We start from the raw sequence: 59,699 nt of genomic DNA, 5'->3' as shown, positions 1-59,699 counted from the left end.
ATTCTCTTTGTAGCATCTACTCTCCTACATAATATATACAAGGAAACAATTAGTATGCTTTTCGCCTTTTCCAGATACCTCACAGAAATCATAGTAATGACATCAGATAGTTGGCAGTACTTGTAACTTGTTACAACCGTAACTGCTACAACAATAAGTTATAAGTTTTTTGTCAGCCGTAACTGCTATATCATCACCTTAAGTAGATTTACATTTCTCCGGCCCCATCCGTTGCTACATTGGTGTAGCAGCTATAATGTTGTAGCTGCTACAACGTGGACCTAATAGCTGCTACACTTTCTGCCTTCTGGTAGCTTGTTAAGAGATGATGCGACACTCTGTCGCAGTTCCGGCCAAATAGCTGCTACACTTTGAAGTAGCCAACGCCCAACGGTCGAACACACTATTTCGTACAATTAACATCTTAGAAATATAGTTTGGAAATAAATTTTTACAAACCTTGACACCTCCAATAAATATACAGACGAACGTGGTCTGTGTTGGTTTAGTTACAGACCAGTAACTGCTACACCTTAATGTAAGTTAAAATTATTATCACCGACTTCTCCCGGAGGTGTTAATATTGGAAGGGTAATTAAGTTCCTACAATGGTGTTTCTGTCTGCCACAACGTAGCTGCTCCAGCGTGGACGTCAGTTCATGAGGTCGCGTGCTTGTTCAAGTATGCATTAGTCCACTTGAATATATCAGTTCATGTTTCTACGATACACTTACGACACAAAATGAGAATAATAAAATTAAAAAAAAATTCATGTGGTTAACAATATATTGTAGTAACTGCTACATAATGTAGTAGATACTTAGTTCTTGGATAACAATGTATAGCACCCGTACATTGAATTATTACAAAGACAAGAGCTAATAATGTTAATACATTTACATTTTCATTGCATCAGTGGTCATATATTGACCAGTGTTTAAAATCTCCAACAACACCTACTGCTCTCATACCAGCAACGTCATATTCATATAGGTCAAATATCATCCACATTCATCTCCATTCGGAAACACCCTTCATCAACCGTATAGAGTGTTGTGACCAGTAAAGTGATTGTATTATTTTCCACATGCCTCGCATCCTTTGTGACTAGCTGGGAAAACTTATTCGAGGCCATCATCCTCTCCCTAATGTACTCCAGCAGCCAAACCTCATCAACATACACGCATCAGGGCTTGACGATGGTGTTTGGAATGAGGAACTAATTTTACGAGTATGGAACCATAATCTATACCGTGGAAGGATACATTGTTGGTTAAACCTAGGAAAACATACCGGTTCCACTGTACAAAAATTTTTGTACAAGTGTCGAACCTTTCCTTAAATAACCTATTGTGTTCTTTAGAAGTTAAATAAGGAATCGCAGACGGAACTTAACATCATTGATTCCAAATTTAACTTATCTGTTCTTAATGGTTTAGATTTGAATCGCAAGCGGAACTTAACACTATTGATTCAAATCTACCTAGGTTATTAATTCCATAAATATTAATTTCCAAAATTGGCTTCCAGGACTGCATGGCGAGGCACATGGCCTTCTTGGATATGGGAGCAACCACCACCGCATAGGCAAAGTCTTTTAAGGAAAGCTAATATTTATTTCCTTAAATAACTCTAGGTTAACCAAAAGGAACAATCGAATCACAAATTTGAAAAAGAAGAAAACACAAAATCGAAAAATAAATTCGATAAACTAGATCTAATTGCCTCTTGTATTTAGAATTCATACAAAAAAAATAACTAGTATGATGCGGAAGAAAAATACTAGTTATATCTTCTCTTTGTAAGCTAATGACCTCGAGATCTTCTGCCGTATTCCTCGCCTCGCCTTGGACGTCGTGTGGGCGACGATCCTCCAAGATGAACACCACCCAAAAGCTTCCTCCTTCTTCTTCTAAAATCCGGCCACCACAACTACCAAGGAGAAGAGAGCAAAGGGAGAGGAAGAAGGGAGAGGGCCGGCCACACCAAGAGATCACCCAAGCAAAAGAATAAGAGTTGTGTCTCATGAAGCCCCCTCACCCCTTCTTTTATATTACTTGCCCAAGGCAAATAAGGAAAAACCTTTTACAAAAAATAAAATCATCCAAGAGTTTTTCATTTTCCCTTTTTATTTTTCCTTTTCTTTCCTCTTGATTGAATCAATCACCAATCAATGGTTATGATCAATCCTATTTGGTTTAGGATTGAATTTGGTTTAATCCTATTGGCCGGCCCTTGCTTGGGCACCAAGCAAGGTGACCGACCACAATTAAAAGGAAAGGAAAAATATTTTTAAAAATTTTACAAGAAGAAAACCTCTTATAAAATTTACAAGCTCTCTTTCCTAAAGTAGGAGTTAAAAAAGGAAAGTTTCTAAAAATTAAAACCATGTTTTAAATTTAAAAACTCTCTTATAAAATTTCCTTTTTTAACATGGTAATAGAAAATTTAAATTTTAAAACTTCTTTTCCCTTTTTTCTTAAACCATGAGGATGGTTAAAAAAGGAAAGTTTTAAAATCTTTTAAACTCTCTATTTAAACATGTGGCCTAATTCAAATAAGGAAAGTTTTAAAAATTAAAATCTCTCTTTTAAAACTTATAGTTTTCTACAAAGAGAAGATTTTAAAAATTCAAAACAACCCTCCCTTTTTGAATTATTATGGCCGACCCCTACAAGCTTGGTCACCAAGCTATAGGGCCGACCCCTTTCAAGAGGATGTGGCCGGCCATTGCTTGGTCACCAAGCAATGGTCCGGCCCCCTTCTTGGACACCAAGAAGAGCCTTACATTTGGATGGACTTGAGGCTATAATGAGGCTACGACAGGGACCTAGAGGAGAAATTGGTTTTGGCCTTCCGATGAGCTTGAGTATCCCGTGTTCGCCCCGAACACACAACTCAAGTTCATCGATAATAACTCATTCCACTAGAGAGTTATTACCGCACTACCGCACCAATCCCAAATTACATTATGGGCTCCTTCTTATCATGAGTGTGTTAGTCTCCCTATTATGAATGTCCACTAATTAAGTAAGTTACTGACAACTCACTTAATTAATATCTAGCTCCAAGAGTAGTACCACTCAACTTTATTGTCATGTCGGACTAGGTCCACCTGCAGGGTTTAACATGGCAATCCTTATGAGCTCCTCTTGGGGACATTCTCAACCTAGATAACTAGGACACAGATTCCTTCTATAATTAACAACACACACTATAAGTAATATCATTTCCCAACTTATCGGGCATATTGATTTATCGAGCTAAACCTCACCCTTTGATAAATCAAAGAAATAAATATTAAATATATGTGCTTGTTATTATATTAGGATTAAGAGCACACACTTCCATAATAACTAAGGTTTAGTTCTTTTACTAAGTCAGTATAAAAAGAACATACCTAAATGATCCTACTCAATACACTTAAAGTGTATTAGTGTAATTTATTAGTCAAGATAAACTAATACTTAATTACATTACGACTATACTGATAGTTTGTTCCTTTCTATCTTAGTCGCGAGCAACTGTTTATAATTTATAGAGAACCGACAACATGATCTTCTGAGTGTGACACCACACTCCATGTTGTCTACTATATAAATTAATTGAACATTTACATTTAATAAATAAATGCAGATATTGACCAATGTGATTCTTTTACTTTAACAAATAAATGTTTACAAAAACTAGGCTTTTAGTATACACTCTAACATACATGACTGCTTTGTCTTGGGCAAAATGGGAGCTTGATACACCTCACGTCACTTGGTCGAGGATGGTCCAAGTTCGAGGAGGAGAGAATCACAAAGAATGTGCTCCATGACGATTCCTCAGGGCGATGAAGAAGCACTTTGTTGCACACACATGATTTAAGACAGAAGTGAGAAATTTGCATGACCATCCGCCTATCATCCACGTATGCTGACGAGAGCTAGACAATGATGATTGTATTAAGGAAATAGGATTTAACATGTGGAACTGTACTCTAGAGTGTAGAAGTCTAGTTGACCGCTTTGCCTTTTGTGATTTGGGAGCTTCATGCACCTCCAGCTTTATATAGGAAGGCATGGATGGATTGACGGAGGTGGTGCCGATAAAATGTGGGCAACCGATGAAACTGCTACTCATTACCCTTTGCCACATTCATGAACGTTGCAACCCTCAATTATAAAGAGAAAGTAGGTGCAGGCACGAGCCCAAACAAATCTGACTGAGAAAGCTACTTAGAAGAAAACGAGGCAGGGGTCATTAATTATGCCAGCTATGTATAGTCATATGGGTGATGGGTCTCTCTCTGAGTGGTCATTCTAGGGTCGATGCATGCTCTGAGTGGTCATTCAATACACCCTCAAAGATTTATGCTACGATTACAAATTTTTAGAGCATCGCGTTAATGCTATAGATGGCAAAAAAAATAATTAAAAAATACACAATAATGCTTCACACGATAAGCTAATTAAGCAGCTAGGACCCTAACATCCTACAACGTTGAGTAGAGGTGAGTTATGCGTGGATATTTTGCTGCTACAATGTGTAGCAGCTAATTGAAAGGTATACTGGTATAATGTAGAGCATTTACTTGATAGGTCATAATGTCATATCATTTTACCTTTTGTCTCCAATCTTATGCTACCATATTCGTTGTGGGCATGAATATTAAGGGTAGTTGATTCTGTTGGCGCTATACTTTAATCCTCACAAAGGACACTTCATATAATAAGACATTTTAGACCATTCAATGAAGAAAATCCAGCTACTACATCACTGGTACTAAGCTGAAAATCCTCAGTCTTTAAATTACCTATATAAATTTATATAATCTTGGTTGTGTTAGGTTATTATATTTCTTTGGATAAACATAATCATTTAAACATAAAATTAATAAAAATGTAAATAAAATTACTAATATATATATAAATTTTGTTGAAAAAATTATATAATAAATTAAATAAAAAAATAATAAGTAAATTAAAAATCTTCAAAATTAAAAAAAAATTAAAAAAATATACATTAAATAAAATCGAACAAAAAGGAAAAATAAGGATACAACTATCATTTGATAGTGAGAGAGACGGCGGAAGAGGGGTGCGCTGTGAAAGCGGGAGGGGGCAAAATCAATCCACTTCACGCATCCAACTGGCGGTTTGAAAAAGTAAGATTCAGATTTCCTTTCACTAACCGTGGTTTATGACAGGTATTGCTTGTCACACCTCCCATAACTGACAGGTATAAGTGGTCATTTATGGATGTGACGGATGAATGGAAAGATGTCGTAGGTCACTTATACTCTATTTGATAAGTCTGCATACAAATGTATTTATTAGTTACTTCAACATTAACAATGGCTACATCTTCTTCGATCTCACAAAATAGGATTAGTTCCTACACGTTGTAGCAGCTAATTCAAATTAACTGTCACACGATGTGGCAGCCAATTCAAAGTAACTGCTACATGAGGTGACATCCAATCCGTACAAACTGCTACAAAGTGTAGGAGAGGCTTTTAATCTAGGCTTGGCCGAGTATTGCACCCCAGACGTCATGCCGGTAACAACTCATGTCCTGGCCACTAGACCGTCCTGCGGGGACAAGGAGCACCTCCTTACAAGCTGATGATATTGCAACATTGTACCGTTGAAGCTGCTACAATATGTAGCAGCTTGTGGCTAACTATAAACAAATACATAAAACGTAAAGATGGCCAAAAATAAGATCCAAAGTTAACATTTAGATTGAGGGACTACAAATATTGTTCAGCGTAGACGAGGAAGGCTTGGAGTCTATAGTTAGGTTTCATAATAACATAAAACAAACAATATCTTAACAAAGAGTTTATTTAAACATTAGTGCGTAATTCATTTCCTTTATAGCAGTAACTAATGATACATTACAAAGACATAGGTATCGTCCTCCTTGGACACATACAGTTGTACTCTTTTTCTCCCGCCGAAAGGCAGCATCCCTATGGAGATGTGAGGCAGAGCTGCACAAAGAGTGATATTTTACTCATTATTTTGAATTGCGACCTCCTCTAATGCCCCATTGACTTGGGACAGTTTACGTCGTAGCTGCACAATTTCTGTTTGGTGCTTTTTCTCTCGAAAAAGGGCAGCTTCTAACTCCTTCCTCGCCTGGTCCCGTTGTTCTGTGAGATTCTTAAGATAGCCACAAACTACATGATGTTCCATGGATAAACTGAGATACCTGTCACGAATATGTTGAAAAAATCGAGATTCAAAATAAATAAAGATATTTATAAAGAACAACACGATGAAATAATACAAACCTGGAAGCATACAGATCCAGTGATACAGATGATCTTTCTGGTGAAGAAGAGGCACAGCTTGAATCCTCTTCCAAAGGAGGGTGTTTAACCCCACCCATAGTAGGTTTCGTCTTTCTGCTAAATATAGACATGATCATGAAAGAGATGTAAATGGAGACCAAATGCAAGGCAAGTTGGATAAGTCTGTCCAGTAAATCACGTAATTATAGGAAAAAGCCCCTACCAAACCCTACCGCTTCCTATACAGAAGTCAAACGGACGTGTCTTTTCAAGTAAATGGGCCATTGAAACTCTCACTACACCCCATTACGAGCTGGAAAAAGATAGGACTATCTTACATATAGTAAATACAAGGATTAATGAACCCTCGGGTATGAATTCCTACCGTGCATGTATTGTCTAACGGCTCCTGCAACAGGTCGCATCTAAAAATATTTAAATCATACAATTAATTATACATACGTTCCGTACCCACTATCTAGCTGCGCCAACGTTTAGAATTTTATGCTATAAGGACAGATAACACAACAAAAGAATAGCAATTTAACATGTAGCAGTTAATGGCGATAAGCTGCTTGCTACACGGGGTTGCAAATTATTTGGATTAACTGCCACACCGTTTAGCATTGACTCTATTTTTATACTTTATGATCTAGCTGGTACAACATCTAGCAACTACTGCAATAACTAGGACCACAAATGTACTAGCTACGGGTGATTAAGTTTTTTTCACATTTTTTTTTTTCCATTTAACCTAGTATTAATATTTTTATCAGCTGTAGATGTGGTGCTACAAGTTGGACTAGCCAGCTTCACAAGACATTTAAAACTTAAATTGTTACACCCCATTTAATTTAATTACAATTATAGAGACACAGCGAATCAAAGACGCTGCTTTTGTGAAAGTAATAAATTTATAGAGACACACCAAATAAATAATTGTAACATACCACATCAAGGTCCATTCATCCGTCACGTCCATGGAATGACCACTCATAGATGTTTTTATGAAAGCTATGACAACTCATAACTGTCATAAATTTTGACTAATGAAGACTCGCAAAATGGGGTTTGTCAGAAACACAGCTGTGGCCGCGTCATGGCAAGGCAACTATTCCCATATCGAATAGAAAGCGACTCTGATTTTCTATATAACACCGGCAGGGAGGCTGCTTACATGACCATCTGATTCCAAGTTGAGTAGTTCAACTTGGATTTACGCCATTTTCACGACACCACCATCCTCTTTTCTTTCATTGCAACTAGGCAACATATTCAAGTGTTTCTTTCATGCAGTAACGAGGCTCCATATGATTCTTGTGACGACGAACTTCTCCCAACCTTGACCAAATAACGTGGATAAGCTATGGCGGTCTATCATCGCCCAACACTCTTTGTCTTCGCAATGAAGACCCTTAGAGTTCACTGAGGAAATCATAATGGAGTAACCCTACGAATCGTGCTTCCACGACCTTCTCCCACTTCTCCCATCAGCAAGGAATTTTAGTTTTGCGAACACCACTATCAAAGGATCACCGTTCGTTCCTGCGTTATGACCTGTAAAGGAGTGGTCTGACTTTTGTACAATCTTCCGTTTGTGCACCACAACCACTCAGTCATTTCCTCAGGAATTCTATTTGATTCACATATACATTATGGCGTCGGCGAGTTTACAGTTACTATGGAATATCTGTAGCAGCTACTAATTAATGTATTAGTCCAATTATATTTCATTGGCATGTGGGGATATGTTTAATCGGTAAAATAAAATGGATTCATTATTCTATATCATTGTTAATAACTAGGAACATGATATTGGTAAATCTGGTGCACGTCGTAGCAGCTACAATATTATAGCTGGTACACCAAAGTAGCAACAGGCGAGGTCTGTGATATGGTAATATTCACAAGGAGTTGATATTGTTCTTGTAATAAATTTAATATTGTAAATAAAGCTAATAACATAACACAAACAAGATTCTCTTGTAATTTGATGCTGCATATAGTAGCAGCTTACCGACAGTCAACTGCCACACTTTGTAGCAGCTAGTATTTGTTTACTTCTATCTGGCTTAGCATCATCCCCTTTTCCCAGGTGTAATAAATATAAGTTATAAACAATTTAAGTTGCGATATGGTGTAGCAGCTTTTGTACATTAATTGAAATTCAATACATGGTGTAGCATAGGGGTGTCAAAAATGAACCCGACTCGACGACCCAACCCGAGTCGACCCGAAAAAAATCAGGTTCGGGTTGGGCATTTTCGGGTTCGGGTCGGGTTCGGGTTGGAGGGTTGGAGAGTAAAAAATTTTCTGGTTGGGTCGGGTCGGGTTCGGGTTGACCCGGGTTGACTTAAATATAGGGTTTTGTGAGTTTTTTTGGGGTTAAATCAAATTTTATTTTAAAAATTTAGATGTTTTTATGTATATTTGTATGATAATGATGGAGTATTGAGATAAAAGTAAAGAATTATAGGGAAAATAGCCCAAAAAAATCGTTTTGAATCGGATTTTCGGGTTATATGGGTTGGGTTCGGGTTGGTCGGGTTCGGGTTTAGGTGTTTTGGGTTGAACTCGGGTTCGGGTTGGGTTAAAAAAAAAAAAAAAACTCAACCCGACCCGACCCACCTGAATTGACACCCCTAGTGTAGCAGCTTTAGTACATTAATTGCATTTACCTCCCTCCATATCCGTGGGACCGGCTCTAGGGGGGCCGCTGATGTGGCGGTTCCACATTTTTTTAGTACATTAATTGCAGGCAGGAATTCAATACATGGTGTAGCAGCTTTAGTACATTAATTGCAGGCAGGAATTCAATACATGGTGTAGCAGCTTTTGTGCAACAAGTCCTCGAAAAGAGTCGACCTTTTGACTTGTCAATAACATGCGCTGGGTTTGTCTATAATTACTCACGTAAGCTAATTTATAGGTTTAACGTAGTCACGTATCGTATTGGCGCTATATCTTGTTATCATAGTACTGAGTAGAAACAACATTATGTAGCATCTACTGCAATATGATTATAGACACCGGATAACCATAATTTTGCACTTGTAGCTGAACCTTCGTTTCCATATTACACATTAATTGCAACCGAAGGGATCGGTCATATAAAATAATACTTTTGTCAATAAACAGGTGTAAAGTGATAAAAATTTCAGTAGCTTATCAAGATTAGCTGCTACACTAAGTAGCAGTTAGTGCGGATCAGCTGCTACAACTTATAGCAATATATCTTAATTGTATCTGCTGCACTTTGTAGCAGCTACCTAGGATTATCTGCTACAACGTGTAGCAGTTATGCTAGTGTTATACTTTATGATGTATCTACTACCACGCGCGGCGACTAGTGCATTGCATGTCCAAAACGTTGTCGTAGCAACTGCTGAGTAGAAGTATTTCACATTTTTTTTCAACTTATTATACATACCAACATTGTAGCAATTTTTTCTCCTCCATTCCATAAACCGCATTAATGGCAACCTGATGGGGTGGTAAAAATTTAGTATAATTTATCACGCTACATTTGTAAAGTTATCTCCTACAAATTCCAGCAGCATCTCATTAGTAGATGCAACAATCTGTAGCAGTTATTGAGGGTAAGCATCTTCAAAAATTTTAAGCTGCTCACGATTAGCATCAACAAGTTGTAGTATCTACTTCCTATCAAAAAAATATACAATTGTCTTTTGCCACATTTAATATACATATCTTTAGCTGCTATACAATGTATTATCTTCGCAAGGCATTAACAGTAGTATTACAAATAAATTACCACCATGAAGCCTAAATTTTTTACTCTAATCAGTTTCACAATGCGTTCACAATCAGATTATCAATACCTTTACACCCCCACCTTGTCATTAATCCAGTGTTTGCTATTAAAAATTTTATGACCAACATGAAACCTAAATTCTCTCATTCCATCTTGTCCAAAATTTGTTGGCCTTCGATACATTAAACTCTCAGCGTATCGCATCACAAAAATTGCACAATCTAGCCTGCAAGATAGAGTTAATATCACACTGTCAATAGCATAATTAGTAGCAGAGGCTTGGACATGTATCAAATTTATGATTAAGCATATCTACTTACGATTTAACTTGTGTTGGCCCCGGGATCGTAGAAACCTCAAATTTTCTCGACATTAAGGAATCTAGCCCTGGATACCACATTTCGTAGTAAGGTGGGTCTATATTTTTAAAAATATTAACCTGCACGAGTTTGAAGTTTGTAACCAATGCACATATACATCCATTACAATATGATTTACTCAACATGGAAGTTACTTACAAACTTTCGAAACTTAGATGTGTATAGTTGTGAGGATCCAAGTGAGTTGTAATGCAAATATTGAGCTTCTTGGAGGTCTATGATCAGTAGGTGCCAGTGATCATCTGCATTATTTAATGGACAGAATATATACCTGAGTGGTTTGTCGGTGTCAGTGCTTGCTGCTAGGCCAAATGCCTCATATGATATCATTGCAAACAAATCCTGTGTATGCAGACAAACATTGTTGGAGGCATATATTGAAAATAAAAACTAGATAGGAGTAGCTGTTGTCATCCTTACATCAAATAGCTGTTGTCATCCTTACATCAAAACCAACAGGACAAAATATAGATGGCCAATAAGGGATGTCGGAAGTTTTGGCTTCCTCTGCAATTACTACAAAATATGCATTTATGCAATCACCATCTCTGTAGCTAGTCCAATCAAAGATACCCATGAAAGATGCCAAACCTAATGATATAGTTCCATTGGACCATATTGGTTTTGTCGTAACCCTACAAAACAAAATAAAAAAAACCTTTACATTAATTTTGTTTACGTCACCCCTCCCAATAGCTGCTACACTTAAAGCAGTTGCCTAAATTATATGTGTTATATAAACTTTAATATCAGGTGCAGTAGTAGATTTGCTTAAACACAATGAAATGCTTGATTCACTATTAATTAAGCAAAACCACTTCCAAGATAAATAACCTTGTGTTCACAATCAAATGGTATATAACTCAAGAAACTTCCAACTCACGTTAGCTGCCTCAGTTTCAACAACGACTCTGCCACAACACCATCTTTATTTTTCTTAAAATATGACTTTGATTGTTGAAACACAATATATAGGCAAGGTTTCAACGTGAGTATTCAAATGTGAATTAAGAGTAATAGAAGACACATTTAACCAACCTAACCCGTACCTTAAGTATTTTGGATTTAAGTTGGGTAAGGGTAGACAAATTTTCATTCGATGAAGATGTGGTAGCTACATCAGTAGATAACAGGAGCCTCCCCAACTGCCTCTCCTTTGCCCTTGGCCTTCTCTACCTCATGCTCATCTTCAAAAATTACTCTTTTACTCCTTTTGGCCAAGTGCAATCCCTTAATCTCTTTGCCAGTTGGGGGTTTCCTTCTCTTTGTAGCACAAGTCTTTGTCCTGGGTACTGGCCGCGTGGCAGGTAATGGGTCAATAACCTTGGCAAGCAACTGACTTTCAAGCTCTTTAATTTTCCTCTCTTGTTCTGCTATATTTTGCCCTTTTAACTTTATACTTCTGTCCTTCTCATCTATTATTTTATCCTTGGAAGATAATGATTTTTCTGCATCACTGGCAAAATTTATTTTCTCCTGATTTAGCTCACTTATTATGCGCTTCATCTAGGCAATGACCTGGTCCTTGCCCTCAACCACAGACTCCAGTCGAGATTTTTCTGCCTCCCAGGCTTGACATTTTGTACAAGCCTCTTTTTCCTCAACATATTCTACAGAAAATGGCTCTGGACCTCGATACAGCTTTTCCATACATTCTGCTGCCTGTACAGGAACTTGGTGGGGAATACCCTGAGCATCGACTGCCTCTTTATTAGATTGCTCATGAATTTGATCAGCATTGTCCTCCCAAGCTAATTGTAAAAACCCCTCTGCAATTTGTTGATCTATATGCTCTATAATATCTTCTAGGGGATCGTTTGAGAGCAAGTGTGTCTCTAGGTCCGAAGGTTGCAAATCAACAATTATTTGTGCAGGAGGTAATTCAGTGATCCTCGACTTTATTGTCTCCACGCGGGAGCCTGACCACTTCCATCTGCATATTCTTGGAAGGGCATGTTGTCTGTAAGGATCCATTATTCTGACATGTTCACACATCCAGACTTGCAATACAATAAAAACTGTCAAAATTTGATACATTCTGGTTTTATCTTATGAGACTATCATTATATTTAGAGACTTACAGCAAGGAGATGTGCAAACCCTCTGAGCATGGGAGCTTGCATTCCCGCAAGGCCCTCAGGTTTCACCCTTAGTGAAAGCATCGAACAAATGGCCCCTAGCTGCGGGCTGATATAGTCATATACAACCTTATACCAATTATACCTACCTAAATTGGCAAAATCATCTATGCAGTCTATTAGTGATTGTACTGGTAATCTAGATATGCTGCTAGTAGTAGTAAATAAAACACTAACAAAGAAATACAATATTAATAATTGACAAAACAAAGTATCGATTTCAGTAGAGGGAGGTTGGTTGCTGAGGTTTATCATCTTCTTCTCCAGCTCCTTCTGTGTACACTCCACATTATGGAAGTGTTGTAGAAATAGTGGGGTGGTAGCTGCATGCTGTTGCAAAATAACTTCAGCGCCGTGGTCTGGAAGTCCAAGTATCAAAGAGACGTCTTTCCTGGTGAAGCTAATCTCCTTGTTATGAAAGATGAAGCATCTGGCTTGCACGCCCCAATTGTCAAACATATTTTGAATAAGACTATGAATATTTGCAATTTCAGGCATGGCTAATGCCCAAGCAAATGAGCTTCCATTGATCATCTCTAGCTGCCGGTCGGTTATGTGGAGTGATGATATAAACCCCTTGAAGTGAGGGTAGTTACTTTTCCAGTGCACTTTCTTGCGATATGCACGGGAAGCTGCAGTTCTCTGGCTCGCCATTTAGTTCTGTCAAACACAAACATAAGCTCATAATGCTACTCACTTCCCTTATGTGTAATCTCTATATTACAAACCATAATATAAACCCCGATACTGTTATTAGTAAGTAGTAACCAGACCCTAATACATTACCATGTCTATAATATCTATATTATCAACCATAATATGAAACCTGAGACTGTTATAAGTAACCATAATCTAATACATTACAAGTTCTATAATCTCTCCTATATATATCAATGTGACTAGTTGTGCTTAACATGAGTACTCTACACATTGTAGTAGTTATGTCAAGTAGCTGCAACATATGTAAGAAGACAATGGAGACTGTAGTGGTTAAGCGAGTTGTTTCATTTTGTAGCAGTTCAACGACAAGAGATGCACCACGAAAGATATATATTTTTGTTTTAACCTCATTGATCCCTCAAAGTAAACCATCTTTGGTGAGCGACCTAAAAACATTAAACCCCTAGCAGCTAGGAGACGGTTCTCAACCCTAAATATTCAAAATATCCAAGTAACCAAAGCTTTGGAACATAAACCCTAACATATTACTTACAATGAAGGCGAAGCTTTGAATGACACAAAGAACGTCGCAGAGATGAGAGGTTGATTGATGAAGACTCCGTGGGCCACCGAACAACTATCGAAAAAATTCCTTCGAAATATTTGTCACACGGCGAGTTTAGGGTAAAAAACTTTGATCTATAAGGGTAAAAATGTATTTGAACATTATAAATATATATTATCACAATAATTGAAAAACTAACCGAACCAGCTCAGGCAGAGGAGATAATTTTAAAAACTTTTTTTTTTCATGTTGATAATCTGTGTACAATAAGAAAATCATGGCTACCAACAATAGGACTTACGAATTTAGCTGGCACATGTTTTGCCAGCTACATGTAGATGTAGCTGCTACAAGGTGTTGCAGTTATTAGCAGAGGTAGCTGCTACACCGCGTCGCAGCAAAGCAAATAAAATCAAAGGCGCTGAAGCATCTGAAATATTTTTAAATCAAATATTAAGCAATTTTAATTAAAGACATGACCAGTAAATATTTTTGGGGTTAATCTTATTAAAAAAATACTGCTACTAATAATGGGCCTTACCGCATTAGCTGCAACAAGTTGTGGCAGCTATATGTTGAGGTAACTGCTACAATGTGTAGTGCTTATTAGTCGAAGTAACTGCTTCAACGCGTGGCACAAAAACAAGGCAAAGCCGGTGCAACATCGCATCTTACATTTTCACATTTTTTTTTAGCAAGATGAAAACTCTGCTTCTCTGCTAGAAAATAGGCCTTCTAGAAGACCGACAAACCAACATTGTTGCTGAAAATAGAGGGTTAATGGCTAAAGTGTAGTGTTAATCTCTGCTAGAAGATAGAGGGGCTATAAATCCAAAATATCAAGGTAGTTGCTACAAGGTGTGGCAGCTTCATGCACAGTTAACTGCTACACGTTATAGCAGCTTCTTCCCCATGAAGCTGCTACACCTTGTAGTAGCAAAATGAAAGTCCACCGGAGAGCAGGCGGTTGGTGCAGCCGACCTTTCACTTTCCTGGCAGGGGCCCAAGTGGTCAGCAGGACGACCTTCGACGAAGACGAGGGAGACGGAGGGAGCGAAGGAGAGAGAATTCCAATCAATCTGTAGCAGGAAAGGCGCTGAAGTAGTGAAATTTTTGTTTAAGAATAATTTTTGAATCGGGTTAATAAAGACAATATGAAAACTATGGGTACCGAGTACGTTAATCTCTGCTAGAAAATATCAAGGTAGCTGCTACAAGGTGTGGCAGCTTCATGCACAGTTAACTGCTACACGTTGTAGCAGCTTCCTCCCCATGAAGCTGCTACACCTTGTAGCAACAAAATGAAAGTCCACCGGAGAGCAGGCGGTTGTTGGAGCCGTCGACCATCCAGGTTGTAGCATAAGTCCTTCCGACCTTCTACCACGACCAATCCAAGTCATATCCTACAAGCATGGTTTCATCAGTCGTAGTAGTTGATGCAACGGTTAGAAATGGGAGCAAAGCCGCGGTGCATCTTTATACAATTATTACAGCTATTTTTATACCGATTTCACAAGGTAATAACGGTGTGGATTAAGAAATTAAATTGGAGTGAGGTGGTAGGATCTCACAGTAGACCTGCGATTGAAGACGTCGGAGCAACTTTCCGGCCGGGAGCGCGAGGGAAGGGGGCGAGTGGCGAGCCAGACAAAAAATATTGAACTTTCCGGGGAAGCGTTAGGTCGCCCGGAGGACGGACGCCAGAGGGGACCGGGAGCGAGGGAGAGAGAGCGGCGAGGGAGAGGGGGGGAGAGAGAGAGAGCTGCGAGGGAGATTTTATTTGTTTTTTGGTAATAAGCGCCGCCGAAATTTTGAACAAAGGCAAGAAAGGGAGAAAATAACTTTTGTGGATTATTTTATTTGTAATGAAATCGAGCTGGTGGTGCCACGTCTGCGCGTCGCTCACGGTCGCGCACAAAGCGTCGCCCAACATAACATTTCTCTCTCTCTCTCTCTCTCTATATATATATATATAGTTTAGAAGATAGTTGCTAGCTTCTATAATAATAGTGAGTTTATATCATTTTAATTTTGCTTATTTGAATGATAATTTAGTTGAAATAGTATTTTAACAAACAAAATAAATGTTTAAGACTTCATGACACTTATTATATTTTAAATGAATATTATCTAATTACTGCTAAATTTTCGTTGACTGATAAAAGGGAAGTGAATTGCTTGTAATAGAAAGGTGTACCTTTCTTGATCTTCGGGCTTTAGTTAACACAAACTTATAAATTAAAATAAAATAAATGCATAAAAAAATATGAAATTACTGATTTACTTAATTCACAATCGTGGAAGTTGCTAATCTAAAGCAAAATTCTTTTTCTTTGATAAGGTCGGAGGCGAAGAAGCCTCGTATAGTGATTTACAGCTAAGAGAATACTGAAACGGACTTGAAAATAAAATACAAGTGTTATTATTTAGTTAGAGGACATCTCCTCTTTTTATAGTGCTCATGACACTTTTTATTTTTGGCTAACGTGGCACTAGAGGCGCCTTAATTGAGTACTAAATGCCTTAGCTTAGCAAAAATGATCTCATCAGTGTTGATCTGTCCAAAGGCTTTGGATGCATGGAGGCGTCTCAGTTTCATCTGAGGTGCCTCCTGTGAGTAGCAATTACTATAGTTGAGTTTTATGTGAAGGCACCTTAATTTAACCAAGACGCCTTCCCCCCTTTTCAGCTGAGGCGCTCTCTGCGATAGAGGCAATCTAAACTATCCGAGACACCTCCAGTCAACTGAAGCTTCTCGAGTCTTTAAGGCAGAATCCTTTGCTATTGCAAGTGATGCTCCTTCTCCTTGAGTGGATTTTCTTCTTAGTTTTTCGTCCCTCAGATCGCCGTGCACGTCCTTCTCGCTCCATCAGTGTACTCTTTCATAGTTTCTTATCTTTCGGATGCACCGAACTTGTCACTACAAAAAACCAGTTATTTAGGGATGAACATTTGCAACAAAATATTTTTGTCGCAAATTTACCACGAATTTAGCAACGAATGGATAAATTGTCGCTAATTAGCAACGAAAACAGCAACGAAAAAATATTATTGGGGACTTGAGAAAACATATGATTTATTCTAGCATTGTCCCCAGGATATGATTGTGAGTTTCATAGTTTCTTCGTCATTGTCCCCAGAAATATTCATGCAATTGATTTATTAATTTTTTTTTAAAACTTCAGATTTAGAGTTTATGCATTATATTTTGAATGATAACAAATAAATATTATTGGGGACTTGAGAAAACATATCATTTGACATTGGTGTCTCCCATAGAGTTTTTTAGTGACTTGTTAATTATAATTTTTTCTTAGTCCTGGTTTGGTGGGGGAATGTAGTGCATTGAATTTGATGGATTTTGGCAGCATCTATAATCTATACCATAGGTGACTATCAATTCCATTACAGGAGATGAGATTAAGAAACTTTCCATGATTAAACAATTAAATTCTGAAATTTTGGAAACTATAGGTGCTATAAATAATTATGTTTCAAGCCATTGCAATCAATTTATATACTTTCTACTTTTTGGGAATTGCAACATATGATTTTTGAAGGAACGTAGATTTATGACACCACAGATCATTCGAGTTGGTATGTGGTGGGATGCTTATCACATGAGGTCGCGAGGTCGAAATTCAGAATAGTCGGAGCGTAAATCCTCGATCTCTGTGCAACTCACCCCACCTGTCACATGCTCATTCAGGATGTTATAATTTACCTCCCTCGCCTTTACGTAGATTTATGATTCACAGGAATTACTTTCTTAAGTTTTGGAACATGGATATCAAATGAAATAACTTTCTGGAGTCTGGTGAAGGCTAGAGAAATAAGTAATACAAGTTCAAAATTTTGATATGTTAGAAACATAAAACAGAAAAATGGTTAGGTATTATGGCGGATAAGAGTTATAAGGGGAAAAAATTAGTGTAGGGGCTGATGATAAGTAGTTAGACCAACATTGTTCTTTACAATTTTTTATTGCAACAACTCAAGGGAATGGGAAAAAATGGTCCCATACATGGTGTTCCTCTTGAAATGCAGCAAGGTTGCTATCCTCTTTGAAATGTTCCTTATATACTTTTGAATACATTTATGTTATTCTGAAAACCCATATTAAGAAAAGCAAGTTCAATTTAGGATGCTATCATCACCATAATCAGGCTTGTAAATCTACTAGATCTAGTACTCAATTTAGGATGCCATCAAGGAATTAGTTAATTAATTTTTCTTTATTATAGAATCGTTAATTTTCTTAGTTTTCTTCTTTTTAAAACAAGACAATTTGTAACTTGTTAGTTGTTTAAGTTTTAGATGTCTTATTTTAATATGATATCATTGATATATTTTAGATATATATATTTTTGTTATAAATGTTAGTTATTATTCATTTGTAATTTGATGCAGGAAAAGGAGAACGAAGAATGGAAGAAGGTGCATGAAGCTCCCGAAGTATGACGATTAGTATTTTATTTTATGCTTTAGATGCTTTGATGTATCTGTTATTTGGATTATAAGTTGTTGAACCAAATTAGTTCTTGTTTTCATGTGTAAATATGATGTTTGTTGAATTGACATATTTGAATGTAAGATATGGGATGTATAGTTTTTTGGATGTGTAGTTTTATTTGTTTGGATGTATATAAATATGATGTGTGTTGAAGTTTGGTTAATATATTTTGAATTTGAATGTACTTGATATGTAAAATGGATAAAGAAAATAAAAATGCAGAGGTTTTGGTTTATAGTATTTTGGGATAAAATTTGGGCCGAATTAGGGTTCGTCCCAAATTAGGGACGAATTCGGGTTCGTCCCAAATTAGGGATGAATTCAAAATTCGTCCCAAATTTGGGACGAACTTTAGAACGAATTTGGATTCGTCCCAAACTTTGAGACCTTGATTTTCCAGAAATTAGGGACGAATTTTGGATTCGTTCCTAATTTAAGACGAACCTTGGGACGAATTTTGGTTCGTCCCAAAATCTGAGTTACCTTCATTTCCCAAAGTTCATCCTGAATTCAGGACGAATTTTGGTTTGTCCCGAATTCGGGATGAACTTGATTCGCCCCGAATTCAAGACGAATTTTGGTTCGTCCCGAATTCGAGACGAACTTAGTTCGTCCCGAATTTGGGATTAACCTTGAGAATGCGGGTAAACTCGCATTTTGGGACAAACCAAAATTCGTCCCAAATTCGGGACAAACCAGAATTTGTCCCTAATTTGGGACGAAAATCTATTTTCGTCCCAAATTTGAAGACACTATGCAGTGTATATTTGCAACAAATTTTATGACGAAAACTATAGTTCATCGCAAAATTTGGGATGAATATTTTTTTTCGTTGCAAAATTTAGCAACGACTGATTTGCGACGAATATATTTTTGTCACAAATAATTTTGTGATGAAAATATTTAGAAAATTCATCCCTAAATTTCTGTTTTTTTTATAGTATGTTGACTCACTTCCTGTGTCATCCTTCTAGTCCACTGCGTCTTCCGCTCATCTTTTTGTGTTCCTAAGCTTTTACACTCTTGGACACAAGACATAAAAAATAAACAAGATCTAATTTAACTTGGTTGATCACATTAAAATCAACCTGGGGTACTTACAATTACGACTGATCGAGCAAACAAAATGATGATGATTTCATGACATTACTTACATTTCAAATGAAAACAATCTAATCATGATAAAGTATATAAAAGTTAGCATGCAATTTCTACAATATGTAACAACTACCTACTAAATTTTATATATTATAAAAGCTAATTGATAATTGTTACACATTGTAAAAATGGTCTGTTAGCTTCTACAATAATATTGGTTCTAAGGGTATTTTTGAGATAAAATCACGAGAGAAATGCTAATTTAACTTTTTTTAAAAAAAAATAAAGGGCACTACTAGGATATTTTTGTTAATTTGGAGCGTCATTCTAATTCCCCCCCCCCAATAATTTTAACTAAATTTGTTTTAACATTCTCGAAATTATTAAATATTTATAATTAAAATAACTTTAATATTAGTAAAAAATACTTAATTATTAATTAATTTTGTCCTTTTCATTGGTATTGGATTTAATAGACTGAATTGTGTAAATATTAGATAAAAATAAACTACGTTTAAAGAATAAGAATTTTATTTTTGACTGTATAATAATTTTAAATTAAACATACGGTTCAAACAATTGAATATGGTTGGGTTGGGCCAAGCCCAAGTTATTCAAATTGGGTTTAAACGAAATTCAAGTCAAATGAAGAGGCATCATACTTCAAAAATATTTTTATTTTTCATTTTTAACCATAGTTTCAATAAAGCAATAAAAATGATTAAAAATATATAATTATGCATACTATAGTTATTTTTAAATGACTCGATCAATTAAATTAAAGACAAATAAGATTAAGAAGATCATTTTTTTTTTTTGAGGAATATCTATACAAAAGCAAAACACACAAATTATTATGGATATACTTATTCACTTTACTCAATTTTATTGTAGTGGTTGTTTATCTATTAGTTTGGTTGGTGTGAATTAATAAAATTGGTTGGTAAACAAGACACTCTTAGTAAAAATTAAGTTATTTGATTAAAAATTTTGATATATTTTTTTTTGTTTTCTCAAAATATTCCATGGTTGGTCACACATAGCAATCATTTCTAGCCCATCAAACTTAGAAACCTAATTAATTTCTATGATCTTTTGCATCCATTTTTCATCACATTTTGATTTTAAAATGGTTGTTTTTGGCGATTTCTCCCTACTTTTAAGGAGCAACCACTCACTCATTGCTTTCATTAAGAGTATTCATAATGACATTAAATATTTCTCTCAAATATTTATGATTCCCATGTTTATATCATCAATCAAATATCTCACTCTTCAAATATCCCAATCTCACAATCAAATATTCCCTCAACATATATTTATGAATTCCATATACCAAATATCTTATTCTCAAATATCTCAAATTATATAATAAAATATCTTAATAAAGTAATCATTACCTATTATGGGGCCCACTTACATGTCACCTATCATGAAATCAACGGGCATAAAGTTATGCCCGGTGATTTCTATTCACCTTTTAAAATATCTCCACAATAAGAAATATTTGAGAGAGAAAATATTTGAAGAAATATCTCCTACAAATATTTTCATGGGAGTGTCCTAAGAACTTATTCTTCTATTATAGATTGGACGGTTGAGAAATTTTGCAATACAAAAACAAAATTATTTTAACTCAAAGAATCCAAAGCATATTTTCTTTCATTGCCAATACGACAAAATTGATATGAAATTTAAAAAAAAAAATTGGATCTAAAAATTTTAAAATCAATGTATTAGTTAACGTTCATTAATTAATTGTTGTATGAAAATCTAATGCATTACACGTCATGAACTCTTATAGGCAATAAGCGATTTCTGGCAAACGAATACAAAAGAAGAATCTAATTTCTCTCCGCCGTCAATTAATTGATTCTACGTGGACGGACGAAAACACATATTAATAGCCCGAGAGCACAGCTGCACTCTACTTTCTCAATTGTTTAAATAATTCAAGATTGAGTTTCAACTTCCATAAATATTTAGACAGTTCATTAACTGATAAATTACACATTGTAAATATTTCCTGATATATATATATATGGTTAAAATTTATTTTTTTTAATCTCATTTCCTGTGACTTTACTAAAATTTATTTTTTTTTTCTCTTCTTTAATTATAAAATAATTCGCTCATGCCTAACATCTCTGTCAACTCATTTTCATATTAACATAGAAGAAATAAATTGATTACTAGTTAAATTTTGACTTATAGACCTTATGAATTATCCATCCCAAAGGAAATTTTCTCTCTTATATATATGATAATTAACACTAAGGCGAATGATACTAATTTGGTGGTGCCAACATCAATAATATCATCTTGATACTGATTTTTTACAAATAATATTAAGATGGATGATATTGATTTTTTTAAATTAGTATTAAGATGGATGGTGCTGATATCAATATCATCTTAATGATAATTTACGAAATTAAAAGTGGTAAAAGAGAATTATTATTTGCACATGACTATATATATATATATATATATATTTTACGCGCGGTGATCCTGGGTGATTTAATCATAAGCATATTGACGTGGGTGATTTAATCTAATAGTTTATTTTGAGATGGGACGGTGGGCCCGACGGTCTCAGCCAATAGGGAGTTATCAAACTATCCACGCGGACACGCGCGGTTCTTCTCGGAGACGTCTGGCGACGCGTCACTGGCGATGCATGTGACTCCGTGTGTTTTTTGTAGTAATAGTGGGAGTTTACGGTGGGAGGAGGAAGCAAGGACAGGACAACAACAGAGGACAGTGACGGAGAGGCGGTTTAGAAGAAGAAATCGCGAACAGCAAGTGTGACAGTGAATACCCCACCTTTTCTACTATAAAATGGGAACCAGAGGCGAGTCCTCCTCACCAATCCATCCCAGCTCCGTTCGCTCCGTTTCCTTGATTGCGTTGCGTTTTTTTTTTCTTTTTTCTCTTTGTTTCTTTGGTTCCTCCATTCCATTTCTGAGCTTTCGAGCTCAGCAGGAACAAGGTAAAGCTCTCACCTTGCACTTTCCAAGAACAGATCTAGCTGCAGAATTACATGCATCAGAATGGGAAAAGGGGGTTTAGGCAGGGTTTTAAGTTTTGACTTTGTTATTGTGGTCGTTCCATAAGGGAGTCAGTAATTTTTCAGATAAAAACTCTGCCTTTCTTCTCACGCTCGTTCCTCAAAACATTCCAAACATCTGGAGAATTTTTTCATCACTTCACTATTATGTTGCAGATTCACTAGCAGAATTTCTTACTTCTAGTTTGTATCTGCAATATACTTTAGATCTTACTTTGTGAATGCTTCTGGGGCTCTGTCTGTGGGAGATCTAAGATATTACCTAGCCATGCACTGTGTCAGCTCATCATCACACTTGGTACCACAGATATCTGCAATTTTTTTTTGTTTTAATTATCTTGTACCCAGCCTTTCAAATCTTTGTTCTGTGTCTGATAATAGATCTAGTTTACTAGTTTGCTAATACTTGTTATCAGAAACCAGTAAGTTGTTGACAGTAATGGATAGTAAAAATGTAATTTTTCTTGTACAATGAAAGTAAAAGTTTATAGTTGTATTTCTGTGAACTCCGTCTTGCAATTTTTCTGGAACTCAAAAGATCTCATACTTTTAGCTGATCTCCATGATATTTTTCTTAGATCTTTCCTAGATCCTCTTTGTTTAATTCAATGATCTGATAGATGCTGAATGATGTCCTTTTTCTTGTCACAGGATAGGCTCTTTGAAACTTGAAACACAGCATCCATAGCAATGCCTGAACGCAGCTTGACCCGTGCTCACAGTGTTAGGGAGCGCATTGGTGGCTCCCTTTCGTCTCATCCCAATGAACTGGTGGCTCTTTTCTCAAGGTTTATACTCGTCTAAATCCTTTCTAGTTTCTTTAAAAATATGAAGGAAATTAAAGAACTTTCTTCCTTATGGATGTGCCATACACATGCTTATTTATATCGATCAACAAGACGTAATACAGATTAAAATATCACCATAGGTACCAGCTTTGCTTTTATTGTTTCTGGAGAATACCTATAGAACTTCAGCTATCATACTTTCTCGCATCAAATGTGATTGACTATTTTTGATATCTGATTACAATTTATCTTGCCAGGTTTATTCACCAGGGTAAGGGTATGCTGCAACCTCACCAGTTGCTGGCTGAATATGAAGCTACCTTTTCTGAGGCAGATAAGGAAAAGCTGAAGGATGGAGCCTTTGAGGATGTTATCAAGGCAGCTCAGGTATAAGTCAAACATCATGTTTCTCGCCTTCAGGGTTCCTTTTTTCCATCGTCTCCTTTAATGCAGGAAGCCATTGTTATTCCTCCATGGGTTGCTTTGGCAATTCGGCCGAGGCCTGGAGTCTGGGAATATGTCCGGGTCTACATCAGCGAACTTGCGGTGGAAGAGTTGACAGTTCCCGAGTACTTGCATTTCAAGGAGGAACTTGTTGAGGGAAGGTGGGTGAATCCGAGATTAGTATCAGTATCAGCATACTTCTTTGAGAAAATGGTTTAAGTTTTTGTACCCTTTCAGCCAAAAAAACAACAACTTTGTGTTGGAGTTGGACTTTGAGCCCTTCAATGCTTCCTTTCCTCGTCCTTCACTATCAAAATCCATTGGAAATGGAGTGCAATTCCTTAACCGTCATCTCTCTTCAAAGTTGTTCCAAGACAAAGAAAGCTTGTACCCATTGCTCAATTTCCTTAGGAAGCATAACTACAAGGGCATGGTAAGTACTTGATTCTATAGACCAATAGTGGATATACTTGATTCTATAGACCAATAGTGGTATAACACTCTTTTCATTCTTGTGATGCAGTCAATGATGCTCAATGATAGGATCCAAAGCCTTAGTGCCCTTCGAGCGACATTGAGGAAGGCCGAGCAACATTTGCTGAGTATCCCATCAGACACACCATATTCAGAGTTCCACCACAGGTGAATGATAAGAGTATACTTCAGCTATTGAATTATGTATATTGTAAATACTATGCTATGATTCAAAAGTCATTAGCTCCATAACTCCATTTGATCATTTTCTTTCTTATTCGACTGGTTAGATTTCAAGAGCTCGGGTTGGAAAAGGGTTGGGGTGACACTGCTCAGCGTGTATATGAGACCATTCACCTTCTACTTGATCTTCTTGAGGCCCCTGATCCGACCACCTTGGAAACATTCCTAGGAACGATTCCTATGATGTTCAATGCCGTGATCCTTTCTCCGCATGGCTACTTTGCTCAGGCTAATGTTTTGGGTTATCCTGACACCGGTGGCCAGGTATGTAAAAGATTTAATCCTGGCTGATATACATTTGCATCAAGTTAAAAAAAAAATTTTGTCTTACAGTAGTGACTATGGCACAGGTTGTTTATATTTTGGATCAAGTTCGTGCTTTAGAAAATGAGATGCTTGTCAGAATCAAGCGTCAGGGGCTAGATATCACACCTCGAATTCTTATTGTAAGAAGTGGAATGAATTGAATGTGAAATTTCTTGTGCCATTGTACCTAAGATCATGTTGTTGGGATACTATAGGTTACCAGATTGCTCCCGGATGCAGTAGGCACCAGTTGCGGGCAGAGGCTCGAAAAGGTCCTTGGAACTGAGCATACTCATATTCTTCGAGTACCATTCAGAACCGAGCATGGAATAGTTCGCAAATGGATCTCCCGTTTCGAAGTATGGCCTTACCTAGAAACATACACTGAGGTAAACTTAGTCACACTACCTTTGTTCAAGGGACATTCTTTGTTAAAATTTTTGGAAGGTTTATGTCTTTTCTACTTCTTATAGGATGTTGCAAATGAGTTGGCTGGAGAGCTGCAAGCCACCCCCGATCTCATCATTGGAAACTACAGCGATGGAAATCTCGTGTCAACTTTGCTTGCACATAAATTGGGAGTAACCCAGGTTGGTTGCAACTTTTCTTAATCTTCGTCTGTGTAGCTTGTTGTTCATCAATAAGCTTAATGCCTTAGGAATGCTCATTTGTTTGGCACGCAGTGCACTATTGCTCATGCTTTGGAGAAGACAAAATACCCGAACTCAGACATTTATTGGAAGAAATTTGAGAATCAGTATCATTTCTCTTGCCAATTCACAGCTGATTTGATTGCTATGAATCATGCCGACTTTATCATCACTAGCACCTTCCAAGAAATCGCCGGAAGGTAATATTCAGGCTGAGCAACTCTCTGATTACACCTTCTTAGTATATAGCGAAAACTACTGATAAGATCTAAATCAAATTCTCTACTTTTTTGGATTCAGCAAGGATACTGTGGGGCAGTATGAATCTCACACTGCCTTCACTCTTCCCGGGCTCTACCGAGTTGTTCATGGAATCGATGTATTCGATCCAAAGTTCAACATTGTCTCTCCTGGTGCTGATTTGTCCATTTACTTCCCATACACTGAGAAGCACAAGAGACTCACTTCCCTCCACCCTGAAATTGAAGAGTTGCTGTTTAATCCCGAAGATAACACAGAGCACAAGTATCCATTCCTGCCTTCCTGTGTATGTTTACCTTTCATGTTTGATTGATTCAGTGACTGACTCAAGAAACTTGCAGAGGTGTGCTGAATGACACCAAGAAGCCCATTATCTTCTCCATGGCACGGTTGGATAGGGTGAAGAACTTAACAGGCCTGGTTGAATTCTATGGCCGGAATGAGCGTTTGAAGGAGCTGGCAAATCTTGTGGTGGTTTGTGGAGACCATGGAAAGGAATCAAAGGATCTTGAAGAACAAGGAGAATTCAAGAAAATGTACTCTTTCATCGAGAAGTACAATCTACAAGGGCATATCAGATGGATCTCTGCTCAAATGAATCGGGTTCGCAACGGCGAGCTCTACCGATACATTGCTGACACTGGAGGAGTCTTTGTTCAAGTACTTTTCTTCCTTTCTGAACGAATGGTCGATCCTTTAGTTATAGGAACTTCACTAACCATTTTACCTTTTTGTGTTTCACTATCGTTTAGCCTGCTTTCTATGAAGCCTTTGGACTCACTGTAGTTGAATCAATGACTTGTGGTTTGCCCACATTTGCAACTGTCCATGGAGGACCTGGAGAAATTATAGTCGACGGGGTTTCTGGCTTCCACATCGATCCTTATCAGGGTGATAAAGCTGCCGAAATCATTGTGAACTTTTTCGAGAAGTGCAAGGAAGATCCAACCTACTGGAACAAGCTCTCCATTGGAGGACTGAAGAGAATTGAAGAGAAGTAAGAAGAATCCTTTGCAATAAAGGCTTTGCAGCCATTATCTGACTTGCTGCACTCAATTGAAACAGGTATACCTGGAAGCTTTATTCCGAGAGGTTGATGACGCTCACCGGAGTGTATGGTTTCTGGAAGTACGTCTCGAACCTGGAAAGGCGCGAGACTCGCCGTTACCTGGAAATGTTCTACGCTCTCAAGTATCACCAACTGGTAAAGCCAGAGCTACATTCGACTTCATCCAGTCGATTTGCAAGTTTAACTAATGTTTGCTTTCTCAGGCCGATTCTGTTCCTCTACAAATCGAAGGAGAAGCTGCAGTTAATGGTGTCAAGTAGATGGAAGTTCAGCAGGAAGCTGTTTGGTTCTCTGAGGAAGAGGCTTTTGTTACTGTTCTTATTCCATGAGAGTTGTTCATGGAATTAAAAATTCGTGTGTTTGCTTTCTAGTGTTGTTGTGTTCGGTAATCTTTGGCTACAATAAAAATTTTGATGTCAATTTCTTGGTGTTCGCAGGACAAGAAAGATCACAGCAACCTTTTTGATTGTCCACAACAACAGCAGGAGCTTTACAATTAAATATACATCTCTAGTTCTCCTCAATAATAAACAATAATCACACAGATTCTATCTACAGTCACACTTCCACATGCAGTCAATTTAAGGAGTTGATGGAGGGGGAGGCAATCCACCTCTAGGATTAGTATTAGCTCCTGGTTCCTGATAATCCATGGTCATCTCCACCATTTCCCTTCCCTTCCACAACCCTAAGTCCTGCAACACAAACCAATACACCAGTCAATTTAACTCACAGTACTACATAAACAAGAACAGGAGAGGACTAACATCGGTTTCAGATGCAGATCTCACTCCATCAATTTTTGCTCCATCTACTTCCAACAAGCACAAACTGAATCAGTCAGCAAATATTTTACAGAAAAAAAACAAGAGGAAAAGAGAATTGCCTTGGGAGATGGAGAGGAAGAGCAGGGATGAGAAGATGAGCAGCGTGAAGAAGCTGGACTTGGACGCCATGACTGACTGAGCACCGGTTTAAGGATATATGATTCAGGGCCAGGGGGTGATATATAAGAGCCTGTGGCCATGAACCTGTGGCTGTTCTCTGTTAATGATATGGACTTAACACAGTGACCAACTGTTTCCAGAAGGCAAATGAGTTTAAACTGAGCTGGTTTCATGCTGAGTTTGACTGCCAGCATCGAGAGATGGTATCTCACTGGTTTCTGAACCTAAAAGTGGTGTCATTCTGTGGGCACTTCTGCCACAGTGGAAAGCAATAACCATTTCTCCCATCTGTTATCCTGTGGCCTCTTGAGTCTGCGACAAATCACAGTCTCACAGAATTGTCATTGTCGTCTTATTTAAGATGGATTGTGAGATGATTTCTTTTTTAGCTTTTTAACATAGCGAAATTTGCAAAAGATGTATGGTAAAAGACGTATTTATTTTCTATTTTATCTATCCTATCAATTATTAATGTACAATTTTAGGGGAAATATGTTGTTATGTTCCTCATATTTTCAAATTTTCCTATTTATATCCCTAAAACATTTTCCTTCCCATTTCTCCTTAACCATATGATGTTAGATTTCAAAAAATAATACTGATACAAGAGGTAACCAGAGGGCACTATGTGGTTAAGGAGAAATTAATAGTTCTATTGAAGTGATGGTCAAAGTCAACAAAAGGCAGCTCCCTGACTCTAGGTTGTCCCCGACTTTGGATCGTCCCTGGCTCCATGTTGTTCCCTACTCTAGTTCATCCCCAACTCCGCACTGCTCCCGACTTCATGCAATCTCTGTATTCGTACCGTTCCCGACTTTAGAGGTGAGGCGTGAAGTCGTTGCTCATGGAAAAGACAGATAACGTAGCCGTTTTCTTAGGAGAACATGGGAAAACATAACCATTTATTTCAGGAAACGTCGTTAACATAAGCGGAAATCTCAAAACATGTGGAGGACGTGAATACACAGCCAAAACTCTTCTTCTTATTCTTCTTCATTCTCTCCGGTCAAAGACTTACTTGAGAGTCAAAGTGGGTGCGCTTAGGAACCCCCAGCTGTTATTCTAACCCTTTATTTCTTATTCTTTTCAATTCAGGCTTTGGTTAACTCTCTACCAGCCCTTACTGTTTCTAGGTGATCGATGACTTAGTCAACTTCAATACCAACTCACTAGTTTGTTCGTCGACAGTCTCAGGCAAGATCAAATTGACGTCGTTTGTGGAAAAATTGAGTTAAGACCCGAACTAAGATATTGAGATGGATGATACCAAAAGACTCCACGTCATCACCATGGTAATAGATGATTTCAACAAGCTAGTGGCTGCCACGATATAGCAGGTGTTACAATGACAATCCCAACAGTCGGCACCGCTAGTATCCAACCCTCCACCATTCAAGATGTCGTCTTGATCGACTGAAGCACTACAAGCGCCTTGTCAAAAGTCGAGTTTGTTGGAGTGTATACTGAAAGCCTAAGCTTTGTAAACATTCATTATGAATAAAGAATCACATTTGGTCTAATTATCTACATTTGTTTGTAGTTGTTCATTTAATTTATATTGTAGATAACATAGTATGTGGTGTCACATACAGAAGATGATGTTATCAGTACCTTATAAATTATAAACAGTAGCTCACGACCAGAATGGAAAGGAACAAACCATTAGAAGGTCGTAGTGTAATTAGGTATTAGTTTATCTTGACTATATAATTACACTAGTACACTCAGAGTGTATTGAGTAGGACCATTTGAGGTCGTTCCTTTTATACTGACTTTATAAAGGAACAAAGACCTCAGTTATTATGGAAGTGTGTGCTCTTAATCCTAATATAATAACAAGCACATATGTTTGATATTTATTTCTTTAATTTATCAATGGGTGAGATTTAGTTCGATGAATCAATAAACCCGATAAATTGGGAAATGATATCACTCATAGTGTGTGTTGTTGATTATAGAAGGAAACTGTGTCCTAGTGATACTAGGTTGATAATGTCCTCAAGAGGAGCTCATAAAGATTGTCATGTTAAACCCTGCAAGTGGACTTAGTCCGACATGATAATAAGGTTGAGTGGTACTACTCTTGGACTTAGATATTAATTAAATGAGTTGTCAATAACTCACTTAATTAGTGGACATTCGATATCTTAAACACAGGAGACTAACACACTCATAATAAGAAGGAGCCCAAAATGTAATTTGGGATTGGTGCGGTAGTTCAATGATAGTTCTCTAGTGGAATGAATTATCATTGATAAAATTAAGTTGTGTGTTCGGGCGAACATGGGATGCTTAATTTTATCGGGAGACCAAACCAATTCCTCCTCTCGGTCCCTATCGTAGCCTCTTATTTATAGAGTACTATACCCACATATACCCACCTTCTATACCCACCTAAAGGGGCCGGCCAAGCTAGCTTAGGAACCAAGCTAGGGCCGGCCTAAGGTGGCTGGCCCTAGCTTGAACCCAAGCTAGTAGGGCCGGCCATAATTAATTAAAAAGAAAATTTAATTTTAATGTTTATTATTATGTGGAAGATTTAATTTAAAAGAGAATTAAAATTAAAATATCTCTCTTGTAAAAGATTTACAAAAGATTAAAGAAAGAGATTAGATCTCTTTCCTTATTTGTAGATTGGAGAGATGTTTTATTTTCTCTTTAAAATTATTCACATGTTAATAAAATTAAAATTATAGATATTTCCTTTTATTAACCATGAAGAGATTTTAAAGAAAAATTTTATTTTTTAAAATTTCCGGAAACAAATAAGGAAAGTTTTAATTGTTGATTGAAACTTGTCCAATTTGCTTCCTATTGATTTGGCCGGCCATCATTGTTTAATTGGGGAAATATTATTTTATTTTTCTCAATTAAATCATGTCAAGGAAATTAAGGAAAATTTATTGTAATAAAATTTCCTAATTTACCTAGGCCAAGGAATATAAAAGAAGGGGTGAGGGTGCCTTCACAAGACACAACATCTATTATTCCTCTCCCTCTTTTGTTCCTTGGTGTGGCCGGCCATCATCTCCTTCTCTTCCTCTTGTGGTGGCCGAACCTCTTCCTCTCCCTTGGAGTTCTTGTGGTGGCCGGATACTACTCGGAGAAGAAGAAGAAGAAGGAGAGAAAGCTAGCATCTCTTGGAGCTTGGTTAGTATTTTGGTTTTTCTCCTTGGTGAAGCTTTTCTTTTGTGGCCGAACCTTGCTTGGAGGAGAAGAAGGTGGTTGGTGGTTTCTCATCTTGGAAGATCGTTGCCCACACAACGTCCGAGGTTAGAAGAGGAATACGGTAGAAGATCAAGAGGTTTTTCTACAAGGTATAACTAGTAATTTCTATTTCCGCATCATGCTAGTTATTTATGGAAATAATACCAAATACAAGAGGCTTACGCTCTAGTATTTCGAATATGTTTTTCAAGTTGTGTTCTTTTGTTTCTTTCTTTTCCTTGTGATTTGATTGTTCTCTTTGGTTAACCTAAAGTTATTTTAGGAAATTAAATATTAGCTTTCTATTAAAGGTTTTGTCTAGTCGGTGGTGGTTGCTCCCATATCCAAGAAGGCCATGTGCCTCGCCACGTCAGTACTGAGAACCTTTTATGGAAATTAATATTTAATGGAATTAATAACTTAAGGAGACTTGGGTCGAACGTGTTAAGTTCCGCAGGAGATCCAAGTCAAAACCTAAAAGAACAAATAGATTAAGTTTTGGATCAAACGTGTTAAGTTCCGCAGGAGATCCAAAATTTAATTTAAAAGAACACATGGTAGCTAGGAAAAGGTTCAGATCTTTGTACAAAATTTTTGTACAGTGGAACCTATAGGCTTTCCGAGTAGCAACCAACAGAGTTGACCAACCAAAACTCCCCATGCTATGATCCCCACTCCAATCAAGACATCAACCGTGCGACATCATCCTTGGAATCCTCCGGAGAGATCCCACATCGAGGTCCTTCAAGGGGAAAGTCTCCCACCCCTAGCGGAACGAAGGTCGTCTAAGGCCCTTCATTTTCAAAGAACATCTTTCAAGATAAATTACTGCAACATTTTCAAGCGCTGCATATCGGGGAATATAATGGAACAATTGATCTCAAAGACCATATACGTAAATTTAAAAATGTCTCTTTATTGAACCAAATTATGGATGACATCAAGTGTCGAATCAACTCTCTTAGTCTCAGCATAAAGGTGGTTCAATCGTCTTCCTGCTTACTCCATTCAGACCTTCAAGAAGTTCAAGACGATATTCATGCATCACTTTGTGACTAGTCGGAGGTATCGAAAAACTCCACTCGATCTGTTCGTTCTTAAGCAGAAGGCCAAGGTACCTTTAAAGGAGTACATATTACGGTTCAATCGGGTAGCCATCATTGTTCCCTCAGTTAGCTCGGGCGTACTGATTAGTGCCTTCTCCCAAGGCTTGTTAGAGGGGGATTCCTTTAGGTCTCTAGTCAAGAATCCCCTAGTTGATTTTGATGGTTTGCAGGCTTAGACGATCAAATATATTCATGTCGAGGAAGCTCAGTCCATGAGAAGAAAAGAAGTTCCAACTTCGAGTTCCATCTCCACTCAGACAGACTGTAAAACTCCTCCTCCTCCTTTACAGAATCAGAAATTCATGAACAGGAGGGGAGAAAAGGTCATATAAATGGTGGAAATAGCCCCGACCCTGACATCTCAGTCGGGTCGAGAATCCACTACGGTAGATCGTTATTGTGCATACCATCAGTCAACAATAAGTGAGGGAATTACAGCAAGAGATTGATCAATGAAAAGCCAATCAAAGTTGACCGAGTAGAAGATATCCGGAGCCCTACCAATGCCCTCACTATCCAATTCGGCATGTCACTACTGATCGTCAGTCAGATCGGCGGGCTCACTCGCCCTCTAGGAAGTCTGATGCTCATCCTGATCTCATAGAGAGACATGTCTGTTAGTATCCTGGGTCCGTTTCGATGTGATCAAATCGAGTTAAGCTAGATTCTACGCTTTTTGATGCCTTATATCTAACTGTGCAAGGACTTAAGAATACAAGAAGTTGAATGGAAGACGCAACAAGTGAGAAGGACGATATGAGAAGCGAGTTGACGTGCTTAGTGCATCTGAGGGACAAGAAGCTATGGAAGGGTATACTAGTGAAAGAGAAGGATGAGCGCAATGCTTCCAAGGGACAAGAAGCCGGGGAGGAAGACTGCTCTAGGAGAAGGCCGGAATTGGGTTAGGAGAGCTCAACTCTAGACGGTTGGAGAATCACCCAAGGTCAACTTGGAGTTGACCTTGTCCAGGCGCCTAGAAGATAACTTCTATTGTTGGTTGCTACTCGGAATATCGTACTGTTCCCCAGTACAAAAATTTTGTACAAGTCCCGAACCTTTCCTAAACAACCTATTGTGTTCTTTAGAAATTAAATTTGGAATCGTAAACAGAACTTAACATTATTGATTCCTAATTCAACTTATCTGTTCTTAGAGATTTTGACTTGGATCGCAAATGATGCTTAACATTATTGATCCAAATCCACCCATGTTACAAAGTTGATTAAATATTCTTTTATGTAGTCAGTATAAAAAGAAACTACCTCAAATGGTCCTGCTCAATACACTCAGAGTGTACTAGTGTAATTTTATAATCAAGATAAACTAATACCAAATTACACTACGACTATTCCAATGGTTTGTTCCTATCCATCTTAGTCGTGAGCTACTATTTATAACTTATAAGGAACTGATAACATGATCTTCTGTGTGTGACACCACACATCATGTTATCTACAATATAAATTAATTGAACAACTACACTTAGCATATAAATGTAGACATTTGACCAATGTGATTTTTTATTTCAAAATAAATGTTTACAAAAGCTAGACTTTTAGTATACACTCTAACAGCTATGTCAGTGAGCTGTTGAAAAGAGGATTAGTGTTAGAGTCGACCTCAACAGACTCCAAGCGCCCGAACTAAGTCCAGGCGCCCAAACCGGGTTCAGGTGCCCGGGAAGCCGATAACCGTTGGAAAGAAGACATTCCAGAGTGGATTGAGTCGACAACATCCAAGTGCCTGGGAGCTACTGTAGGTCCTCAGTCGGCCGACAAGAGGGGGTGAATTGCTTGAAATTAAAAACAAACCCTTTCTTGATCTTTAGAATAAGTTAGGCAAACACTTGTTTATAAACTGAAAGTAAATGCATAAAATAAAGACAGAGGTAAGAAATATTTACTTTGTTTGCAATTAGAGAATTGCTAATCCAAGGCAAATGTGTCTTACTAAAATATGCTTCTTCCAAAGGCGGAGTAGTCTCTTATAACATTGAAAGCATAGAAAAGTAAAGAACAAAACTAGAAGTTGAAGCACGGAATTGGTTTACTAGTGTTGTTCCAAACTACTGAGACCAAGACTCTATTTATAGCGTGCTGGTCAAATCTGACCATTTACTGACGTGACAACTTCGGACACCTAGGTGTGAATAAAACTTTATCCACATTGTAACGACTCAGCAAAGATAAAATTTATCTAGACTGGGCTCCCAGATGCCTGCGCTCATGCAGGTTCCTACGGAGGTGCCCTGGGCAGTCCATAGTCAACATCCTGTTGACTGTATGTTTCTCCTTCGTTCCGATTCAATTCGCTTGGGTGATTTCGGTCATCTGGAATAGGGCTTACCCGAACCTATTTTTCGACCTTCTCCTCAAGCAAGCTTCCTTTTCGACTCCTCGTCCCTTGGAAATGTCGTGCGCTTCTTTCTCATCCGCCAGCATACTCTTTTGTAGCACCTCGTCCCTCAGACGCACCGAGCCCGTTGACTCTCTCTCTCGTGTCGTCTTTCTCACTAGTTGTGTCTTTTGCTCGACTTCCTATGCTCCTAAGTTCCTATACACTTAAACACAAGATATTAAACAAACATAGGACATAACTTGATTTGGTTAATCACACTAAACCACAACAGGGGACTTACAACTACCATGTTAGCCAACAACTAACTTCGACCAATGGAATATAAATAGAGTTCTGGTCCTCGAAGTTTAGAACAACACACTTGTTTTAACTTCTATAATCTTTAGTTCAATTGCTAGTGCTTTCAATGTTTGTAGGAAGCTACTCCACCTTCACCGAAAGAGTCATTTTTAGTGAGCTTACTTTTACCTTGGATTAACAACCACACAGGTTGTAACCAAGTAACACCTCACTTCCTACTTTTGTTTATGTTTTTATCTGTTTAATTAATGTGTGTTCCCTGCTAAAATTAGAAAGTAAGAGAAAGTGTTATATTTTGATTGTAGGGCTATTCACCCCCCTCTAGTCAGCCTTACACAGACCTACAATTGGTATCAGAGCAATGTACATTTTATAAGAACTAATTCTGCCAACTAAAGCAACAAGAAGATGACCGAAGCAAACAATCATCCACTGAAGTTCGAGGGGGATTTCATGTTTTGGAAATAGAAAATAGAGGTATTTTTTAAAATAGATTTTGATATCTTATTAACTATCAAATATGGTTTTGTATCACCCAGAGATCACCATAGTGATGAAAAAGTAGAACATCTTTAGAGCAAAAAGGAACAGGTCGACTTCATGGCCAACGAAAAAGTAGAGTTCCATCTGCTGAACATATTACCGCCATAAGAAGTCAACCAGATCGACACCTATGAATCTGTCAAAGAACTCTAAGAAAAGTTCTTAGAGTTACACAAAAGAACCTTGTGTTGGTGTAGTTGGCATCAATGATCAAATCTGAGTTTTGATGAATGATAAGTGAATTAAGTTAGATGTGTTTGTGATCTAACCTTGTTACCGAGTGTGTAGGGTTGACTAACTTGACGAGTCAAGAGGACATGCAGGAAGTTCAGTCAGGATGTGCGATTCCCGATTGGTGAAGTCCAGATGTGGGATTCTGGCAGGAGGTATAGATGTTCGATTCCCAATGGGTTGAAATCCAGATGTGCAATTTCAGCAAGAGGTCTGGATGTTCGATTCCCAATAAGCGAAGTCAGGATGTGCGATTCCGATAGGAAGACCTGGTGGGTCAGATTGGACATCAAGGAGGTAACTCGACACTTGGTAAGTGAAAGCAAGTTACTGGAGGAGAGTAACTCAGTGAGAACGCGTCTCCGTTGAGGGAACAATAGGTGTAAGTCCAATTTAGGTCTATTTCAGAAACCTAAATTGAGTTCTCGACTAGATCCTAGTCTCAGGGAGACATGATGTAATTACTATTTAATAATATATTTATTGTGCTAACTCTGTCTTGTAGGGTAGATATTTTTGTGTTTGACTGACACATTTTGTAAGATAAAAGGAGCACAAAATGTCTTGGGTGAATAGTACCCGAGGCGCTTTGAAAGCTTGGAAGGTGCCTTTAGTACTGTTTATGGAAGGTGTCTTCAGTTGGATAACGCAGAAGACTTCGGCGACAATAAAAGCTAAAATTGCAGTATAAACTTTTTGGGTTGAAGGCACCTTCGGTGCTATGAAAGGCGCCTTCAACGCTCAATAAAAAAGAACATCTCGACCAACCACTCTCACACACTTCTACTACGATCTTCTACACGTCCATTTGATGTTTCGACTACTCTGGCTTCGTGTTGCTGCTCTGCTATGACTCTACTGCACCCGACTACTACTAAGGAGTCGTACAACACCGACTAAAATGATCGTTGTTGACGTGACACATCTGAGACTCCTCAGTTCCAACGGAGGTGCCTCAGTTCTAACGGAGGCACCTCAGTTCGGTTGGATGTGATCCACTTTGCAACGTTCCTTTGGTTGAGCTAGTTGATTGGAGGCACCTCAGCTCATTTGATGCGCCTCGGGTCGGGTGACGTGGACTCCACTACTTATCTCCGAGGCAACGACTCTAAACCTTTGAAGGCTCCTCTAGTAATTGAAGGCGCCTCAAATTCTCTAGATATCATCTGTGTTGGATCGTGATCGTTCGATAGAGGGGGGGTGAATATCGATTTAAAATTTCGTCGAGTAAACACAGCGAAAAAGTAAAAACAATGCTAACAAAGTCAATTTACTTGGTTCGGAGCCTTTGACGACTCCTGCTCCAAGGCCCGCACGCGAGGGTGCTTTCGATGGGCAATCCACTAGCAATTCGAATATTGATTACAAAAATTAAGTACAGAAATGCTAGAAAGAGAATACCGACAATAAACAATAAGAAGAAATAGAGCAGAGCTTTGTCGGATGGCTTTAGCAACGTCGCAGGAGCGCAGGAGAGTAGGTTTTCAGTTATTTTTGGAGCTTCAACCTTAACCCTCCTTATATAGGAGGTTCGGGGCGCCTAGAACCTTCAGGGCGCCTTGACCATGACGTAGCCGAGTCAACCAATGAACTCTACGTGGCACAACTATGTTGGAGATAAGTTTTCGCCTCCGGGCGCCCGGGTACCTCCCGAGCGCCCGGACCTTGATTTTCAGTAGCTTCCTTCCTGCAAGAAAACGTTAGTCCGAGGCACTTATATCTCCTGCAAAATAGATTATTAGCACAGTTATAATAAATAGAAATAGTGTTAATTAGATTCCGTCTCTCCGAGACCGGAATCTAGTCAAGATTTCGACTTAGAGTTCCGAAATGGTTCTAAGTCGGATTGGCGCCTAAGTTCCCTTCCCGGGAACGCGTCCTCACAGTCACTCCCCTCCAGTGACTTACCTTTACTTACTTGCCAAACGTCAGGTCAGCCCTTCGGCCCATCTGGACTTCGTGTTAGCTATCCGGTCAGCCCGTCGACCTATCTGAACTTCGTGCCAAACGTCCGGTTAGCCCGTTGACCCGTTTAGACTTCGTGCCAACTATCCGGTCGGCCCGTCGACCTAGCTGGACTTCGTGCCAGACATCAAGTCAGCCCGTCGACCTGTCTAGACTTCTCCTATACACTTGGTCAGAGTGTTAGATCAACAATAAAACTAACTTAACCTATTTTGTCAATCATCAAAATCTGGGTTAAATCGTTAGTGCTAACCTCACCAACAATCTCCCCCTTTTTGATGAAATGACAACTTGATTAAGTTAGTGTAAAATGCAAGTGAAACAAGCATTAACAGGTTTTAAGTTAGTTTTTATATTCAGATTTATTTTAGCTAATTTAACCACCTAACCCTCCTCCTTTGGCATTCATCAAACAGAAACATGGATCAAATAATCATAAATACAAAAACATTCAAAAAGAATGCAAACACAAATCAGATCAACTCAGGAGAGTTAAATAATTAGAAATTTTGCTTAAAAAGTATCTCTTATCCTTTTCAAAATAGCTAAGTTACTTAGAAAGAGTAATTTTTAATAACCTTTCCGAAATAGCTAAGCTAAGTTTTGAAAAATGACTAAGTTAGAAAGGTAACTTAGTTTCAAAATAGCTAAGTTTTGCAATATTAACCTAATAAGTTTTCAGGTTGAAAGCACTTTAAAAGGTTCAATTCTCAAAATTAAGTCTTAACCTTAAGTTTTGAAAAGCAATTTTTAAAACTAATTTTTGTAAAATTTAACTTTCAAATCAAATTGTCAAACTTAATTCAAAATTTTTGTCATTTTTCAAGATTAATTTTGAAAAGTTTAAAATTTGAACAATAAAGCACATTTTTGTTTTTAAAAGAATTTTTAACTTTCAACACTAATTTTGAAAACTAATCTTAAAATTTTTCAAACACTTAGTTTTGATTTGTTAAAAAATATTTTGTAAGAGGTAATTTTAAAATAAGTGGAAGAATAATTAACCTCCCCCTGAACCTGACATTACAACCTCTGTCTAACCAGTTAGCTATTTACTGACTATTCAGAGGATAGCAGCTTTCACTTGGTTAGTTAAGTTAAGTCTAAGCATCAGTTAGTGTTTGACTATACTGAATGACTTAATTTGATTAATATCTGTTTGGTATTTAATGCCCAGACTTATTTTGATGCACTGACATAAGCATCTTAAGTCCAGGCAATCTGCCTATGCATCTCACCCCTTTCTATGTTTGGCAATCACAAATAAGGGAATTCTAGGGTGTTAGTGAGATGCTCAAGTACTAGCCCTAGGGGAACATGATTTCTAGGGAATTGTTCTACTCTAAGGCTAAAATTGTTTTGAAATTCTAAAAATAGGAAATTTTGAAACCATAAAAGTATTTTACCTTAGAATTTGAAAATAACTATTTTTGAAAACAGTCTTTATCCTAGCCTATTTGTCAGAGTCGAGGTATAACTAAGTCAGAATAACATAAGTCAATGTCAAAGTCAAAGTACAATGATCATAATAAAATATACATCAAGATGATGAAGCCTATCGAGATGAGGAGGGGAGTGGTCCGGATCCCAGGGAACGTAACATCTCGATCAGCTCAGCATGACGGGTCTGATCATCCTCTCGGGATCTGGATAGATCTCGTCGAAGGACGGAGATCTCCTGTCTCACATCTCGTTGCAAGTCAGAGACCTCCTGCCGCACCTCTCGTCGTAAGTCAGAGATGTCCTGTCTCATCTCTTGACGAAGACTCGTCATGGATATCTCAAGTCCGGCAATCCGATCGCCTAAAGTACGAGGAACGGGATGAGCTGCTCGGCTTGGAGGTGGAGGTGGTGCCAGGGCTAGAGCGTCCTCGCCGAATAACGCAACCATAAACTCATCATGCTCTGCCGCCTCCTGGGCATCTGGGTCTGGCTGGTGCTGTGCCCCCCTCCGCCAAGACATGACACCACCATCATCATCTATGTGGACACCCGCTAACGAGAAGCTCCTAGGTCCTATGACGTCGAACTCAGTCATGGCCCGAACATTACTTCGGGTGACGTCAATATGTAGGTGGGCGAAATTGTTGGTGCGGGAAGCATCCGACGATCGAACCTTAGTTTTGATAATGGCAAAGGATTCAAAGTTAAGTTTGTGGTGATCTAACGTGTTGAATAAGTGTTTCAGGAAAGTCCTAGCTGCGGTTAGGCAAAGGGAAAATCCTAAGGGGTGGTAACCTTAGGTCCTAGGGGGCGGTAACCCTAGGTGAGGGAAAATCCTAAGGGGTGGTAACCTTAGGTCCTAGGGGGCGGTAACCCTAGGTGAGGGAAAATCCTAAGGGGTGGCAACCTTAGGTCCTAGGGGGCGGTAACCCTAGATGGAGGAAAACCCTAAGGGGCGGCAACCTTAGGTCCTAGGGGGTGGTAACCCTAGGTGGAGAAAAACCCTAGGGGGCGGTAACCCTAGGTCCTAGGGGGTGGTAACCCTAGGCAGAAAGTCCAGTCGATCTGGAGGACCGGACTGGCATAAGGTAATCTCTCCTGAGGGGAGTAGGTGAAGACGCGTTCCCCGTAGAGGGAACAATAGGCGTCGGGTTGACCTAGGGTTTCCGGTTGGGAATCCGAAGTCAGACTCGGATAGTCCGAAGACTGTCAGTTATTCCTTACTGTGTTTTATCAGATTCTAACACTGTCTTGCAGGGGATTTTGCTCAGACTAACCTGGTTTTGCAGGTGAGGAACCTGCTGGAAAAAGGTGGTCCGGACGCCCGGGATGGATCCGGGCGCCCGGAGGTCCAGGCGCCCGGAACAGGTCCGGGCGCCCGGGACCAAGTTTTATCCCTGCCGCGACTTCGCCACGTGGAGCATCCTGGTTGGTTGGCCACGTCACACTCCAGGCGCCCGGAAGGGATCCAGGTGCCCGGAATGTCATATAAAAAGAGGGTCGAGGGTGCAGCCAAAGGACAACGATTTCTAAGCTTTCTTCTGTGAAGTGCTGCCAACGAGACGACCTTGAAGTGCTACTACTCGACGTCGACAACCCGAAGCTCAGACTCTTCGATCTTTTGTTGTCGGTATTAGTTTACTTATTGCATTAATTGTAATTCAAATTGTAATCTTTCCGATATATAGTTGTTGCCCACCGAAAGCGGTCAAGGACCGCGGGCCTTCGAGTAGGAGTCGCCATAGGCTCCGAACGAAGTAAAACACCTGCGTCTCTGTGTGTTTGATTTTACTTTCCGCTGCGTTTCTATTCTGTGTTTTAAATCGTTAAAATAGCCACGAGCGCTATTCACCCCCCCCTCTAGCGCTTTCGATCCATCAGAAATATGTCGTCAAAATATGACAATACGACATATGAACTCGAGCGCTGGTGACATATCCAGCTGCGTAGATAATGGTCTGAAATATATGTAGACTAATATCTATATCTAATCTATGGGAAAGTGCGTACAACAGAAATGAATGGAATGGACGCATCATCGCTATGTCGCGAGTGGATAGTGGTAATATGTAGTAAACTAAGACCCTATAGAGTGCATAATCATGGACTCGAAGGCCAACTGACCTAAACATAGTGACGCTGGATACACGCTCCCCTCCGAAAAAATACGAATAAATCGTATCCAGAGTGATGTGTGAGTAGGGATCACCAAATGGTAGATCGTCCCTAGGGGTAACACTGAAAACGACACGTAGATGGTCGTAACTCTAAGAAGTCCTGAATAGTGGTAGGAGATAGTGTAATATCTATACCAGCTACCCTATAACATAAGTGAGATCATATACACTAACCAAGTTATTATAAAATTCAGCACATAAATCTATGTTTACTGAGCTGGTACAGTAAACAAGGTTCCACAAGTTATAGTGGCTAATAACCTCTATGACTGGAACACAAGAACGTAAGAAGAACTCTCTATCTAGACACTTAGTCCTAATAGTCATGTAAATGGTCGATTCAAACTTAATCCTAAGTTCTTCAGTAGGGAACCTAGGGTCTATACTAGCAGTTGAGAGCCCAACACCAGATCTAGAACGTTTTCTACAATAATAATTAAAAAAACTATAATAGGCATGAATCAGTGAAATATTTAAAAAGAACTTAGGAGGAAAGGTTTTACCGAGGCATCGTGACAAGAATTTTTAGAGATGACGATCTCGGTTGATTCGTAGCAACGAAATAACCGCAGTATAAAATTTTAAATTTATCACTCTCGCAGTAAAGCTCGGAAAGAGCTTTAACAAGAGTGAAGGGGAGGTGGTGCAAAGGGTGAGGGCGCCCCTGCACCCCTATTTATAGGGGGTTCCGGGCACCCAGACCGTTCCCGGGCGCCCGGGGTTGACTAGGGCGGGGCGCCCCGGAAGGGAATACCAGGGGCGCCCGCCCTTAGTTTTTGACTTCATCTTTTTTTGAAAAATAAAAAATTAAGTTTAATTTTAAGATAAATTTTTAAGTTTTTTAAAAAATTTAAGTCAAAATAAATTTTTAAGTTAAAATAAAATTTTAAGTTTAAAACATTAAGTTTAATTTTAAAATAAATTTCTAAAAGAATTTTTAAATAATTTTTAAAAAAAAATTAAAAGAAATTTTAAATAATTTTTAAAAGAATTTTTAATAAATTTTAAAATGATTTTTAAATAATTTTTAAAATGATTTTTAAAAGAGTTTTTAAATAATTTTTTAAAAAAAATTTAAATAATTTTAAAAATGATTTTTAAAAGAGTTTTAAAATAATTTTTAATAGAATTTTTTTAATAATTTTAAAATGATTTTTAAAAGAGTTTTTAAATAATTTTTAAAATGATTTTTAAAAGAGTTTTCAAATAATTTTTAAAAGAGTTTTTAAATAATATTTAAATAATTTTAAAATAATTTTTAAAATGATTTTTAAAAGAGTTTTAAAATAATTTTTAAAATAATATTTAAAATAATATTTAAATAATTTTTAAAATGATTTTTAAAAGAGTTTTTAAATAATTTTTAAAATAATATTTAAATAAATTTTAAAATGATTTTTAAAAGAGTTTTTAAATAATTTTTAAAATAATATTTAAATAATTTTCAAAATGATTTTTAAAAGAGTTTTTAAATAATTTTTAAAAGAATTTTTTAAAAAAATTTAAAATGATTTTTAAGGTTTTTAAAAGAGTTTTTAAAATAAATTTTAAAAAGATTTTTATGATTTTTTTTAAAAGAGTTTTTGAAATAATTTTTAATTTTAATTTTATTTAATTTTATTTAATTATAATTTAATTTTGGTTTAATTTACTTTTAATTTAGTCCTTGGTCATCTCACCCGATCTACGTTTTCAATCAGGGAATCCTATAATTTTGTGAGATGAATTATTTTCAATTTTAGGATTTGGTTTAACTTTGTGTTAGATTCATGTTCAGATTTGGGTTCAACAAATATGCATTCTCTGGATAAACTTCTAGGCTATGGTGAGTCACTTGGACATCATTAGAGTAACCATGCTTTCGAGGTTTTCCAAATAGTCCTATCCACTGTACTTAGTACAAAACCTTGGTATAACTGGTTAGGATCCATAAAGGGTAGCTTCAGTCAGTTCCGTTTAGCCAAATACACCAGTTCGAAGTCATATCTTCCTAGACATGCATAGACTAAGCTTTCCTGACGTACTATCATCCAAAACTTCACCAGTACCATAGTTCAAGTTAAGCTTGAACCCCTTTCTAATTAGTCCTAAGTACCCTGCCGGGTAGATTAGTTTGGGTTACCCTTCCGGGTAGGTTAGTTTTGGAGGTGCCAGCTATTATGGAGCCTCCCCCTGGATTATTGGCCTTTAATTTAATTTTTCGTTCTAACTTTATGTTTATTTCTTTTATAGTTATAATTTACTTGATGATAGTCTAAGTTTTGGTGAGTTTTAAAATATTCAGATTTTGAATTTTTTTGTCTAGGTTTGTATTCTGGTTTTTGATTTGATTTATTTGACTTTACGTAATATATTTTGTCTTTGGGTATGTAGTATTGGTTAAGTCCTACTTGCGTGGTTAAACACGCTTTCGGAATCCAAACTTTACTTGTTGGTTTGTGTTGGGTTATTAATGATTTAAATGTTTTATTTGAGTTTGACTTATAGCCAAGTCCGGTTTTGTTGTAAATTACTTTTTGGTTATTTAAGATTAGATCTAAGTTCTTAGATCTTGTTGTAAATTTTTCTAACATATCTTTTAATTTGTTAATTTATAATTTTAGTGTCAAATTTTCTTCCTCAAGTGTTAGATCTTGAGTTGGTTTATTATTTGTGATTTATTCCTTGAGGTTTTGGTTCTCCTCAAGGAACAATTTGTTTTCATTTTCTGATTTAACTAATTTACTATTTAAACAAGAAATAATTTTCAAAAACTTTCTATTTAAATTTAGGTATACCTCTTTGGGACCTTCGGAAACGAGTACGGATTCGTGGCTTGATTCGGGTTCGGACCCGTCTTCTGATTCGTCCTCCAACTCTGCTTCACGGGCCATCAACGCGAGGTAATTCCGGTTCTTCTGATCTTCGTCCTCCGAATCTTCCGAAGATGAGTCGTCCCACGTTGCTTTGAGGGTCTTCTTTTTGGTCGGCTTCATTTTGTCGTTCTTTAATCTCGGGCACTCATTTTTGTAGTGCCCCTTCTTGCTGCATCCGAAGCACGTCACGTTCCTCAGTTCTGTTGGAGAACTGATCTTTTGTAGATCCTTCTTACTGAAACTCTTCTTTCTCCTAGTGAACATTTTCCTTACCAGGTTCACCAAGTGCTCTTCGTCTTCAGAATCTTGGTGAGAATCTTCTTCAGGTTCAGGCTTGTTCTTCTTTTCTTTGGAGGAACCTGCAAACAAAGCAATACTTTTCTCGGCCCTGGCATTAGTTTGCTCGTGTAATTCTAATTCGCAAAACAGTTCATCTAATTTTAATTTCGATAAATTTTAAAATTTTTTGTAGGCATCCACGATAGATGCCCATAAAGAGTTATGCGGGAAAGTGTTTAACACGTACCTTATTAGAGCTCTGTTTTCCATCTGGTGGCATATCGCGTGGAGCCCGTTGAGGATGTCCTTGATCCTAGCGTGAAGCTGACTTACCGTTTCTCCTTCTTGCATTTTTATATTAAATACTCTATTTAATAACAAGTCGTATTTTGTTACCTTAGCGTCGCTGGTTCCTTCGTGCAACTCGATCAACTTGTCCCATAGTTCTTTCGCGTTCTGGTGCGGTCCTACCTGGTTCGGCTCTTCCCTTGTTAGTCCGCATTGTAGCGTGTTGATTGCCTTGTTCTCCGTCGATGCTTTCTTATTTATGTCCGAAGTACATTGTTCCGGATCAAGTAGATTTCTGGAGTTGTCAACTGGTGCTCTGTAGGCTTTTGTGATGCTCAGCCATTGGTCAAAGTCCGTCTTCAGGTAGACTTCCATCCTTTTTTCCAGTACGGAAAATCGTCCCCGTTGAATAGGGGAGGACGTACCGTACTGAAGCCTTCAATCTGAGACATGATGACCCTACACACAATAAAGTAATGACAAACAAAATCCCAAGACTTGGTCTTCGATTAGTAGTGCGGGAAGAATTAAGAATAAAAAAGAACTAAATTGGTGTTGCACCAATTTAGATTTAATTGCAACGGAAAATACTTCCAAAAAGGTAATTATACCAGTTTGGAATTATGGGAAAAAATTGAAAGCCGAAAACGATTAAAAAGAAAGTTTCATCCCCTTGTTTGATTGGTGGTTGCACCAAATCAGAGCGGTATCTCCTCTGATACCACTTGTTGGATCGTGATCGTTCGATAGAGGGGGGGGGTGAATATCGATTTAAAATTTCGTCGAGTAAACACAGCGGAAAAGTAAAAACAATGCTAACAAAGTCAATTTACTTGGTTCGGAGCCTTTGACGACTCCTACTCCAAGGCCCGCACGCGCGGGTGCTTTCAATGGCCTATCCACTAGCAATTCGAATATTGATTAGAAAAATTAAGTGCAGAAATGCTAGAAAGAGAATACTGACAATAAACAATAAGAAGAAAAAGAGCAGAGCTTTGTCGGATGACTTTAGCAACGTCGCAGGAGCGCAGGAGAGCAGATTTTCAGTTGTTTTTGGAGCTTCAACCTTAACCCTCCTTATATAGGAGGTTCGGGGCGCCTGGAACCTTCAGGGCGCCTTGACCATGACGTAGCCGAGTCAACCAGTGAACTCTACGTGGCACAGTGACGTTGGGGATAAGTTTTCGCCTCCGAGCGCCCGGGTACCTCCTGGGCACCCGGACCTTGATTTCCAGCAGCTTCCTTCCTGCAAGAAAACGTTAGTCCGAGACACTTATATCTCCTGCAAAACAGATTATTAGCACAGTTATAATAAACAAAAATAGTGTTAATTAGATTTCATCTCTCCGAGATCAGAATCTAGTCAAGATCTTGACTTAGAGTTCCGAAATGGTTCTAAGTCGGATTGGCGCCTAAGTTCCCTTCCCGAGAACGCGTCCTCACAGTCACTCCCCTCCAGTGACTTACCTTTACTTACATGCCAGACGTCAGGTCAGCCCTTCAACCCGTCTGGACTTCGTGTCAGCTATCCGGTCAGCCCGTCGACCTATCTGGACTTCGTGCCAAATGTCCGGTTAGCCCGTCGACCCGTTTGGACTTCGTGCCAGATATCCGGTCGGCCAGTCGACTTAGCTGGATTTCGTGCCAGACATCAGGTCAGCCCGTCGACCTGTCTGGACTTCTCCTGCACACTTGGTCAGAGTGTTAGATCAACAACAAAACTAACTTAACATATTTTGTCATTCATCAAAACCTGGGTTAGACCGTTAGTGTTAACCGCACTAACAATCTGCTCCTCTCTGCATATGAGACGCTTGGGATCCATCTGAGGTGCCTCGGGTCTTCATATTAGGGCATCTCCGGTCAATCAGAGGTGCCTAGGATGGTTATCCATTTCTTCGCACGCTTAGGTGATGCTCTGATCATCCAGAGTTGAGCTCACCCGAATCCAACTCTGATCTTCTTCTCGAGCAGACTTCCTCTCGGCTCCTTGTCCCTCGATGCATAGTGTGCGTCATTCTCGCTCCACCAGTATACTCTGCAACAGCTCCTTGTCGCTCGGATGTACCAAGCATGTTGACTCCCTTCCCATGCCATTCTTATCGCTCATGCGTCTTCCGCTTGACTTCTTGTGTTCCTAAGTTCCTGCACATTTAGACACAAGGCATCAAATACACATAACCTAACTTAACTCGGTTGATCAACATCAAAACTAACTGGGGTACTTATAATTATCATTTGAAACTATTATTTAATGATTGACTTATTCGATCCAATTCGCTGCCAGTAAAATTTGACTCAATGGATATGTACCAAGGAGCAGAAGATGTCTGTGCAACCATCGATATGTATGACACAGAGAAATGAAATATGAAATCAAGGACCGAAGGACCAACAATCGATCAAAGTTGAAGGCGGAGGCAATGAGCAGGCACTTACTAAAGAGTTGGACATGGAGCACTCAGAGACAAAGAAGACAACAGTGGTCACAGAAACAAAGGATGCAAGTTAAAGGCAACGATATCTCTTTTCAACCTAATATATCTTTGGCCATCCAATTCTAATCATTTGATCTCTATAATCAAAATGGTGAAGATGGATTTTCAATTGCTTGATCCAGCGCATGGGTCAACCAAATCTCAGTAATCATTGCAATTTTGGCAACGCTTCATTTTTGTAGATGGTCATATCATATTACTAGACACAACCTCAAAGTCATACTACTAACACACACTCAACTTGAAGATCGAGACATATTGCGCACAATACACATTTAATAGGTATGGTCATAATTAATGTGCAATGTCATTTGAAACACACCTGAGATTCACCATGTAGATATTATAGTCAGTATAGAAAGAACCACCATATTCGACTATACAATAGTCCAGTTAATTGGACTTCAGTTTCCTTTGACTAGACTTGAAGGAAAAATAGTGATACGAGAGGTAATTAGAGGGCCCGATGTGATTAAGGAGAAGTGAATAGTCTTGATAAGGTGTGGTCCCGATTCCGGATCATCCCCGACTCCATGTTGTTCCCTACTCCAGTTCATTCCCGACTTCATACCACTCTCAGCTCCGTGCAATCTCCATAACCTCGTTCCCAACTCCACAAGAGAGGCGTGAAGCCGTTGCTCATGCAAAATACGAACAACATAGCCATTTTTTTCAGAGAACGTGGGACGCAACCATTTATTCCAGAAAACGTATGTAATATAAGCGAGAGCCTCGGAATATGTGGAGGATGTGAATGTTGGTTGCTACTCGGAAAACCTAGAGGTTCCACTGTACAAAAATTTTGTACAAAGGTCTGAACCTTTTCCTAGCTACCATGTGTTCTTTTAAATTAAATTTTGGATCGCCTGCAGAACTTAACACGTTTGATCCAAAACTTAATCTATTTGTTCTTTTAGGTTTTGACTTGGGTCTCCTGCGGAACTTAACACGTTCGACCCAAATCACCTTAAGTTATTAATTCCATTAAATATTAATTTCCATAATTGGTTCCCAGTACTGACGTGGCGAGACACACGACCTTCTTGAATATGGGAGCAACCACCACCGACTAGACAAAACCTTTTATGGAAAGCTAATATTTAATTTCCTAAAATAACTTTAGGTTAATCGAAAAGAATAATCAAATCACAAGGATAAATAAAACAAAAAAACACAACATCGAAAAATATATTCGAAATACTAGAATCGTAAGCCTCTTGTATTTGGTATTATTTCCATAAATAACTAGTATGATGCGGAAAGGAAAAATTACTAGTTATACCTTCTAGAAAGACCTCTTGATCTTCTACCGTATTTCTCTTCTAACCTCGGACGTTGTGTGGGCAACGATCTTCCGAGATGAGAAAACACCAACCACCTTCTTCTCCTCCTAGCTAAGTTCGGCCACAATAAAGAAGCTTTACCAAGGATGAAGAACAAAACACCAACCAAGCTCCAAGAGATGCAAGCTTTCTCTCCTTCTTCTTCTTCTTCTCCAAGTAGTATCCGGCCACCACAAGAGCTCCAAGGGAGATGAAGGATTCGGCCACCACAAGAGGAAGAGAGGGAGAGGATGATGGCCGGCCACAACACCAAGGAAAAGAGGGAGAGAAATAATAGAGGTTGTATTCAATGAAGGCACCCCTCACCCCTTCTTTTATATTCCTTAGCTTTGGTAAATTAGGAAATTTAATTATAATAAAATTTCCTTAATTCCCTTAACATGATTTAATTGAGAAAAATAAAATAAAATTTCCCAATTAAACTATAATGGCCGGCCACATCATGGAGGAATAAATTAGACAAGTTTTAATCAACAAATTAAAACTTCCTAATTTGTTTTCAAAAATTTTAAAAATAAAATTTCTCTTCAAAAATCTCTTCATGGTTGATAAAAAGAAATTTCTATAATTTTAATTTTTCAACATGTGAATAATTTTTAAAGAGAAAATAAAATATCTCACCAATCTACAAATAAGGAAAGAGATTTAATCTCTTTCTTTAATCTTTTGTAGATCCTTTACAAGAGAGATATTTTAATTTTAATTCTCTTTAATAAATTATATCTTCCACATAATAAAAATTAAAATTAAAATTCTTTTTAAATTTAATATGGCCGGCCCCCTCTAGCTTGGGTTCAAGCTAGGGCCGGCCACCTTAAACCATGCTTAGGTCGGCCCTAGCTTGATTCCAAGCTATCTTGGCCGGCCCCCTTTAGGTGGGTATAGAAGGTGGGTATAGGTGGGTATAGTACTCTGTAAATAAGAGGCTACGATAGGGACCGAGAGGAGGAATTGCTTTTGGTCTCCCGATAAAATTAAGCATCCCATGTTCGCCCCAAACACACAACTTAATTTTATCAATAATAATTCATTCCACTAGAGAACTATTATTGAACTATCGCACCAATCCCAAATTATATTTTTGGGCTCCTTCTTATTATGAGTGTGTTAGTCTCCCTGTGTTTAAGATATCGAATGTCCACTAATTAAGTGAGTTACTGATAACTCATTTAATTAATATCTTAGTCCAAGAGTAGTACCACTCAACCTTATCGTCATGTCGGACTAAGTCCACCTGCAGGGTTTAACATGACAATCCTTATGAGCTCCTCTTGGGGACATTATCAACCTAGTATCTCTAGGACACAGTTTCCTTCTATAATCAACAACACACACTATAAGTGATATCATTTCCCAACTTATCGGGTTTATTGATTCATCGAACTAAATCTCACCCATTGATAAATTAAAGAAATAAATATCAAATATATGTGCTTGTTATTATATTAGGATTAAGAGCACACACTTCCATAATAATTGAGATATATGTTCCTTTATAAAGTCAGTATAAAAGAAACAGCCTCAAATTGTCCTACTCAATACACTCTAAGTGTACTAGTGTAATTATATAGTCAAGATAAACTAATTCCTAATTACACTACGACCTTCCAATGGTTTGTTCCTTTCCATTTTGGTCGTGAGCTACTGTTTATAATTTATAAGGTACTGATAACATCATCTTCTATATGTGACACCACATACTATGTTATCTACAATATAAATTAATTGAACAACTACAAATAAATTGACCAAATGTGATTCTTTATTCAACATAAATGTTTACAAAAGCTTAGGCTTTCAGTATACACTCCAACAATCTCCCACTTATACTAATGACTAAGCTGCCATATCTTCTACCATACATCTGATTCCCATTCCCTCCACATGCCGATCGAAAGCTTTCGCCGGAAGGGCCTTAGTGAAAGGATCTGCCAGGTTATCCGCTGATGCAATCTTGGCGATGACAACTTCTCCTCGCTTCACGATATCTCGTATCAGGTGGTACTTGCGCTCTATATGTTTACTTGCCTTATGAGCTCGTGGTTCCTTCGAGTTTGCAACTGCACCACTATTATCACAATAAATTGTAATGATTTTGGGCAAACCAGGAATCACATCTAAGTCCATTAGAAAATTCCTGAGCCATACTGCTTCTTTAGCTGCTTCAGAAGCTGCTACATACTTAGCTTCCATGGTTGAGTCCGAAACGCATTTCTTCTTAACACTCCTCCATGAAATGGCTCCACCTCCTAAAGTAAACACATAGCCTGATGTAGACTTACTACTGTCTTTATCTGATTGGAAATTCCGAACCCAGGGAGCAAATCGTCGCTTGGTAAACTAGCATATAATCTCTAGTCCTTCTCGTGTACTTTAATATATGCTTTATCGCAGTCCAATGCCCTTGTCTGTGGTTACTCGATATTCACGACCATGCCCACGAAACAAATATCGGTCTCGTATAGCATTGCATACATAAGGCTTCCTACACCGAGGCGAACAACTTTCATGTCTTCTATCTCCTTTGATGTCTTAGGAGACATCTCTTTAGATAGAGCTATTCCATGCCTAAAAGGTAAGAAACCTTTCTTGGAATCCTGCATGCTAAAACGAGCAAGGATTGTATCTATATATGAAGCTTGGGACAGACACAACATTCTTTTCTTGTGATCCCTTATTACTTTGATCCCAAGAATGTATGCACACTCTCCTAAGTCCTTCATATCAAATTGTTTGGACAACCATACCCTTACGTCTGATAATACCTTGACATTGTTGCCAATTAACAAAATATCATCTACGTATAGTACAAGAAATACCACCACGTTTTCGTTACACTTCTTATATACACAAGACTCATATGGACTTTGAATAAATCCATATGACTGGATTACTTCATTAAACCGGATGTTCCAAGATCTTGAAGCTTGCATCAGTCTATAAATGGACCGATTGAGCTTGCACACTAGATGCTCTTTGCCTTTTTCAATGAACCCTTCTGGTTGCTTCATATGGATGTTCTCTTCAAGACTTCCATTAAGGAAAGCTGTCTTGACATCCATTTGCCAAATCTCATAATCCATATGAGCAACAATGGATAAGAGTATCCGGATAGACTTAAGCATGGCTACCGTGAAAAGGTTTCCTCATAATCGATTCTCTCTTTCTGAGTGTACCCTTTCGTAACAAGCCTAGCTTTGAAGGTTTCTACCTTCCCATCTGCCCCTCTTTTTCTTTTGTAGATCCACTTGCATCCAACAGCTTTTACACCATCAGGTGGTTCTACAAGCTCCCAGACCTTATTAGAGTACATAAACTCTATTTCAGAATTCATCGCCTTTTGCCAAGATGCTGTATCTATATCTTGGAGTGCTTCGTCATATGTCCGGGGATCAGGTTCATGTTTACCCGGGATCAATTCCGAAGACTCTCCCAAAAATATGAATCTCTCAGGCTGTCTGACAACCCTCCCACTACGACGAGGCACTGTTTGTGGTTGTGTATCACGTGTTGCAGTTTCTTGTGGTACTTCATCTTGTACTGTTGGTACTAAAGTAGACGTGTCCTCTCTTAGTTCTTCTAAAACAACTTTACTACTGGGCTTGTGATCCATTATATAGTCTTCTTCTAAAAACTGGGCATTGGTGCTAACAATGACCTTCTGGTCTTTAGGACTATAAAATAAACCTCCTTTCGTTCCTTTGGGATATCCCACAAACACTCGAACTTCTGTACGAGATTCTAACTTATCAGTATCTGGTTTCAGCACATGTGCTGGACTACCCCAAATCCGAATATGTCTTAGACTGGGTTTTCACCCATTCCACAATTCTGTGAGAGTAGAAGAAACTGATTTAGAAGGTACTAAGTTCAGAACGTATACTGCTGTTTCCAGAGCATATCCCCAAAATGAATTTGGTAATTCCGAATAACTCATCATCGATCTAACCATCTCCATAAAAGTCCTATTCCTTCGTTCTGCCACACCATTCTGTTGGGGTGTACCAGGTGCAGACAGTTGGAATTGAATCCCGGCCTCTGATAAGTAATTCCTAAACTCTCCTAAGAGGCATTCGCCACCATGATCAGACCGTAGTGTCTTGATACTCTTACCTATTCGTTTTTCCACATCAGCCTTGTACTCTTTGAATTTATCAAAGCACTCGGACTTACGGCACATTAGGTAAATGTATCCATATCTTGAATAATCGTCTATGAAAGAGACAAAATATTCAAAACCTCCTCTTGCCTGGATAGACATAGGACCACACAAATCAGAGTGAACCAACTCTAACACTTCTTTGGCTCTATACCCCTTGGCCTTGAACGACCTCTTGGTCATTTTACCTTCCAAGCAGGATTCACAAGTTGGAAAATTTTCCAACTCTAATGAACCCAAAAGTCCATCGGCTATAAGCCTCTGAATCCTACTTAAGTTAATGTGACCAAGCCTTAGATGCCAAAGATATGCTTGGTTCATTTCCAAAGGTTCTTTTCTCTTATTTGAGTTAGAAGATGAGTTATAAATTTCCATGTTTTGCTTTGTGAGAGAAATTGGATTTAAAGTATACAAATTGTCAACTAATGTACCAGAACAGATAATCACTTTATTTCTCTTAATAACTACATCGTTACTAAAGGAAACTGAATATCCATCTAAAAACAGTTTAGAAACTGAAATTAAATTTTTTCTAAAACTGGGTACATAAAGACAATTTCTTAAAACCAAATTTCTATTTCTACTAAAAGATAAGTAGACGTCTCCCACTGCAACAGCTGCCACCTTAGTAGCATTTCCCATGTAGACGGCAATCTCTCCTTCAGATAGTCATCGGGTTTCCTAGAACCCCTGCAAGGAATTGCAGACATGATCAGAGTGGCTCCCGTATCTACACACCATGTGTTGGTAGATAACACCGCTAAACATGTTTCAACAACTAGAGCATGAGATATACCTTTGTTTTGGTTCCTACGAGGACAGTCTGCCTTCCAATGTCCTGACTGCTTGCAGATGAAGCACTTGCCCTTCGGCTTCTTCACTCCAGCTTTAAATCCTGTACTCTGAGATTTATTTACTTTCTTTGCTGAGCCAGCTTGTTTCTTCTTCTTCTTTCCTCTCGGTTTAGAAGTAGAACCATTTTCAGCATAGTGAATTTGAGAATTATGACAAAATAATCCTTCTGCTGCTTGAAGTTTTGTCAGTAGTTCCGCTAATGAATATATCCTCTTATTCATATTATAGTTCAGGCGGAACTGCTCAAAACTTCTAGGTAGCATTTGGAGGATCATATCGATCTGGGTTTCCCCATCAATTTCTCCTCCAAGGATCTGTATTTCGTTCAGATAAGTCATCATCTTTAGGATATGATCCCTCACAGGAGTACCCTCTTGCATGGTGGCTGTCATTATCTTTCTCATGGCTTCTTGCCTAGAAGCCCTATCCTGATGACCAAAGAGTTCCTTGAGATTATTCATAATATCATAAGCTGTTGGTAAATCTTGATGCTGATGTTGCAATACATTTGACATTGAAGCCAAAATATAACACCGCACCATCTCATATGCTTTTACCCATTTCCTATGATATTCAATCTCCTCTTGGGTAGATTCACCAGTGAGTGCATCAGGACAAGGCTCAGTCAGTACAAACTTATAGCTTTCAGCAGTAAGAACAATGTCTAGGTTCCTTTTCCAATCTATGTAGTTAGGACCAGTAAGTCTATTCTGTTGTAGTATGATGGACAGTGGGTTGAAAGTCATCCTAAGAATCACAAATAACTTTTGGTCAAAACTCTAAATTTAGAATAATATTGATTCCTCAAACAATACTATTTTAAATTAACCAACACCTCAAAACACCGCGAATATTGTATGCCACGATAGTGTGGACGTATACAAATTCAACATTTGTAAAAGGAGGGTTTTAACCCATTAATTTTATTATCTTGTCAACCTAAGTTTTTGACAAATAAAATTAATAGTTGGTATTCTTTGGTCACACAAATAACAACAGTGACTCCGATGGGGAGGATACTATTAAATGTGCCTAAGTGTATACCATTACTTGACACTAAGTCTATTAATAAGATTGTGCCCCTTCCGATGGGGAAGATCACATGCTCTTAATTAATTTCCTATAGTCATCCTAAATGGAAGTTTGTTCTAGTGATCCACAAACAAGCTCATCCGATATGGAGGAAGGCACTCAGAGCCAACGCGCAAGCTTGTTTGCATCACTTACAAACCAGTAATGGAGACCGTGGAATTTATTTAAAATTCCTCTCCCACTTAGTTATTTATAAATGAGGAATTTTAACTATGCTAGCCTACTGGACATGTATACTAACATGCACACACAACACAATATAAAAGCAATAAATGAAAAACTATTTTTCAACTATTATGACTTTTATCTATTGTTGTCTTCCATGTGTTGTCATCCCAAGCTGCTGCCATATTTGGCCACCGCCACCGGGTCTAGCTGTCGCATCCATCTTGCTCCTTGTTCCGCTGCGCCTCTGGTCCTCAAAAGGTTCCACGCCTTGCAAGATTCGATCCGCGACATAAATAGAATTTTACATTTTTCGATCCTATATTCCTCGAAGGAATGTACATGTAAACTAGATCGAACATAAAATAAAAATTTACATCCATCAATCCTATATTCCATAAAAGGAATGTACATATATGTAACTAGATCAAAAATAAAATCCTAATTAAAAACTAAATATAGCTCCTGCTGTATTTTATAATACAATCATGCACACACATATAATTGCCCTTGACATGTCCAATGGTCCAATCACACACATAAAGAAAACTATAAGCCATAATAGTTGGATCCTGCATCCACAAAGTTAGCACATCCTATTATTATCCTGCCTAAATTATGTATGACATGTGCATAATTAAACTAATACCAAATACACAGAGGTAAAACCCTAGCTCTGATACCAATTGTTGGTTGCTACTCGGAAAACCTAGAGGTTCCACTGTACAAAAATTTTGTACAAAGGTCTGAACCTTTTCCTAGCTACCATGTGTTCTTTTAAATTAAATTTTGGATCGTCTGCGGAACTTAACACGTTTGATCCAAAACTTAATCTATTTGTTCTTTTAGGTTTTGACTTGGGTCTCCTGCGGAACTTAACACGTTCGACCCAAATCACCTTAAGTTATTAATTCCATTAAATATTAATTTCCATAATTGGTTCCCAGTACTGACGTGACGAGGCACACGACCTTCTTGGATATGGGAGCAACCACCACCGACTAGACAAAACCTTTTATGGAAAGCTAATATTTAATTTCCTAAAATAACTTTAGGTTAATCGAAAAGAACAATCAAATCACAAGGATAAATAAAACAAAAAAACACAACATCGAAAAACATATTCGAAATACTAGAATCGTAAGCCTCTTGTATTTGATATTATTTCCATAAATAACTAGTATGATGCGGAAAGGAAAAATTACTAGTTATACCTTCTAGAAAGACCTCTTGATCTTCTACCGTATTTCTCTTCTAACCTCGGACGTTGTGTGGGCAACGATCTTCCGAGATGAGAAAACACGAACCACCTTCTTCTCCTAGCTAGGTTCGTCCACAATAAAGAAGCTTTACCAAGGATGAAGAACAAAACACCAACCAAGCTCCAAGAGATGCAAGCTTTCTCTCCTTCTTCTTCTTCTTCTTCTCCAAGTAGTATCCGACCACCACAAGAGCTCCAAGGGAGATGAAGGATTCGGCCACCACAAGAGGAAGAGAGGGAGAGGATGATGGCCGGCCACAACACCAAGGAAAAGAGGGAGAGAAATAATAGAGGTTGTATCCAATGAAGGCACCCCCACCCCTTCTTTTATATTCCTTAGCCTTGGTAAATTAGGAAATTTAATTACAATAAATTTTTCTTAATTTCCTTGACATGATTTAATTGAGAAAAATAAAATAAAATTTCCCAATTAAACTATAATGGCCGGCCACATCATGGAGGAATAAATTAGACAAGTTTTAATCAACAAATTAAAACTTCCTAATTTGTTTCCGAAAATTTTAAGAATAAAATTTCTCTTCAAAAATCTCTTCATGGTTGATAAAAAGAAATTTCTATAATTTTAATTTTTCAACATGTGAATAATTTTTAAAGAGAAAATAAAATATCTCACCAATCTATAAATAAGGAAAGAGATTTAATCTCTTTCTTTAATCTTTTATAGATCCTTTACAAGAGAGATATTTTAATTTTAATTCTCTTTAATAAATTATATCTTCCACATAATAAAAATTAAAATTAAAATTCTTTTTAAATTTAATATGGCCGGCCCCCTCTAGCTTGGGTTCAAGCTAGGGTCGACCACCTTAAACCATGCTTAGGTCGGCCCTAGCTTGATTCCAAGCTAGCTTGGCCGGCCCCCTTTAGGTGGGTATAGGTGGGTATAGTACTCTATAAATAAGAGGCTACGATAGGGACCGAGAGGAGGAATTGGTTTTGGTCTCCCGATAAAATTAAGCATCCCGTGTTCGCCCCAAACACACAACTTAATTTTATCAATAATAATTCATTCCACTAGAGAACTATTATTGAACTACCGCACCAATCCCAAATTATATTTTTGGGCTCCTTCTTATTATGAGTGTGTTAGTCTCCCTGTGTTTAAGATATCGAATGTCCACTAATTAAGTGAGTTACTGACAACTCATTTAATTAATATCTTAGTCCAAGAGTAGTACCACTCAACCTTATCGTCATGTCGGACTAAGTCCACCTGCAGGGTTTAACATGACAATCCTTATGAGCTCCTCTTGGGGACATTATCAACCTAGTATCTCTAGGACACAGTTTCCTTCTATAATCAACAACACACACTATAAGTGATATCATTTCCCAACTTATCGGGTTTATTGATTCATCGAACTAAATCTCACCCATTGATAAATTAAAGAAATAAATATCAAATATATGTGCTTGTTATTATATTAGGATTAAGAGCACACACTTCCATAATAACTGAGATATATGTTCCTTTATAAAGTCAGTATAAAAGAAACAACCTCAAATAGTCCTACTCAATACACTCTAAGTGTACTAGTGTAATTATATAGTCAAGATAAACTAATTCCTAATTACACTACGACCTTCCAATGATTTGTTCCTTTCCATTTTGGTCGTGAGCTACTGTTTATAATTTATAAGGTACTGATAACATTATCTTCTATATGTGACACCACATACTATGTTATCTACAATATAAATTAATTGAACAACTACAAATAAATTGACCAAATGTGATTCTTTATTCAACATAAATGTTTACAAAAGCTTAGGCTTTCAGTATACACTCCAACAGTGAAGACGCAATTACAACTCTATAAAAGGTCGTCTGCTCCTGTAGGCGTAGGTATGCGCACATACATCTAAAATTCCTAAAACCCTAAACCACTGTTTCTTCTTCATTCTCCCTTGTTAGAGACTTATTTTAACGTCAGAGTGGCCATTCTGGGAAATCCCTACCCGTTATTCTAATCTTCTCTTTCTTGTTTTCTTCCATTCAAGCTTTGGTTATCTCTCTGCTAGGCCTTATTGTTCTCATGTGATCGACGACTTAGTCAACCACAACGCCAACTCACTGGTGGTTCATTCGTTGGCGATCTCAGGCAGAATCAAACATCATTATATGTGGTGTTGCATTACAAAAATCTAAGTAATGCTGATTTTTTAAAATTAACATCATAGTGATGTTAATTTTTGAAAGACAGTATCACAATAGTATTATTGTTTGAATGCAACACTACAATAGTTGACAAGAAGGGTAGAGTGGGAAATCTAAAAATTAAGTGCGTCTTTTAATAATTACATAATTTTAAATACGACCTTTGGTTAATTTCTTATGATTTTTTTTTTTTTTTGGGGAGGGGGATAAATTATTGATTTTAATATGTTGAGTGAGAAGAGAGAATTCTCTTAGGGTGCGTTTGGTTCAAGTCATCATGTATAACCTTGGTTATGTGATTACTAGGTAATCACATAACCAAGGTTATAGGGAATAAAACATAACCAAATGTTGTTTGGTTCAACTTAGGTAATGCAACAAAAATTTGTTTGTTTGAAGATTTTAATAAATACCTTAGTTTAATATTTTACCGTATTACCCTCAGTTACAAAACCAACTATACATAATACTATTATTATTATTATTATTATTATTATTATTATTTATTATTTATTTATTATTATTATTATTTATTTATTTATTTTTAATATTTTTTTACTTTTCTTTTTCCTGTATATTTTTTTACTTTTTTTTATGTGTTTTTTTATTTTTTAATGTTTTTATATTTTTATATTATTTATATTTATATTTTTTTTATTTTTTTACATTTTTTAAATTTTAAATTTTATTTATTTATTTTATTTTTAAATTTTTATAAATTTTTTTAACATTTTTAAATTTTTTATTTTTTATTTTTAAAATTTTTATATATATATTTTTTAAATTATTTTTTTTTAAAAAAAATAAATTTTTAAATTTTTTAAAACATTTTTTTTTTACATTTTTTAATATTTTTTTTACATTTTTTCTTTTTTTTTCATGTTTTTTCTAATCGAAAGGTATTTTTGGTAAAAAAAAAATCGTTAACCCCGGAATCAACAAAAACCTTAGTTTTCTGAGGTTATCCGATTCCGGGCTGCATGACCCTTTTGCTGACGTGTCGGGCATGAGACATTACTTGAGAATCATCGAATACCTAAACCAAACAAGGTTTTTGTTGATAACCTTGGATGGATAACCAAGATTATCAAGAATAACCCCGAACCAAACGCACCCTTAAAGTGTTGACAAAATAACCAATCCAAGATGCTTTATATTTGATACAGAAATAGGACAATTGAATTGGAATAAAAGTAGGACAAAATAATACCAAACAAAAGCTAAATTGATCAGTTTTGTTATTTTATGTTTGTATTCCTCTTTTGTTTATTCAAAACCATACGTCCAGTCATGATATCTGTTTTTTTTTTTTTGTTAAAAGAAACAATTTTCAAGCTAACTGTGTATTTGTTTTTTCAATTGTTCTATGTATTAAGATGATATGAACTGATAAATCAGATTTTGAGGGTTAATCTCTTGTGTCTTATTGGAAGATGGGGCTTGCGGATGCACGAGAAAGACTAAAGAGGTGAGTAGCGAGAGAGAGAACCCGCTATGCGTAGAAAATCATACTTTAATTTATCGTCGCCGGCCTTATTTAGCCGACGGTGTGCCATCGGCGTTGAAGAGCTCATTGGAGATGACCCAAGTGTCAAAAATGATATTGTCTATTTTAGGTCTAAGCCCTTATAATTTTATTCTTGAGCTCTCTTCAAACGATCTGATGCCAATTGAAATATTCTATATCCTTTTAAACTCATGATTTTTATCAAATATTTCTAATGTGAG

At 37.6% G+C, this 59,699-nt stretch overlaps 1 protein-coding gene across 1 annotated transcript; it reads left to right on the top strand.

Moving 5' to 3' along the window:
• The first annotated feature begins 22,259 nt into the window (after positions 1-22,259).
• Positions 22,260-27,140, top strand: LOC122016627 (sucrose synthase 2-like). The gene is made up of 16 exons (XM_042573999.1): positions 22,260-22,407; positions 23,137-23,273; positions 23,531-23,660; positions 23,727-23,878; positions 23,955-24,150; positions 24,241-24,359; positions 24,482-24,698; positions 24,785-24,880; positions 24,956-25,129; positions 25,214-25,330; positions 25,424-25,590; positions 25,691-25,915; positions 25,993-26,311; positions 26,404-26,648; positions 26,717-26,855; positions 26,924-27,140. Exons 2-16 carry the CDS (start codon positions 23,176-23,178, stop codon positions 26,978-26,980), a joined length of 2,451 nt encoding a protein of 816 aa, XP_042429933.1. The 5' UTR covers positions 22,260-22,407; positions 23,137-23,175; the 3' UTR covers positions 26,981-27,140.
• The last annotated feature ends 32,559 nt before the right edge of the window (positions 27,141-59,699 follow it).

This window comes from Zingiber officinale, chromosome 8B (assembly GCF_018446385.1).
Source record: "Zingiber officinale cultivar Zhangliang chromosome 8B, Zo_v1.1, whole genome shotgun sequence".
Lineage (NCBI taxonomy): Eukaryota > Viridiplantae > Streptophyta > Magnoliopsida > Zingiberales > Zingiberaceae > Zingiber > Zingiber officinale.
Note: the sequence above shows the minus strand (reverse complement) of the source record. Positions and strands in the feature narration are given on the sequence as shown.

Excerpts from the sequence above, each read along its gene's own strand:
- LOC122016627 (XM_042573999.1), top strand. The coding sequence starts at position 23,176 with ATGCCTGAACGCAGCTTGACCCGTGCTCACAGTGTTAGGGAGCGCATT. Across the intron at positions 23,274-23,530 it reads CTGGTGGCTCTTTTCTCAAG|GTTTATTCACCAGGGTAAGG; the intron begins GTTTATACTCGT and ends TTATCTTGCCAG. Across the intron at positions 23,661-23,726 it reads ATGTTATCAAGGCAGCTCAG|GAAGCCATTGTTATTCCTCC; the intron begins GTATAAGTCAAA and ends CCTTTAATGCAG.